Consider the following 72,089-nt stretch of genomic DNA (forward strand, 5'->3'; position numbering starts at 1 on the left):
TAAGTGTGTTTAATCTGCTGTAAAATTGTTTTCATGGCTGTGGTGAATGTTATTGTAACTGTTTTACAATGTGCATTATTTGCACTGTGTAAAGGATTTGCCTTCTGTATGCAAATCAATTCCTCGCTGCTGCCATTCCAGGTCTGTGCCCTCACAGGCAGCATCTCACATCCCCAAAGGGCACAAATGCTTCATTTCTTACAGAATTTGTTTAAAAAACCACTTGGAACTCAGTTCTACAGATCCAGACCCTGTTTATAGGACTGAGCCACAGCTTGGTCACTTTAATCAGCAATTATTTGGGCCAGGTTGGATTAATCTGACCCACAACTGCAGCTGCAAGAGCTGAGATCCAGGAAAGCCAAACTGGAACAGGGATGGGCATCAATCACTGCTCTGACAGGGCAAAAAAGAATAAAGCTGCACAAAATTCACCCATTCTGTGCAGAGAAAGTCGTCTTGGTTTGGGACAATCTGGTTATGTGCAACATCAGGCCAGAGAATTGTTAATCCTCCCCAGGTTGGGGCACATTAACCAGATTTAAATGAGTCAGAGTCAGTACTTTTAATATTGACTCAGAAAACCAAGACAAGGTCAGACAAAATTTTCCTAAGATTCCTAAACAATAATATCAATAAATGAGGCTGGCTCCCAGTCCTGGACCTCGTGCATCAAAGCTGGTTCCACTTGTCTCAAATTTTGCTGGATTGTTCAAAGATGCAACACAACCTGTCAGGAGATAACTTCAGACTTCTCATAATTCTGTGTAGACAGCCAGGCTGTAAAAATGAGGGGAAAACTTTTAGAGTTACCCTTTTTGATCAGTATTTGTCAAACACCAAAAAATGCCTCCCCGATTTCAAAAGCTGAAGCCTGGCTCAGAACTTGAAACTGGAAACAGGAAAATTCTCCAAAAAATAAAGCCTGAGTGCTCACATTGCTGAGGGTTTCTCCTGGGTGGAGGGACAAGCAGCTCATCCCCACGATCAGTTCTGAGGTGCCAGCTGGGCCTCCTGTCACCACACTGCCCCTCCTGGGAAGGGTCTCAGCTTTGAGATCCTCATTTGCCCAGACATACAATCCATGGTGTCAGGAAAATCCATCCACAAACACCAGAGGCTGATGTCCAAAAAGGAGACAGAGCAGTCCTGGAACTTTATTCCAATCAAGGCAGAGGCCATGGGGCATCCCCTGGGGTCTCTCCAAATTTTGGAGGATGCAGCCTCCTTTTTATCCCAATTTCCCAGATGCATTTCGCTTCTCTCTTTCCCCATTTCTGAGGGACTTGAGAGGTTCAGACTTCCCAGAACACCTGATACCAAAGATTCCCCTTTAGTGTATAACCCTGATATTTAATTTTTAATTCTTATGGAATTTAGGGGGTTTTCCCCCGTTGTTTCTTCCATCTTTCAATGTCCAATTTCATTTGTCAGCAAACCTACAGTTTGTTTGTAAATGCAATTTTTTTTTCTCCATCCATCAGTCAGTGGAATCCTTCCCATTATTTCTTTCCTCTCTCAGTGCTGGTTTTATCTACCAGAGATCAATCTCTCATTCCTCCCAATGGCCAGCAGGAATTCCTCAAGGAGCAGAGTGTGCAGAGACAGGAATTCTCACCCTGACACACACAACTAGTGTCACCTGCACAAGGCACGACAGCTTAAAAAGTGATTTTTGGGGAAGCCTGGGATGTGCTTTCCCTGCACAAAGGAGCCTTTTCCTGTGGATATTCATGGTCAGCTCCCTCATGCAGCACAGAAACCCAATCACCAAGCTGCCCTCAGCACCACCACACTTCCAACTTGCCAATTCACCACAGCAAGTGGCCACAGCTGCTTGGAGCAGCCCATTCCTCACCCTGCCAGAATACCACTGATTAGCACAAATTTTACAGAAAAATAATTACTAAAATTATTTGATAATGTCTCTAAATTCCCATTTTTAAGCTTTCCTCATATCTTTTTAAACCTGTACAGTAGCCACATTAAATTTGTCAAAACAGATAAAATAAATCAGTCATCAGAAGTGAGAAAAAACAACCTGCTGGAATTGGTGTTTCCATGTCAGTTCCTAAGCTATGTAGTTCAGTTTTAAGAACATGGAGCCCTTTTGAGGATTTATCGAGTTACTGTTCTGTAAACTTATAGAGGAAAGGACAAACTTACATTGGAAATTATTCCTCTCTGGACCAATTCTAGCTGGTGCTTGTTCACTTACAGACTGGGTAATTTTTGTTGGCAATATTGCCAAGAGCCCGAGACTCTTGTAGATAGCAAAACGAGATGAGGAACCCAAGATTCACAAGTTCATTGGCAATATTGAAGAACAAATTCCTCCCCACAAACACCCTCAAAGCTGCAGCAAGGCACATTCACCCTTTCTTCTTCCAGCCCCATCAGCATTCAGCTCCCAGGTGTCAAAATTACTGCTCCTCAGTGGCAAATCCGTGCTGATTATGAATAATTGGGGTGTTCCAGGAGAAATACACACAAAGGCTAAAATGCAGGTGGCCCTGATTAAAGCAAAAAATAAAAGTGGTGTTCGGTCATGATGGCGATGTTTGCTTGTCTTGGTGGCGGTGTGTGAATACACAAGCGTTTTCCAAAACACGAACAACCAGGAAAACCCATCCAGAAAAGCAGGAGGGATGCCTCCATCCAGAAAAGCAGGAGGGATGCCTCCATCCCTTATTCTGGTTCCTTTATCTGTTATCAGGATCTCAAGCAATGCTGCCATGGCAACCAGAACGCCTCCAGCTCCGGGGATGGGGCGGCACAAGGAGTCACTTGTCTCCACTTTGTTAGCTGGGTAATTGGTCCTGCTGAGCAGGGTCAGCTTTAAGAAAGATGACAGCAGGTAGAGCCTGTCTGCTCAGATAGCAGGGCCACCTTATCCTTGGAGCAGATCTCTGGGATTTATTAAACACTTAAGGGGTTAGTGAGCTGTGAAAATCCGATTCCCCGCCGCTGCAGTGTGCTGACGAGGAACTTCCTCCTGCGCTTCATCAAGTTTTCATTATCTTCCTGTGTTTTTGCAGGGAGGGAGGCTTCAGGGATTTGAGATGCTGCAATTTTCAGGCTGCATGAGCCTCTCAAATCAGTCACCCTCTCTGGCAGCAACCTTTTCAAGAAGGAGAGCAATCAGCTGCTCCTGAAGCTCTTCAGAAGATGCACAGCACAGATCAAGCATTGCCTCAAGTTCTTGGCTCTTCATTGTGCCCACAAGCAAACAAGGCAGGTCTGAAGTGTTTCTGGTGTTCCTGAAGTGTTTCTGGTGTTCCTGATTCCCACATTTGAGTGTTTTCTCAGGCTGAGGTAGAGGAAACAACCCCGACCTTGTCCTCACTCTGATCCAAACTGAGGATCTCCAGACAAGGTCACAATCCAGCAGGAGCTGTTCCTCGCCTTGCACGTCCTGCACAGGAGGCTGGAAAAGCCCCTGGCTCCAAAGCTGTCAGACTTTCACCTTGGCAGTTTCCAGGCACAGATATTTTGCAAACATTCATCCATTCTCTCTCCTCTCCAGCAGATCAAAGCTGAATCACTCCCTGATTATTTAAAGATCAATTTAAAGAGTATTTCCATGCAATCAGCTGAGGCGCGGCTCTGGTGGAGCACCCAGGGCAGAGCAGCTGAGGGATCCATTGCAGGGCAATGCCAGAATTGGAGCTTTTAGGAAATTATCTGTCACTGACATATTTTATGAAAAATACCTTTGCTAGGATGTTTCTCCTGAGAAGCTGAGAGGCCTCAGAAATGAAATGTAAACAATATTTATCTGCTGCTGTGGAATGTGGTCTGGAGGTTGCTCACCAACAGCTGCATCTTTGATTGGTTTCATGTGGATTGTTTCTACTTGATGACCAGTCATGGTCCAGCTGTGTTGGACTCTGATCTGTCACAAGATTTTATTATGCATCCTTTTCCAGTTTTCTGATGAATTTCCTATTTTATTATGCATTCTTTTCTAGCCTTCTGATGAATTTCCTCCTTTCTTCTATTCTTTAGTATAGTTTTAGCATAGCAATTTTAATATAATATATAGTATAGCAGTAATAATATCATGTTATTGTATATATAATATTAATTAAGCTAATATACTATAATATGCTATGATATAATATGCTATAATATGCTATGATATAATATAATATAATATAATATAATATAATATAATATAATATAATATAATATAATATAATATAATATAATATAATGTAATGTAATATAATATAATATAATATAATATAATATAATATAATATAATATAATATAATATAATATAATATAATATAATATAATATAATATAATATAATATAATATAATATAATATACAGCAATTTTAATATATCACATATATAATATTAATTAAGCCATAATATTAGAATATTATATAGAATAATATAATATATATACTATAATCTATAGTATAGCAATTTTAATATAATAATAGTATAGCAGTAATAATATCATGTTATTGTATATATAATATTAATTAAGCTAATATACTATAATATGCTATGCTATAATATAATATAATATAATATAATATAATATAATATAATATACAGCAATTTTAATATATTACATATATAATATTAATTAAGCAATAATATTAGAATATGATATAGAATAATATAATATATATATACTATAATCTATAGTATAGCAATTTTAATATAATATATATTACAAAGATAAACAAGGAGTTTAGAATGCAGTGCTGTAGTTTGTGTGGCATACCATGATTAGCTAAGAAAGCTTACACTGTAGCATGGGTCCATAAGATAAGATATTTAAGGATTGGATCAAAAACTGATTCACTGATTAAGGTGCCTCTTCTGGTCTCTGCAAATTATCATAAAATAATAAATCAGCCTTCTGAAACGTGGAATCGAGATTCTCATCTCTTCCCTCATCCTGGGCACCCTCAAATACCACCACAATTATCAGCTCAGGGGGAGATTTTGGGAGATTTTTTTTTCCCTCTTAAACACGACAGACACTTTCAAAAGCCCCCATCTCACCCGCCCTGCAGGGATGCAGCACGTGAAGGTACAGAACAGCTCCTCCAAACACTGCAGGGCTTTCCCCTGATTCTCCCAAGCTTCCCTCCCAAAGCTTCACACAGTCACAGCCGGAATTTTGCTGTCAGCTTCCCCTCACAGGGTTTTTTTTTTCATGAAGCAAGGGGAATAAACATCCCTTGGAGGAATTTGTGGAAGTTTGGAGGCAACAGGAAGATTTTCATGCTGCCGATAACCTTGACAAAGCACAAGCGACAGAGAGATGTGGTTAGCAGTTAAAAACAGCAATTTGCCATTCAAAAAGTGTTATTTTGCTGCAGTTCTTTATTTTAGCAGAGCTGGACTCCCTTTCATAAAGCACATGGGCTTCCCCTGTAATGGGACTGAATTATATCCCTCCTAACAATAATGTATCACACTGGAGATATGGCTTTGCACAGGAAAACATTTTAAACAAAACCAGCAGCACAAATTAACCACTTTTCAACATTTCATATTAATATAATTTAATGCCTGGAGATTTCTGGCTTCCACAGCAACTTACTCTTCAGTTGACCTGCAGGGCTGACATCACAATAAAAATAATTAATATTAGCTGTCCTATAAATACCCACTCATTTCTACTACAGCGTGCATATTATGCATGACAACCGTGGCTTTTCCAAACTTTAAAATCCTGTTTTACAGGCCTCTGTTCCAGCATAATATCCTCATAAAACACAATAGCAGTGCAGCAGAGAGAGGACTAAATTAAAAATTAATGGGCCCTGCCAGAGCTGAGCTTTCTCAGAGCCAGGAAAAGGCAGAAGGAGAAAGTCCTCCCTCCGTGTGAGGGTCCTGTAAAAAACCAACAAATCTGCCCTTCCCTGGCCTGGGTTTTACACCTCCTCCCATGGTTATTTGCCCATGAAAAGGAGGAATATCTACTGCACAAGGAATTAAAGCACTGGATTAACACAGGCCTTGTTGGGAGCTCTGGGGATGCCTACAAATAAAACAGCCCAAAAGCTCTGAAAACATCTGGGATTTAGGATTTTTCACCCTCCCTCTCTCCCACTTTCCCTTCGCCAGAGAACTCATCATGAAACGAGAGGATGTTCTAGTGAGGAAGTGGAATCACCCTCAAACACGCTGAAAAAAATGGAATAAGAAACACCAGGCTGCCCTTAGCCATTAAAATGAAGATGCCAGCTCAAAGAAACCTTGAGCAATGCTCAGTGCCTCCCTAAATTATTGCTGCAGTTTCCTTGGAAAGAAATGTCCTTTTCCCTTCTTCCCCTCCACTTCAGTGCACTCATAGCAAGCATCCATTTATTTTTATTTTACTGGATGTTGCACTTTATATAGAAAGCCTACAAATACAGCAGAGTTTATATCAGATTTCCTGTGAACTGCAAAAGTCTTTGCTGGTGCTTTTTTTTTGTTGTTATGGTGCCCCATAAAGCCACACAACTCCAAACAGAGGAAAACCAACAGATTAAAAGCAGTCTATTGAATCAAAAGAGAAGAGGTTTGTTGAATATCAAGGGAAGTCAGGTCTCTGTCAATACTTTTGACATGGAATGACAAAATAAGGTTTCAGGTACTCAAACAAGGGCTTCACCCTTTTTAAGACAGCAGAGAAACTGTTCCATCAACCCACACCAAATTTCCCATCGAGTGCCTCATTTTTCAGGACCCCCTTAAATGGAGCCATCATTCAGAAAGAGAATTTTTCAACACATCCAGGAGTTCTGCAGGCACCGAGCACTTCCCCTGGGCAGGAAATATCTCCGAGAGGAATCTGTGGCCCCCCCATTTGAGCTCCGAGAAGCGCAGAAACCTCTGCCCTGCACTGCAAACCTGCCCAAACGCCATCACCAGGGCAACCACTGCCAGGAGGGATGTGCTGGTGCCCGGGGATGAGGCTCAGCAACGTGTGAGCATCATTACTCACAGGCTCCCACAGCTTGTGCCCTTTGGAGGAGCTGCTGGAGCCGGGGGTTTCCATGGGAACGTGTGGAACAGCTCAGGGGGAGCTCCCTCCCAGCTGTTCCGCATCCCAGGGAGCACTAAAAGAAAACCAGATGTGGTTTTTCTCCTTTCTCAAGTGCAGCAGCTGGACAGAGAGGAAAAAAAAAAAAAAAAGAAAAGCGTTTTCACACTGCCAGGGGTTCATCCTGGGGGAAAGCAGCAGAGCTCTGCTCCCACAACAGCCTGGTTCTCTGTTGTGCTTGTGTTGCCCCCAGATGAAAGAAGGAATGATGAATCTGACTCCATCTTCTCAGAAGGCTAATTTATTATTTTATGGTACTATATTATATTAAAGAATAGTATACTAAACTATACAAAAAATACAGAAAGGATACTTACAGAATGCTAAAAAAATAATAATGAAAACTCGTGACTCTTTCCAGAGTTCTGACACAGCTTGGCCATAATTGGCTAAAGAGTGAAAACAACTCAATGAAACAATCACATGTGGGTAAACCATCTCCAAACACATTCCACGTGAGCAAAACACAGGAGAAGAAAATCAGATCATTATTGTTTTCATTTTTCTCTGAGGCTTCTCAGCTTCCCAGGAGAAGAATCCTGGACAAAGGAATTTTTCCAGAGAATGTGAATGCCACAGTTCTCTGCTTGTTTGTGGGCAGCTATTCCCTTTAAAGATGTTGTTGTTGTATCAGCTTGAGAAAAATGCAGTATTTTCTGCTGTATTTTGTGTCAAACACTGAATTTCTGAGAGTTATATTCCTCCCATCTGCCACAACACGCCTGACACAGTCGAGGCACCTCAATCAAAAGCCCTGCAAATTATCAGAGCCTGTGGAGGCACCAAATTCTGTATCACCAAACTCAGGCAAGGCTCAAACCTTTCGATATTATCAAAGCAGTTCTGGAGAGCTCTGAGCCCTTCCAGCAGCTGAGTTGCACAGAATGTTGTCCATAAGCTGATATAAAAGCACTGAGCACTTGTCAGCCTGTCAGAGGCACTTGAGGCTGAGAATGGATTCTTTCCTGGCTGAAAGCTGGGAAATTTGAGTGTTTCCCAATCCTGGGAGCAAGTTTGGAGCGCACAAGTCTCATCATCTCCAGTAAATAGCTTTAAACCACAGTGATTTACAGCATGGATTGGCACAGACATCACTGTGGGAGGAGTTTGTGTGTCATTTGAGAAGGGGAAAGAAGGGATTTGCCTTTCCACCAGGCCCTCAGCTCCTAAACCAAACCTTACAATTGGATACCTCCAGCCAGGACTCATCTAAGGCATTATTTTATTTGTTTTCTCCCAGGATTTTCTTGAGAGAACCATATCTCTGTTCAGAGGATAGGTAATTACCACCAGGCTCTGACCGTGCTCACAGGGGTCTGAGGATGAGGGGAGAGACAAGGATCTGACTCCATGTTTCACAAGGCTGATTTATTATTTTATCATATATATTACATTAAAACTATACTAAAAGAATAGAAGAAAAGGTTTCATCAGAAGGCTGGCTAAGAATAGAATAGGAAGGAATGATAACAAAGGTTTGTGGCTCAGCTCTCTGTCTGAGCCAGCTGTGATTGGCCATTAATTAGAAACAACCACATGAGACCAATCCCAGACGCACCTGTTGCATTCCACAGCAGCAGATAACCATTGTTTGCATTTTGTTCCTGAGGCTTCTCAGCTTCTCAGGAGGAAAAATCCTAAGGAAAGGATTTTCCATAAAAGATGTCTGTGACACCAGGCTGGGCAGGGATCATCCATTCCACCACAAACACACTGAAAATTGAATCATCCCAGCAAAAAAACGCCATGAAAAGGGGCTTCTCCCCGCCGTGCAAGGCAGGGACACCCACAGAACTTGGGCTGATTTTTCCCTGGGACAATCCCATGAATTTTAGGCCACCCACACCTCACAGCCAGCGTGGAAAAAACCCTTCAAGGTCCAAAGAGCACATCAGGCAGCTCTGGTAAAAAACCCAAATGCTAACAAGGGAGCCAGGAGCCCTTGTTCTGTCTATTTATAGGAATTCCAGCCGAGCAGAAAGGATGGAGGGCTGGGCTGGCTCTGCTCCCTTCCAGGATGTGCTGTCCTGCTTATCGGACCATGAAATGCTGAGCAGAAGGAAAGGCAGGTTTGTGTGAATAATAATGAAGGTGGAGCATCTGCAGGGCTTTGTTCATGCCTGGAAACTCCTTGTGGCCACTTGACCGAGCTAACAAGGAGACTGACTGACAGTGTTTGTTCTTGGGAATGTTCTTGGAGAAGGGGTTTCAGTGTTTTCAGGTGTTTCACTCCCTAGCCCAGAAATTATCCATCAATTAATCCTTTCAAATCTAAAAGTAATATATTCAAGGCAACAAATAGAAGTTTTAGCTGTTCCAGCAGAGCAGAAAATAGACATCCCTTCAAAACCAGTGAAACCCTCACATTTTCCCCCTCTCTTTTCATGTTGAGGTCCTCCAGCAGTGTCCATGTGAAAATCACTGCACAAATCTGAAGTCACACAGAGAAAAGTTCCCCAACCCTTCTGTGACATTCACACATAATTATTGCAGGCTCTGTTCATACAAAGCTGTCTATCCCTTCATGTTACTTCCAGAAAATTGTAATTCTCTTGTACCCTTAACCACAAATTAATTTCAATTACGGAAGGGCCATGTTAACACAGAGCAATGTAATTTCTGTCTGGTTTCATCTCGTGCAAATCCTTGTAAGAATTTATCTGTCATGAGCTGAGGTCAGAAGAAGGGATGTGAACTATCACAGCACATTACAGCTCCATAAAACGAGACAAAAAAGGAGCTGGAAGACAAAGAAGCCAAGTAGCAAAACAGACATTGCAAATTATGGGCTGTTTGTGGAATGCAATTAAAGTGCAGCAGGGGGGCAGTGCTGGGGATTCCTGCTCACTTTTAAAGTGATTGCTTTATTCCAGTTAGAGAGATATTTCCTTTTGGCCTCTGCACCCAGCTCAGGCACAGGGGCCCTGGGGTCCCACCCAGCTTCCCAACACCCACCAGTGCTGCGGGCAGAGCTCCAGGGGCTGGCAGGCTGGCAATGGGCATGGCCAGGATGCAACAGCTCAGGTTTGTTCATCTGTGAGGCACCAGCACCTCCAGGATTAAATTTACACCGAGTTCACAGCAGTGGGAGCAGGCCCACTTCATCCAACATTCTTCCCCAACAATATAAATAAAATTATTCCTGCATGGCATTGCCTGGCCCATTTTATTCCCCTCAGAGTTACCAGCAGTGCTTGGCAGACCCACTCCTACCTTCTCCCAAGGATGCTCTGAGGCTGCCCTCAGAGCATGGATGCCTTAAGATTTCACTTTTTATATTTTTCAAATCCTGTATTGCATTAGTGCCTAGCTCTAAACTCCACATAAAGTATATATATATAACTATTTTATATATGTATATATAACTATGTTTATATATGTGTGTATGTATATATATATATATATATATATATATGTATATACACACACATAAATATACATATATATGTACTATATATAGTACAATATATATATTATTTCTATATTATATATATATCTATATCTCTACATATCTATATATTATTTCTATATTATATATATATCTCTATATCTCTACATATCTATATAACTCTCTATAAAATATATATATATAAAACTCTATATATAAAACTATATATAGCTATATATAACTATATATATGTAAAAAACTATATAACTGAATAGATAGATAGATAGATAGATAGATAGATAGATAGATAGATAGATAGATAGATAGATAGATAGATAGATATTTATTATGTGTGCATACATATATATAAAACTCTTCACATTTTGGTCAGACAAAACAATTCCCCAATTTCCTCAGGCCCCAAAAAGTATAAACAAAAGTGAATTGAGAGGGGAGAAAATTGGTGGTAAATTACTTCATTACCTGAAGCTGTAATTGAAGAATTAACCCCTGGTATGCAAATAGATCAGACTTATAATTGTGTGAAAAACTTATGAGCATCATTCAGCTTGAGTGTAGCCTCTGCAAGGTGCACTGCCCAAGATGTACCTCTTGAAGGCCTTTAATCAATACCCATTTTATTCCCTTTACCTTTATAAATATACCCTTTATACCCTTATTCCAGCCTCTGTTCCAGGCAGCCCCTGCAGTCCCTTCTGTCCCAGCGTGTTCCAGGCAGGAATTCCTGCAGCATTCCCGGCTCTCTGGATAAAAGCTGCAAAAACCTGCTCTGCAATCCTGTTAGCTCCTGACCTCTGATTTCAGCACCACTGACAGCTCATGCTACAACAACAATTCCTTTTTCAGTCTTATTTTTAAGTTGATAAATCAGCCCAGAAACCTTCTTGTTTTAAATGACTCTTGGAGATAGCAAAACAAGATGAAGAGCCTGAGATTCACAAGTTCATTGGAAATACTAAATCACATCCCCAATATTGGCAATATTGCCAAGAGCCCGAGATTGACATGTTCATTGGCAATATTAAAGAACAAATTCCTCCCCACAAACACCCTCAAAGCTGCAGCAAGGCACATTCACTCTTTCTTCTTCCAGCCCCAACAGCATTCAGCTCCCAGGTGTCAAAATTGCTGCTCCTCAGTGGCAAATCCACGCTGATAATGAAAAACTGGGGTGTTCCAGGAGAAATACACACAAAGGCTTAAATGCAGGCGGCCCTGATTAAAGCACAAAATAAAAGTGGTGTTCAGTCATCCCCACACATCCACATAAACCTTGGGATCAGCCCCTTGCCAGGTCAGGTGGCAACTCCACTAATTCCCTGGATTGCTCCAGTTGAGACAAGGCACAGCTCAGGATTATGGACAATCGATTTGTTTTATAAACAGGATCAATATATTTCATAAACAGGGTCAATATATTTTATAAACAGGGAGAATTGCAATTTTCCCAGGGTGGAAAACCCTCTTTATGCTCACCCAGTGCTTTCCCCTCAGACACAGCTGCAGCATCAGCTTTAGGACAGAGGAATTCTGATTTTCCAGCAGGATCCTGCCCAGGATCTCGCTGTGCTTCACGAATGTGATGGACCTGGCACCTCTGGGAGCACTCAGGGCTAATTTCAGCTAAGGAAGCCAATTGCTGCAGAGGCTGCAGCTAAGTCAGGGCTGATGCAAATCATTCCCTAAAGGATTTTGTTTCTCTCACTAGACAGGGAAAATTGGCATTTGTAAATAGCCACCCTCAGATTCCTGATTTAAATGAAGCCTGGGAGCACTGGGGAAAAACCACCTCTCACCCTCTGCACTTAATTCAGCATTTTAGGTGACAAGTGGTGATAAATTCACAGAGTCTCAATGGCAGAGTGGGGAATATCAGTCTGCTTCATTTTTTTTATGTCCCCATCAAGTAACAAGCAGCAAACTCCTGCATTTCAAGAGAAACTGATGGATCCATCCTCCCTCTCTGCCTCTTATTCTACAAGGGATCATTCCTCCCTTGAAGTGCTTTCACTGCATGCCCAACTCTCTGAGTTTCTCCTTTTCTCAGGCAAAAACAGATGAGTTTATTCAGGCTGTGATTTCCTTCTGCAGCAGGAGGACACTCAGTGCATTTTCTGCTGTATTTGATGTCAAACACTGAATTTCTGTGAATTATATTCCTCCCATCTGCCACAGCACGCCTGACACAGTCCAGGCACCTCAATCAAAAGGCCTGCAAATTATCAGAGCCTGTGGAGGCACCAAATTCTTTATCACCAAATTAAGGCAAGGCTCAAACTCCTCAATATTATCAAAGCAGTGCAAAAGAAATCAGACACCCAACGGATAAATGTGTACAAACCCAAATTGTGCCTATACAATATGAATTTATCAGGCAAAATTCCTCCTTCCCAGCTGACCACAGAATTTAGAAGTGTTGGAAGCAGCCTGGATTTCCCACTGGAGGTAAATAACCAGGTTTCCTTTCAGGAGAGCTGGTTGTGGTCAGGATCTTTACAGGCAGAACAAACCCTCAGCTCTCTAAAGGATAGGTAAAGCCTCTTCCAAGTATCTACAAACAAAGAGACTTCCCCATATTCTAAGTCAGAGGAGAAATAAAAGCCAACAATCACTTTAAACGCCTTTTTCACACCCCTAACTTCAGCTGTCTGGGATTTTCCCACCTGAAAAGCACTTTGTAACTCACACAATACCAACCTCTTAATTCTCATTCCTGGCAAGCCCAATCCCCCTCACTCTCATCTCAATGAGCCTCCCCGGAGCTCTTCTGCATTCTTATTATCCATCCCGGGGGTTGTGGTACTCCCAGCACCACAAATGCGGCCCAGAACTCAATTCCTATTCGCAGATTAACAAAATTTACTCTGTATTTACTCAAACCCTGTCAGTCAGTTTACATCTGGTTTAATTTTTCTATCAATAGCACAGCACTTATCTAACTGTGGCCCTCAGTGCAATTTAATCAGTGTTTCTTGGTTGAAAATACAGATATTTTATTTCCTGCAATAGTCACTGAGCTCTTCAGCCACCACCCTACAGAAGAGCCAGCACTCTGCCTGCTTTCTCTGAGCAAGGACTAATTAATTAATTAATAAAAACCCCTCTCAACAAGCCAGCCACAAGGAGAGAAATCCTTGGAGAACCGGAGAGAAATCCTTGGGGAATCCATGAGGAGAGAAATCCTTGGAGAATCCATGAGGAGGGAAATCCTCGGAGAATCCAAAAGAGAGAAATCCTTGGAGAATCCACAAAGAGAGAAATGCTTGGAGAATCCAAAAGGAGAGAAATCCTTGGAGCCAGCCGTGAGGAGAGAAATCCTTGGAGAATCCATGAGGAGAGAAATCCTTGGAGAATCCATGAGGAGGGAAATCCTTGGAGAATCCATGAGGAGAGAAATCCTTGGAGAATCCATGAGGAGGGAAATCCTTGGAGAACCCACAAAGAGAGAAATCCTTGGAGAACCCACAAAGAGAGAAATCCTTGGAGATTTCACAAGGAGAGAAATCCTTGGAGAATCCAAAAGGAGAGGAATCCTTGGAGAATCCATGAGGAGAGAAATCCTTGGAGAATTCACAAGGAGAGGAATCCTTGGAGAATCCATGAGGAGAGAAAACCCCAACCCAGAAGTTCTTGGGATGTGTTCCATCAGCATCAGGACTTCTCTTGGTGCTTCCTTCATCTCCACGTGAGCAGCAGCATCAAACTCTTGCAAATCCCTCATTCCTCTCATTTTAAATCAAGTTTTGAGCAGCTGCTGTCCCTAAAACCACTTGGAGCACGTTTTTCCTGCACTCATATCCTGGATTTTGCCCATTTCAGCACCAGGCCCAGGTCTCAGGCAGGGTCAGCCACTGCCCAGCCTCAGCTCCCACAGCAGCCCCCAAACTGATTATCTTCCACACAAGAGACTAACTCACTTTAGCCTGATGAAATTTCATCTTGCTGAACTTTCACTTTTTCCTTTCTGGCTTTCTATATTAAATTTTACCTCCAGCAGCTCTACAGGTGAGGGAGTAGGAGAATTTTTTATTTTTTTTTCTCCTTGGTGGTTATGCTCTTTCTTTATTTATACCAAGTAAACTATTTTTTTTCCCCTCAGCTGCACTGAAATAGATAAAAATCACCAACAAGAAACACATCCTGAATTTCACCTCAGGAAACACATCCTGAATTTTATCTGATACAACTAAAAGTGCATTAAAGGATGCATTTTCTTGCCTGAACAATAAGAGCCCACACCACAAACCCAGGTATTTTTTAATTCCTCAGCACAACATTTTACCCCATCCAAACCCCCTCAAAACACCTTTAACATAAAAATAAAACTTAATACAAAAAAATATACTCGATAAAAATGGTTCAAAACAGAAAATTAACATTTGAATTGAACATAGAGATTTTACTCTGGGTATAGATGTTGTTATTTGGAATTTTAAAGGGTAGTTGTGGGTGAGGAATGATGGGATTGTAAGCCATATTATTTCTGATGTCTTGAATTGGAAAGTCTGGGATGTTTTCCCTTGGATTTGGCAAAAAAAGGGAGAAAAAAAAAAAAAAAGGAAGAAGAGAGGAAGAGGAATTTCTTCAATAATTTCAAAGATGTTTCTGCAGGAAACACCAGTGGTGCCGCCCACGAGGCTGTGGCAGGAGAATGAAATCCCTCCTTGAGAGGTGACACTGGAATATTGGAGCTGGGCTGTGTGTGAGTAATTGTGAGCCCTGTGGGGGCTGAATTTGCCTCTTCAGCTGAAGCCTTTGAAGGGCCAGGCCTGAGTTTGTGGTGGTTCCATAGATGTCGTTGATGCTGGCTCCAAAATTGCAGCTAAGTAGGGAAAAGCTTTGTCCCAAGCAAGGGGTGTTACAGTTTTTGATCAGTTGCCTTTATTTTCCCTTTGCTTCCACACAATCCTTGGCACTCCCACTGACCCACCACTCTCTCTTCTCTCTGCTACAATAATGAGAGCCTTTGAAAAAATTTTATTTTATCTTTTTGAAGTTCCATTCATTTCCACCAACTTTTCTTTTCAAAATTGCTCGGCGGTTATGTCCCTGTTTCTTCTGAGGCAGCTTTCATTTGGCTTGCTAAAAACTACGGAAAGTCATGGCCCAGACTCCTGCATGGCTTTGTTCTTGCAATTACTCCTGTGCTCCATTAATTGGGAGGTTTTGTGTGCCTGGGCTCCTCCTGTGATGCTTTCTGTAGAGCATCCCTGGCAGCCCCAGGAAATGTCACCCACCCATTCCCCATCAGAGCTTTAATCTCTTCATTTTCAGACTCAATTTCAATAATGGCAGCAGCTCCAGATGAGGTGAGGCCTCAGGAGAAGGTGAGATTTGACAGCTGGGAGCACAGGAGAGCTGTGCTGCCCTCAGGAGCTTTCCAGAGCAGGAAGCAGCTCTTTATGTCTGCTCAGTGTTCTGTCTGTCTGTGTGCCTGTGCCTGAAAATCCTCCAGAACAGACTGAGATCCCTTTTCTTCATCACCAGGGCTGTAGTGTGACCGTGTTCACAGGGGTCTGAGGATGAGGGAAGAGACGAGGATCTGACTCCATGGTTCAGAAGGCTGATTTATTATTTTATGATATATATTACATTAAAACTATACTAAAAGAATAGAAGAAAGGATTTCATCAGAAGGCTGGCTAAGAATAGAAAAAGAAGGAATGATAACAAAGGTTTGTGGCTCAGACTCTCTGTCCCAGCCAGCTCACATTGATTTGCCATTAATTAGAAACAACCCCATGAGACCAATCCCAGATGCACCTGTTGCATTCCACAGCAGCAGATAATCATTGTTTACATTTTGTTCCTGAGGCTTCTCAGGAGGAAAAATCCTATGGAAAGGATTTTTCATAAAAGATGTCTGTGACACTGCATGCCCTGTGTGTCTCCTCTGCCTTAGAATCCTCCAGAACAGACTGAGATCCCCCTTCCTTCATCACCAGGGTTGGATCTCTCCAGTCTCATTACTCTGGGTGTTGCTCTGTCAGCAAATCTTCCTTGGAGTCTCCTTTTTGCTCCTCTCTTTCCTTTATCCACAAAAATTCTCTGTTTTCCTTCCATTTGAAACCCAGCATCTGAACTGCTGGTGGATGAAATAAAAGTGGTTTTTAATGGCATCATTCCTCACCCACAACTACCCCTTAAAACTCCAAATAACACCCTTTATAGCCAGGGTAAAACCACTATGCTCAATTCAAATGCTAATTTTCTGCTTTGAACCTTTTTTTGTTCGTGTACATTTTTTGTCTTAAGGTTGATTTTTATGTTAAAGGTTTTTACTCTTTGTTTGACTGATGATTTAATTCCATTAACACACAGCTCCAGTGGCAGAATTCCAGCCTAGTTTTAGTCAGCAGCAAACTTAGTCTTGGCTTAAAACTGCCAGCTCAGCTTCTTTTGTTAACTTTGAGGGTTTTTGGTTCTGTGGAAGCAGAGCCCAACCTTTTTTTATAATAAATGTTCTTTCCACCTGATAGCACAAACTTGGGTACCACTCATGTTTTCACCCATAAGCAGTGTGTTTTTTTTTTTTTACTTGAAAAAAATAAAATAATATAATAAATAAAATAATTCCTGGAATAAAATTCCTCCCTCACTGTGACAGGAGCTGCCCCTTTCTCACACCCCTTCCCTGGAGCTGCTTCCAGGTGTGTGAATCCCAGGCTGGCTGTACATTATGGAGCATTTTCACGGTGCTGTTCAATTGATGCTTCTAATTTAATTTCTGTTTCTGTGTGTTCCCTGCTGCTCCTCATCCCCAGGACGTGCTCACACAGACTCTGTTTGGTTACGTGTTTCTTATGAACAAGAACTTTCATCTCAAGACACAACTCAGGGGAAATCCTGCAGCACAAAGCCAGCCAGAGATGTGTAGGTATTTAAAAATCCCTGCCTTTCATCAATATCTGAGACTTTTCAGGCTGCTGAGAATAAATTTCCGACATTAAAATGATTCAGAGGGATCAGGATATTTGTAGGAGTTTTCTTTGCTCTCTTAAAACCAGCAGCATAATTCAGTTTGCTGTTTTGCTCTGCAAAGCTTAACGTGGCCATCAATCATTCATGAACTGCTGTGCGTTTTGTGGAGCAGCTCAGAGGTAAGAACTGGGGAGAGGGAAAAACAAAGCAAAGCAAACCAGCAGCTCCTGTAATCCCCTGTCAGATTAGGGGCTACCTGAGAAGATGTTTGTGTTGCTGCAAGTGCTGTTTGCCCAGATAAAGGCAGGCTTTGCTCCACAGAGAGCTCACTGCGGTTTTTATGAAGCGAGTGCTACCCTGATTTTGGTGGGAATTATCTGCAGAATCTCTTGTACACGTCCCTACACTCGGGTAGAAGTGCGGGAGCGCTGGCAGGCTCTGACTCAGCATCAATGGCAAAGCCTCAAATTGAATTTAGCCCTAAAATCAGTGAAAATTTCAAATCTAACACACAGGATGTTATACTGGAGCCCAGAGCACATATATGTTTATCCAGGGCTTTTCTTTTTAGGATTCTTCTTTATTTTTTATTACCCTCTGAAATTGGAGTACAGTGGTGGAGGGAAAGAGAATTTCACAACAATCCATAAAGATGGGGCTGATCCATGGGTACCATTCCAATTTTCAAATGCTTGGTCACAGAGCAGAGCTGTTTCAGGAAACACACAAAAAAAGTGGAGAGTGGCACGAATCAGGCACAGGAGAAGCAACAGGGTGGGATTTTTTTGGCCTTTAAGAAGCCCACAAAAAAATGTGTTGGATGGCAGAAATCAGGCACACACAGAAAGGTGGAGAATGGGTGAATCAGGCATAGGAAAAGCAACAGGCTGGGATTTTTTGGAATTTAGGAAGTACACAAAAAATGTTCCAGGTGGCACAAATCAGGTACAGGAAAAACTGGGATTTTTCTGCCTTTAGGAAACACCCAAAAATATTCTGGGGGGCACAAATCAGGCACAGGAAAAGAAACAGGCTGGGATGATTTTCTGCCCTCGGGAAGCACACAGACAGCTGGAGAGTGGCACAAATCAGGCACAGGAGAAGCAACAGGCTGGGATTTTTTGGCCTTTGGGAAACACAAAAAAAGTGGAGAGTGGCACGAATCAGGCACAGGAAAAGCAACGGGGTGGGATTTTTTGGCCTCTAAGAAGCACAAAAAAATGTTCTAGGTGGCAGAAATCAGGCACACACAGAAAGGTGGAGAATGGCTGAATCAGGCATAGGAAAAGCAACAGGCTGGGATTTTTTGGAATTTAGGAAGTACACAAAAAACGTTCTGGGTGGCAGAAATCAGGTACAGGAAAAACTGGGATTTTTCTGCCTTTAGGAAGCACAGAGAGGTGTAGAGTGGCAGAAATCAGGCACAGGAAAAGCTGAGATTTTTTCAGCCTTTAGGTAGCACACAAAAAAGGTGGAGAGTGGGGTGAATCCGGCCCAGGAAAAGCAACAGGCTGGGATTCTCTGCTGTTGGATTTTCACAGCACTATTTGTTCAGGGATGAATTTCAACCTTGGCCTGCAGACCAGGTCACTCAACCTCGCTCTCTGAGCAGCCAGCCCTGCTGCAGGGGCTCTCTGGAAGATGTCAAACACCTTTTTTGCAGGCCTGGGCTGGTGTTTGATTGCCCAGTGCGAGCTGGTGCATATGCTCTGTGCTGTGTGAGGCTGGCAGAGCAGAGCTGTTTGCCATTAACTCCTTCCCAGAGAGCTCCTTCAGAGCCCTCCTGGCTGTGCTGGGGGTACAAGAGACACTCGACAGCTGCTTGGAGGAGGAGAGGCTGAACTTCGGGATAAGGCTGTTGTCTGACACACCACTGCTGCCAAATCCTGGCTCTGTGCCCTCTGAACGCTGCATTTACCTCAGAAGCCTTTTTGTCCCTGTGGAAGCACCTCTTAATTAAATTTCAGTCACAGCACAGTGACCTCACAGCCTCTTTAGCTGTGGCTGGGGCTGTGTAGGCACTTTAACCTCTTCTCAACTCCCTAAAGTGTTGGACAATACTCTTTTCTTGACTCAGAGATGGGTAACTGAGAGGTGTTTTCAATACTTTTATTTTATTTTCAGGCTGATGAGAAGGGTGAGACAATACAGGTGTTATAATTCATGCCATCACAATCAGAAGCCAAGTATTTCCTAATTACTAGGAATTACTGGGTATATCCTAAATACACAATATTGTATTTTAATTACTCTAGAAACATTTCTTGGCCTATCAACTTTTGCCACACCATGCTGTAAATGTCTTAAAGCCAGTAATTTAAAACTACCCCTCGTAGATCCCAACACAATGCATCTTTCATGGTTCTATTTCTCTAAAGTATCCAGTTTTATTTGCAAGGCCATCCTTTGAAACTATTTTCTAGCTCCATTTCTCTCTCAACAATATTCTCTGTCCCATTCCATGGCTTCATTCAGAGATGGGTAACTGAGAGGTGTTTTCAATACTTTTATTTTATTTTCAGTCTCATGAGAAGGGTGAGACAATACAGATGTTATAATTCACGCCATCACAATCAGAAGCCAAGTATTTCCTTATTACAATACACAATGTTATATTTTAATTACACTAGAAATTAAAATATAACATTGTGTATTGTATCAGCTTTTGCCACACCATGCTGTAAATGCCTTAAAGCCAAAAATTTAAAACTACCCGTCATGAGTCCCGCTGCTGTAAATTTCTTAAAGCCAATAATCTAAAATTACCCTTTATGGGTCCTACCACAATGCATTTTTCACAGTTCTATTTCTCTAAAGTATCCAATCGTATTTGCAAGGCCATCCTTTGAATCTTTTTTCTAGCTCTACTTCTCTCTCAACAATATCTGTCCCATTCCATGGCATTCCTAAGTCAGCATTTCTTATCTCCAAGTTTGCATACAGATGTGTGAACCTTCTGTCAGGCTCTGAGAACTCTCTACAAATCAATTTCCCTCACAAAAGGGCTTTAATATCTTAAATTTCATTTAGATTCCAACTGTGAGAAACCACCTTGCTGAAAACTTGAGTTTTGCCCCTCCAGGAGCATTAGGGCCAGATCCCAAACTGTGCTGATGGATGTGAAGGAGCTCAGCAGAACTCTGGGTTGGGATAAAACATTTATAACATCCTGATGCACACGGAAGTTGGATGCTCAACAGCATGAACAGATTATTTTCTAAACTAATGGCCTGCTGCAATCTACTGTGTGATTACAGATGAGGTTTTAGTGGGTTGGGAAGGGAAAAGCAAGCTGGAGAGCTGTAAGATAAATTCATCCATGTAATCCCTCACGCTCTAGACAAGAAATCATCTCCAAACCGAGCTCCACAACACATAGGAGTCTATTTTTAAGCCTGACCTGGCATCAAGAGCTGCTTTGGTGAATGAACAAATGCTGCTGGGCTGCCATCAGTGTTGTCTGGAAATTAGTGTAATTAGGGGGAAACAAATAATAAAAGGGCTGAGTGCAGCGAGCAGCTCCTTTATTGTCAGCAGCAGGGTGTGATGTGTGCTGCCCTAACAGCTCTGGGAGCTCCTCTGGCAGGAGCTGATTTGTGCTGCTGCCAGCAGCTCTCACTGGTGTGGGGATGATTGTAATGGGGGCTTGCCACTGTCCTCCAGAGACACTTGTGCAGTGATGGGCCCAGCCCTGCTGCATTCAGCGAGCCTGTTATGAGCTGTGTAATTACTACTGTGCTGCCAGATATTAGAAATCTGATTTTAACTTGTCCACCGGATGAAATGCCCACGTTGTTATGTGTGTTTTGCTGTAGCCACATTTCTCTTCACAGAGAAAAGCAAGGCACAATTCTTCCCAAGAGTATTTCTGGGTTTCACATTCTCTGGACCTCAGAGAAAGGAAAAACAATTCTTATCTCATTTGCTGTGCCAAAGTTGAATGCAATGTGGAGATTGTTACCCACAGTGATGGTGTTTTGGTTCCTTCGTCTGTCAGGGCCCGGTGTGTAGCCCCACGTTTCTCTCCACAGAGAAAAGCAAGGCACAATTAATTCTCCCCAAGAATATTTCTGGGTTTCACATTCTCTGGACCTCAGAGAAAGGAAAAACAATTCTTATCTCATTTGCTGTGCCAAAGTTGAATGCAATGTGGAGATTGTTACCCACAGTGATGGTGTTTTGGTTCCTTCGTCTGTCAGGGCCCGGTGTGTAGCCCCACGTTTCTCTCCACAGAGAAAAGCAAGGCACAATTAATTCTCCCCAAGAATATTTCTGGGTTTCACATTCTCTGGACCTCAGAGAAAGGAAAAACAATTCTTATCTCATTTGCTGTGCCAAAGTAGAATGCAATGGGGAGATTGTTACCCACAGTGATGGTGTTTTGGTTCCTTGGTCTGTCAGGGCCCGGTGTGTAGCCCCACATTTCTCTCCACAGAGAAAAGCAAGGCACAATTAATTCTCCCCAAGAATATTTCTGGGTTTCACATTCTCTGGACCTCAGAGAAAGGAAAAACAATTCTTATCTCATTTGCTGTGCCTGTGTTTGTGCCAAAGTAGAATGCAACGTGGAGATTGTTTGCCCACAGTGAATCGTGGTTTGAGTGTTTTCCACCTGTCTCAGCCACCAGTTACAACAAAGCTGCTTTTTTTCCTGTTTTCTGTGATCTGTAACCAGACCTAAGAACGGAGTACGAGAAAGGAGAGAAAAGCCCAGCCTAACAGCCCAGCCTAAAAGCTGGGCTAATGCAGCTCTCCTGCAATTTCCTCTGTGCAGGGGCTGAACACCAAAGCCCTGGGTAATGGCTGTGATGAGGTGAAGGGGTCTTGGTCTCTAATTGAGAATTCCACAGTGAGACTTTGACATTCTGCCTTGAAAAGGCATTTGCCACGTGGATTCTTCAAAGGTGTTTTGAACCCAGGCTCTCCAGTTCCATTTCTGTTCAAAGCAGTCCCATCTTTAAAAACTCCATATTGCACTTGCTGTGCTGCTAAATTGTCTCTTTTTTTTCTCTCGCTTTTTTTTTCTGTTTCAGCTGTTTGTTAACCCTGTTTCCACTCAGTCCAGCATGCACTGCTTAGCTGGGGGATCTGCTTCAAGGTTTGAGGAGAAAAATATCTTTTTAACCCATAATTTTCATTGTTCTGAAGAGATTCTGATGTCTGCAGCTCTCTACTCCTTGTCCTTCCAGTGCACATCTTCCACCAGAGCTGTAAATGCAAACATTAAAACATGTAAAATGAGACTTATCTTGTTTATTTGATTATGTTAACAGGTCAAAAAAACAAAGTTACAATATTTAAATTCAAGTCAGGAGCGCTTATTTTTAAATGGCATCAATGACATCTTGCATGTGCTGAAGTCTGAAGAGAAATTGGATGGAAATAATGCTCAGGAAAATCAAATTGGTGGGCTGAGCTTTGTTTGTCACATGTCCAGATGCTAAAATAAGGGAGGTGTGGAATTCCTAATGAATTTTCTCTGTGATTAACAGCAGGTTATGATGTGCAGTTGTGGTTGATAGACGTGGTGAACATTGCTCTGCCACCTGCTAGGGACATGATAAAGGGAAATGAAATGCCGGGTGAAATCCTGGTGTCATTAAGCACCTGTCAAAACACAATTTTGGTGTTTTGGAGTTCCTACTGATGCCTTAGGAATTCAGCTTTTATATTTTTGCATATTTGTAACCTTGCAGTTCTTTAGTGCAGAACTCCAAACTCCACACACAGTGGGAGCTGCTGCTTCCCCATTCGGGGCAGACACAACAATTCCCCTCCAGGATTTCAGCTTTTCTATTTTCCATCTACTTGAAAGAGATGATATGATGTTCAATACTAATAGTAATGCTGTTACTACTACCAATAATAATAATAAATTATATTTAATAATATATATTATTATATTTTCCATCTATTTGCAATCCTGCAGTTCTTTAGTGTAGAACTCCAAACCCCACACACAGTGGGAGCTGCTGCTTCCCCATTCGGGGCAGACACAACAATTCCCCTCCAGGCCTGGCAATCAAGGACACCTCACTGCCTCAGGCCCAGAGATGGAAACAAAAGGAAGTTGGGGCAGCAAACTTGGGGTCAATGACTTCATCAGCTGAAGCTGGAATTGGCAGATTCACCCCCAAAATGCAAAAGGACCAAACTTATAAAAGTGTGAAACCCGTGACCTATTGTCCATTTTTGGGTGGGTTTTGTCTGCCCTAAATGTACCTGAAGGCCATTCAATAAATAAATATGCTTTTTATTGCCTTAATTTTGTCTGGGTAACCCCAAAAAGGCATCACTGCTGCTCCTCACCTCACAAAAGCTAAACCCTCTCTCCATTTTAAACCCTGACAACATCCAGGCTTGTGCAGCAGAACATGAACTTTCATATAAAATAATTTATCCTCACTATCAAACTGCCCATCCTGGGGGCTCTGCTTGTAATTCCAGGGCAGGAATCACTCCCTGGATGCTCTGGGTACCCCATGGGAAGCTCTGCACAAATTTTTCTGCCAGTCCCTCAAATATTTTGCTGAAAAACAGGAGCTTGGAGCTGCTCCTTCTCCTTGAATCAAGGAATTCCATTGTGCACCAACACAATGTCCCCTTCCCAAAGGAGATTTTGTTGCTTTTTATTTTTTCCAATCCAGCCATGGAAAAGCTTTATCATGCTGGGTTTTTTAATTATACAGCATAAACGTGTGGCTGTTCAATTTTAACTGCAGTGCTGATATTAAAGCAATAATTTGTTAAAAGTGTTTTGCTTCCATTTTCTGGCTCCTAAAATACACAAAGTTGTCTCCAGCAGGCAGCTGGAGGGGGTGGCTGGAGGGGCAGGATGGATGCTGTGATCCAGAGTTTTGTGATTTATTCTACTAAAAATACAGAAGCTATTTAATATATATCTACGAGTATTACATATGGATGGTATTTATATTTATATTTATATTTATATTTATATTTATATTTATATTTATATTTATATTTATATTTATATTTATATTTATATTTATATTTATATCTATATTTATATTTATATTTATATAAAGGGAAAGGTGGAGAACAGAGGGAACAGGTTTAAAGCAGGCAGCTCTGACCTCTCTGGGTTTAATAATTTTGTTTGCTGCTTGTCCAGCTCTGACTCTGAAAGCCTTTTGTACCTGACTGAGCCTGAAGGGGCATTTTCACCAAATTTGGCTCAAATCAATCATATTTACAGGTTATAAAGTCATAAGAAAATTCATGAAGTAAACTAAGCACTGACTCACAGGCTGTGACAACTGTGGAAATAGCTAGAAGCTGTCAAAAACAAATAAAAATCTTACCAAAAATACTTTCTCTTACCTCATATTTATTCTTAGTTAGAAGAGATCATTCCCCTCCCCTGTCAGTCAAGACTAAGGGTGAACTATAAATGAAAAAAAACACCTTTTAGGTCTATTATTTTAACATTTATTTAGTGTTAATGGAATTTATTAGTGTAATTTTAATATTAAAATATCAACGCACTGCCTATAGCAGGAGGTTCATTCCCAGTGCTGGATTTGACCTGGATTGTTGATTTTTTCCCCAAATTACCCATGGGAAATCCCAAATCCACATCCAGCTCCTGGAATATCCCTCTGCTTTATGCCACTGTGTTATTCCAGGATATCTCTGATGGTCACTCCTCGGCCATAAACAGAAGCTACCTTTTTAGTTTTACTTTTTATTTTTTATTTTTACTTTTTACTTTCACTTTGCTGCTAAAAAGCAGCACAGAAGGAGCAGTAAAGCACTCTCAGCTGTAAAATAAAGGATGGGGCCATCACAGCTGTTCCCAAAGAGTGGGGAGGAACTAAAGGTTCAGGGGATTGATGCTCCAGGAGCTGGGGGAAGGGGTTTTGTGGGACCCCTTGGCAGTATTTAGGTTGAGCTTGAGGGCCAAAAGGCACCTGGGAGGTTTTTTCTTGTGTTTTGTGGGTTCTTTTGTTTTAAGCTGGTAAGTATCTAGTTTTACCCGCTATTTTTAACCCAGCTCTCCAGTTTTCTTTTGATTAATTGTGGTGGTGGGAAAATATGTAAGCTATAAAATGCTGGGATTATCCAGCATTTATCCAGTGGTTTTTAGCTCACTTTTGGTCCTCAAATGATAGTAAGTAGGTTTAATTTTAGTTTTCATTCAAATGATGAAGCTGTTACTCAAAACTGAGGTTCCTTCTGATCAAAGTACGTTCATTGTTTGATTTCCCTTTAAGTTTTCAGAGGACAACATAAAACGCTTTCCCTTGGAATTTTTGTAATTTTCTTAGAGGAAATAACAATGTAAAAGTAGAAACATGGAAGAAACGACCTGAGCATTGGGAATTCTGGTCCTTAAGCTATGTGTTCTGTTGTGACACAAAATAAACTTGGGCTTCCACAATATTTTGGTGTTTAAGGGCCCATATTTTATATTAATGCCTTCAGATTTTAATGTTTCTAACAACTCTTGTAAATACAATGCTGGAGGGCTGTTCTGAAGCTGGAAATGTGATGTTCCAAAACATTTGGGCCTGGGTCTGCAACATAATTAATGGATTATGCTGTGAGGTGGTGCTGATGAGCCCAGAGACTGAAACTGCCTTTTTCTGGCCCAACCCAATCAGAAAAAAAAAATTTCCGCTGTGGGCAGTCCAAGTATATTATTCTAATTAACAAGGAGCATTTGCTTGGGTGAGTTTGTTGTTATTTTGTGGGGTTGCAAGTCTGTTTTCCAGTTGCAAGTCTAAAGTCAGTTTTCCCTTCCGGCTGAAGGAGTTGCCCTTGTAAAATGCTGCACCTGAATTAACAGCAGCTACTCCTGGGTGCTGATTAACAAACTCTGCTAATTAACAAACCTGCCTGGTGATGGGTGGGAATTCTGCACTGAGAGCTGGGGTCTGGGTGTCTGAATCTCCAAACCTCTGCTACTTGAGGGAAAATCAATGCCAAAAAGTGATAAAATGCCATTTTTCCTGCCTGAAGGTGTCTGTGGGTAGACTGTGGTGTCCAAGCCACCAAACTTCTGATACTTGAGGAAGTATCAATGATAAAAAGGGATGAAATGCCATTTTTCCTGCCTGAAGGTATCTGTGGGAGTCAAACCACCAAACCTCTCGGATGTGAGGGAACATCAATCCTAAAAAGTGATTAAAATGCCATTTTTCTTGCCTGAAGATATCTGTGGATAGACTGTGGTGTCTAAGCCACCAAACCTGTGGTACTTGAGGAAACATCAATGCGAAAAATGCTATTTTTTCCTGCAGGTGCAGTGGGGTGGCAGCATGGGCAGCAGCCTCAGCCAGCAGCTGTGCTGTGCATTCTGTGAGAGGTGCTAAAAAGTGATTAAATGCCATTTTTCCTGCCTGAAGGTATCTATGGGAGCCAAACCACCAAACCTCGAGGGCATGAGGAAACAGCAATGCTAAAAATGCCATTTTTCCTGCCTGAAGGTGTCTGTGGAAGCTAAGCCACCAAACCTCTGGTACTTGAGGAAACATCCATGCTAAAAATGCCATTTTTTCTTGCAGGTGCAGTGGGGTGGCAGCATGGGCAGCAGCCTCAGCCAGCAGCTGTGCTGTGTGCTCTGTGAGAGGTGCAGGGAGCAGCAGGCAGCAAACCCAGAGCCCAGCGAGACCAAGCCCATCCTGCAGAGCCCCAGGGACACACGGACGTTCCTGGACACACAGCCCCCCACCCCAGCCCTGAAGGTGCCCAAGCAGGGCTCCAAGGAGCTGCTCCAGGAGCAGCAGGCCTCAGCTGATGCTCTGGAGGAGAATGGAGATGCCTGCTGTGCTGCAGAAGGGTGGGTGGCTGTTTGCAAATCACAAATGGGATGGGGCTGCTGTGGAACTGCCTTGAGCTGTTTTGTTTTCCAGCATCAGCCTCATTGCATGGTTATGTCAATGGGAAGATGCCAGCAGCTCACATCCCAGGCAACAGACCAAGAACTTAATGTTATAACTTACTTTATAAGTTTTGTGACCAATCACACAAAGCAAAAGCATATTGACAGTATTTATATCTGTATAGTATATGTTCTATACAGACAGCAGTTCTATCCAACCACTACAAGCACACGTACCTTTGGTTAAAACAATGCTTGCTTATTTTGAATAAAATACCTGCTTGTGAGCCTTAAAACACAACACACAGAGCTCCATTATTAAGCTTCAAACTTCCTAATATCTTGATAGATAAACTTTTCTGTAGCTTAGAGAATTATTCTAGCCAAGCATTAATACACAGACCATTGTTCTATTTGTCCTTGCTTTTCTACAGTTTAAATAATTTTTCTGCTGACCAATCTCATGGCTGCTGCTTAGCTCTGATCACAGTTCTGCTGTCTCTGAGACCTTTTGCAGCTTTCCCAAAACCCTCTGATTTTGTAAATTCCCACAGGTGGGAGCCAGCCTGGAATCCCATGGACTTCTTTGTGGCCCCTGCTGATGAGGAGGATGAGGGAGAAGTTGAAGGTTTGAGCCAGCAGGATAAAGTGGATGAGGCAGAAGAGGAGATGAAGGCTGCTGCTGGTGTTGCTGTGGGAGCTCTGGGGGCTGAGGAGGAGCAGGCTGGCACTGAGGGAGCCCCCTGTGCTGGGCTAACCCTGCAGGAGGGGAATATCCTCAGCCTCATGGAGCTCTCCAGTGAAGCTGGATCTGGGCCAGAACCTCCTGCAGATACCCTGGGGGCCCTGGTGGGCATGGGCCTGTCCCTGTGTGCTGTGCAGGTGGCAGGGCCTGAGCCCATGGAGGGCACAGACAGGGCTGGGGCTGCTGGGCCAAGCCCTCAGGCTGCCCAGAGGGCTGAGCTCAGCTACCTGGTGGAGGCCATGTCCCTGCTGACCCTGCAGAGCCCCTCAGGGGTCATTGCAAAGGGGGTGGCTGAGCTCTACTGCTCTTCTGCTGAGTCCTGGCAGCCCCTGTGCCCGCAGTGGGGATCTCTGGAGGCACCGAGCCGGCCACTGGAGCTCCTGAAGGAGGACATGCAGGAGGGCACTGTGCCACCTGCCCAGGCTGTGGGGAGCTGTGCAGGGCTCACAGGGCTGGGTGAGATCTTGCAGCAGCCCCAGGATGATGGAGCCCCGTGTGAGCTGGGGCAGGAGGGGAGCAGGGGCTGCACCCCAGGAGCCAAGGTAGAGCTGCAGGATGGGATCATGCAGCCAGCAGCGCAGCTTCCAGAAGAACCAGCAGCTTTTGTTCCTGTACAGCAAGAAGCTGAGCTCCCACTCGTGCCCCCCTCACTGCCTCGAGTGCTTGGGAGCAGTGGGGAAATGGAGGCTGAAAAAGTTGAAGTTTGAGGTGTTTGGTCCTCAGGGACAAGGATGAGGTTCCTGCCCTCAGGAAGGGGTTAACCCTTTAACTCTCCCACCTGTTGGACTCAGGATTTTGCAGAATGTGTCCCAGACTTCAGAAACTCTTGCCAGGCAGATCTGTGAATTTTTACAGAGCTTTCCAGATGTTCTCTTGAGTTGTTGTTCAGTCACAGATCTGTTCCTTGCTTTTCCCAGGAGCTGGTTTTCAGATTGTGCCTTGCTGATTGACTCATACCAGGACCTCACTGAGCTGATGCTGCTGTTGCATTCCCCCAGTGAGGTTTGGTGATGGGTTGGTCTGAAGTGTCTGGGAACCGAATAGGAAACTGCTCCTCTAATTGTGTGTGCAGTCAGATGTTTTCTGTGAGGCCAACAGCCACTTCTGCTACCTCAGAATAATGAAATATTGAACTACCTCCCATAATAATTGTCTTGTATTGATGCTTCCTGCTTTCTTGTGAATGTTGAACAAAATATTTTCACAGGAAGATGATTAAATCCTATTTGTGGCTTGTTCTTTGTATCTCTTGTAGTAGTGGAAGTGTTTGTGCAACCCGAGTAATTTATGCAAAGTTAAAATGTAGTCTTGATCAGAATGCAGAAGTCAGTGTATGCAGCTGAAATCTACTGACTTTTAATGTTCCTCCCACTGTGCTACCAATAAAATACACTTTTAAAGATCATGGCAAAACCCCAAACTCAGTGTGTTTTAATTGCTGGGAATAAATGAGGACAGAGAATATGGCAAAAACTGTGGAGTGCTTTTCTTTACACTTCAAAGGAGAAATAGGGACTGACTCCTTTTAAAGGAGCTTTTTGAGCAAGGTCTGACCACACCAATTGCCCTGAGGTGTATGTGGTGGGGGGGAGGGTGGTGGATTGCAGATTTTTATTTTAGGCATTGAGGAATGGGTTGCTGATGGGAGAAGTGCAAGACAAAATATCCTGCAGGTGCCTCTTTGATATCTTGCACAGAGCTGAAGGCTGAGGAGGAAGAGCTGAGTGTGACTGGTGATGTTTGGGATGAAATTTAACACTTTGGGAAAAGGATGGGCTTTTTAACACCTTGACTCCTGTCCTTCCACCTGCCCTTAGGCTGGCAAAGCCTCCTGTGTGTAAAATTTGCAGAACAGATAATCTTCCTTCACTTACTGGGGAAAAGGGGGTGCCTGGAACACTTCAAAAGTTTTCTCTGAGCCAATAAACTCCAATTATTATCAGTGTCTGCAGAGCGATTAAACCATGGACTGCTTGGACCTGAAAGGTGGGAAGGTGTTAAATAAACACACACCAAGCTGACTGAAAGCTCACCTGTTTGTACTCAATTGTTTTACTTTTTTTCTCCCAAAGTTACCAACTGCTGCTGTCCAGGAGGGATCTGGGTCTGTTCTCTGCCACTCTTTGTCCCAAATTCAGGCAGGAAAAAGGCTTGGATCAGTAACCCTGAGGGAAATCAGCCTCAATCACATTTGTGACCATGAGCTGGCTGTCTAATTCTGCTGAGCAGGATTCTGAGCACGAGCTGTGCCACAGAAAATATTCTTTAACCATTGAGAGTCCTGGGCCTGTGGCTCCTCAGATGGGACCCAGGCAGAGTTTCCAAGGTTGAGTTGGAAAAGGAAAGCTGCAGAGCTCCTGTTGTGGAAAACCTTTCCTGTTCCTTGAGGAGAAGATTTTCAGCCCTGTGGTTGATGCCTTTGAAGGCTGGCCTAGAACAGAGACCAGACAGAACTAAAGAATAAAGTAGGGATTTATTAGGAGGCTTCAAGAGATCCACCTTGGACAGCACAAGAGCTTAGCCAGGGCTAGACCATAGATGAACTCAAAAATGGTCACAAAATGGACAAGCAGTCCTCCTGTTGTGATGCCAAGTCTGTGCTGAGCCAGGGTGATCATGCCTGGGTTTGATGCCACACCAAATTAACCACCAAGAGTCCTGGGCCTGGGGATGGGAGCCAGGCACGGTTTCCAAGGTCAAGCTGGAAAACCAAAGCTGCAGAGCTCAGTGGTGGGAAAACCCTTCCTGATCCTTCAGGAGAAGACTTATCAGCCCTGTGGTGTCCTCCTCCTCTGTGATAAATAAGGGCAGCTCCATGGCAGATCATCCCTGGGTTTGATGCCACACAAAATTCATCACTGAGAGCCCTGGCCCTGTGGCTCCTGAGCTTGGGGACATGGGCCAGACAGAGTTTCCAAGGTCAAGTTGGAAAAGCAAAGCTGCAGAGCTCAGTGGTGGAAAACCCTTCCTGTTCCTTCAGGAGAAGATTTTGCAGCCCTGTGGGTCCTCCTGTTGTGATGCCAGCTCTGTGCTGAACCAGGGTGACCATCCCTGGGTTTGATGCCACACCAAACACACCGAGAGGCTTTGCCATTTGGAAGGAACAGTTCTGTAAAGAGGAAACAGCTTGAACTCTGCAATAAAAAGCCCAAACACAAAGAGTGATGCCCTGAGCTGCCTGCAGCCTGCTCCTTGTCAGCAATGATGCCAGGGAAAGGCTCTGTAATGGTGCTGGTGTGCAGCATTCCATCCTGCAGCACAATCCTGGCTGACAGCTGAGCCTGGCTCTTTGGAGGAGCTGTGATTATTTCCTTTTATTTGTCAAAAAAAGAAGTGTATGTTTTTTTTAGAACAGCCCTTTTAAATATATCAAAGTAGCAGAGATTGGAAAAGGCTTTTGGAACAAAGACTAAGCCTGGTAAAGGAAGGAGATGTGATTGCTCTGACAGGAGGATTTTCCTCCCTCCATTTGAGTGTTATGTTGCCATTTCTTGTGGTATCTCACATGCAGGAGATTTTCTGGGTTGTTTCAAATGGGTCAAAGTTGGGGTTTTTAAACAAGAGTATTTCATATATTTGTTTCATATGTTTCCATATTTCATCATGATTCAAGGGTAAGAAGTTCTTTAAATCTGTATTTTGAATTCTACACTTTGAATCTCAGAACTATCCCAATGACCCCATGATGAGATGATGGCTGAGCATCTCCCCATTGCACAGAACACTGAAATAAACCCCTGCAACATCTGCAGGATTTGCAAATCCACTTGCCAAGCTCCCAGTGCCTGACATTCCCCCACACAATGGGGATGCAATTCCCTTCCAGCTGTGCTGTTTTGCAGAGCATCAACGTCCCCAAAGCCACCAGAGCTCTCTGCCATGTTACACTCTGCATGTGTTGTCATCTGTGTTTGTCACATGTGAAAATCATGGATTAGTTCAGAGAAGTTTCCAAAAGTCAAAGAAATCCTGCTCTGCCTCTGAATTTCAGTTCCAATGAAGCCTAAAAAGAAGTATTTAAAAGGCTTTGAAAAGCTGTGAAAGCACACTAGACACAGTTTCCATATTTCACCATGATTCAAGGGTAAGAAGTTCTTTAAACCTGTATTTTAAACTCTACACTTTAAATCTCAGAACTATCCCAACGACCTGCAGTGCCTGACATTCCCCACACAATGGGGATGCAGTTTCCTTCCAGTTGTGTTGTTTTGCAAAGCCTCAATGTCCCCAAAGCCACCAGAGCTCTCAGCCACTGCTGTGTGACACTCTGCACGTGCAGTCTGTGGAATCTTCCATCACTCAGGGTCACCAACTCTGCTGGTGTTCACAGGGGTCCCAGGATGAGGGACGAGATGAGAACCTTGACTCCATGTTTCAGCAGGCTGATTTATTATTTTATTATATATATTATATTAAAAGAAAGTTATATATTAAAACTACACTAAAAGAATAGAAGAAAGGATTTCATCAGAAGGCTAGCAAGGAATAGAAAGGAGTGATAATAAAATCTTGTGACTGACCAGAGAGTCTGAGCCAGCTGACTGTCATTGGCCATTAATTAGAAACAACCACATGAGACCAATCACAGATGCACCTGTTGCATTCCACAGCAGCAGATAACCATTGTTTACATTTTGTTCCTGAGGTCTGTCAGCTTCTCAGGAGGAAAATCCTGGCAAAGGGATTTTACAGAAAATATCATGGCTACACTGTCACCTGTGAAAATCATGGATTAGTTCAGAGAAGTTGCCAAAAGTCAAAGAAATCCTGCCTCTGAGTTTCAGTTCCAATGAAGCCTAAAAAAAGAAATATTAAAAAAAAAAAAAGGCTTTGAAAACCTGTGAAAGCACACCAGAGTCAGAGTAAGGCCCTCTCAGCCATGGAACAGTGACACTGCAGTGCCACCAAGCCCCAGAGCCCTGCCTGTTATTGGGCACAGCAGATGCTGGAGCACATCAGGAGGCAGCAGGGCCACATTGTCCTGCTCTGCTCCCAGCTCTGGCTGCACACACGGATTTACCTCGCCAGGAGCTCCTCCTTTGCTCTCTGCTCTCAGGGAGCCACTGGAGCTCGGCAAAGCTGAGGATGCTGAACCAGATCTGGCGTCCAAAACTGTAGATTTGAGAGGTTTTATGTAAATAAAAGAAGCCTGGAATGCATCCATTCTGATTTTTTTATTTCATTCCACAGCACTGGTGCTGCTGGCAGTGGATGTTTAGGCTCTGCCTTCACGCTCCTGGCTGGGATTAGTTTGTTTTTAATGGATATTTGCTTCTGTGTTTTGCCCCTGTGACCAATTCCACGTTCGAGCTCCGTCCCAGCCAACAAACACGAGCAGGGCTGGGGAATGTCAGTGCCAGCAGAGGCTGATCAGCTGTGCCTGAGATGCTTCAAATCATCTGCAGCCACTGTAAAACTGCTAATTGCACCACTCAGCCAGCTGAAGACAGCACACAAGTGGGAAAGGGGGGTAATTTTTCACCCCTAACTGCTCAATATCAAATAAAATGGGAGATTACAACGCCAGTGTTGTCATTTGTGAGTTACACACAAACCCAGCCTGGTTTTCTGCCACTTGGCATCACCACTTCCAACCAGAGGTCAGTTTGTCTTGTCCATGGCTGCTCTGTGTAAATCTTGAGCTTTATTTTAAACATCCAATGGCAAAGTGAAGTCCGTCACCATCACCTGCACACAGGAGCACAGCCACATCCTGTTCCCAAGGGTTTGGAAATGCCTGGGGAAACAAAAATAGAGTAAGGGAACTCCAGAACCTGCTGGAACTAAGTTGGGAGTCAAGAGGGGAAGGGATTGAGTGTGACCCCCCCCTCCCTCCTATTTAAGCCCAGGTGAAGTTTTGGCTCCCAGGTGAGGGCTCTTCAGTGGGGTGTGGAGCTGTGCTGGTGAGCAGGGGCTGTGTGAGCTCTGTGGGTCTGGCAGCTCTTTTGCTGCTTGGTTTTTATGGCATGGGTTCCTTGCCTTAATTCATACACATTTTTACATTCTGGGCCTCTTTGAGCACAAGTAATTTTGTTGGGTTTAGCTCATTTCAATGTTTAAGGCAGACCTTGCTTCTCAGTTCTTGAATTAGTTTTGTGCCAGAAGATGTTATCTTACCTTTTACTTTGTTTGCGTCTCTTGCAGTCCTCTCCTAATGTTATTATTCAGGAATAAACCCTGCTCTGTCCTGTGAATTTCAAATTTATCTGCAATTTTTTCCTGCCTGTCTTGCTTCTCTTCCCTCCTGCTTCCTTCTATTACTGGAAGTCTAAACATTTCCTTGAGTGGAATGGAGAGTGGTTCCTGAGACCTGCCACTGTTTTTCAGAGTGCTCTGCTTTGACAATTTGTCTCTTTTTCCCCTCTTTTCAAACTGTTATTTCTTAAAAGGTCTCTGTGTCTCCCTTGGTGCAATTCCACCTGTTCTGGTTGGTAATTGGGTGATTAACTGACCCTAATGAGTGTGGGCTAATAAATATCCATTTCCACAGGTGTGAAGCCCCTTCCTCCTCTGGAACCAGAGCTCCCAGCTCCTCCTCAGTGCCTTGGATTTTCTGTGTTCCCCTGCAGCCATGGGAGGTGTTTTTGGGAAGAACAGGAGGCCCTGTGTGTTCCCCAGGGTGGTTTTCAGGGCCAGGGCCAGGAGGGCTGCCCGGGTGTGCTGTGATGCAGCCACCTGGACCGGCGAGAGCCATTTCTGCTCCGCGCGCATCCGCACGCGGGTGAGACGCCCCGAGCCCCCCGCTGCCACAATGGTGCTGGAAACTTCTGGAAGCGAATTCGGAGAGGAGGAAGGAGACTCGGCCTCCCCTCCAAGGGCACAGCACAGCGAGGCCTCAGCCCCTGTGGCTGCCAGAGACATGCAAGGGGCTGAGCTGTCCCAGCAGCCTGAAGGTGATCCTCACCCAGAGCTGCTGGAGCCCCAGGAACTCCCAGGAGAGGCACAAGGACCCCAAAATCCCCAGGAGAGCAGCGAGGCTGAGGCTGCTCAGTGTCCCCCCGGCAGCTCTCTGTCCCCTGAACCCCGCTGTGGGGAGCAGGGGGTGACGCCTCTCACTCGGACCACGGTGGAGGTTGATGTCCACGTGTCTGCTGAGCAAGGCCAGGGTGAGGCTGGTGCAGGATCTGAGCTGCTGAGGGATGCAGGGCACGAGGCTGAGGGTGCTGGTGCTGCAGAGGACACCTGTGTTGGGAAGGCTCCTTGGGAAGTGCCCATGCAGAAGGGAGGTGACACCATGGCTGCTTCGTGTCCCCTGGAGGAGCCAGAAGCAGGAGAGGACATGGCAGATGGGCAGGGAGCTGCACAAGAGCAGGGGGGACAAGAAACTGAAGCCCCACCTGATCTCCAGCTGGATCTGGGTGAGACTGGGGCTCCTGAAGGTGTGGAAGGAGCTGTTGGTGGGGCAGGGCAGGATGAAGAGAAGGCAGAGGAGAGCCCAGCGTGCCTGCCAGAAACCCAGCAGCAGGAGGGGAAAATCCAAATTAGCAGTGAGGGAGAGCCACGGGAGCACTGAAGGAGCACGTGGGACCTGGAGCAGCACCCACAGAGCACCTTCATCAGCCAGAGCTGAACCTGCTGCCTCCACCCTGCCAAATGGGGCTTGTGTCCCAAAGGACCCAGAATCAGCGTGGTGGTAGCAGAACCTCCTTTGAAAAACTGAAAATTAAGGTGCTAAACTGAAAATTTGTGTGCTCTGCAAGTGGCGCTGCCCTCCTGTCTCTGCTGGGGCTGTTCCACAGTACAGAAAGTGTATTTATGTATTTATTAATGTATTTATACCCTGCCTAGGGCTGTGCACTTCATGGGTATCTCCCTGTCTGTGTGTGGCTGCACAGGGTTAAGTGATGTCTAATTTATTAATTACACTTGTCCTCTCACCCCACTGGCTTGTCGCCACTACTGGAAATGCATTGTGTGATGTCTGTTGCAGTTGGAATCAATAAATGTTAAATCATTTTAACACTGGCTGTTATGAAATGTTGGGTTAAGAATGGTCTGATAATTCATTTCTGATATTTGCATTGACTCTAGTGACAGGACTGATGGTTTTACCCTTTGTAAAATGTTTGGTAAAATGCTGAATATTGATACCAGTGGCCTCAGAGAATGAAAGCTGCTCTTCCCCTGGTGATTTCCTTGCAAATCTTGGAACACCAATAGGCTTGTTGTGCTTAGACTCAATAAAATGAAAGATGAAAGGCTGAACTTCCAAATGTGACTCATTTACAGCATTTGCTTTGAGGAACTTGGCATTGTCTTTATGGTTTGTGCTGGCTGGGTGGAGGTCAAGGAGCTCAGACTGGATGCCTGTGGAAGGAGCTGTAAACAACAAAAAAAGCTGTTTGTGGTCATTTTGCTGCAAATAATCAATAAATTTCTGGCACCTGCATATCCAATGCTAATCTCTAATTACACGGTGCTCAACAGAAGGGAGTTTTCCCATCAAACCTGACTGGTGGCACAGCTCTCACTGAATTTAGGAATTATGTGGTGCTGCAGGGAATCAGGAAAACAACACAGCCTCATTTCTTTCAAGCAAAAGGTTTTTACACCACATTATTCTGCTAGAACTCATGGGGATTCAAAAAAATATATAACAAGAGGGAAATAATTATTTGTATTAGCTGGAAAACTTTCCGTCAGTATCCTTTCTGTATTCTTTAGTATGGTTTAGTTTAGCATTCTTTAATACAGTATCATAAAATAATAAATTATTTCTGAGAACATGGAGTCAGATTCCTCATTCCTTCCCTCATCTGGGGGACCCAGCAAATGCAACACAACCCTGCTCCACCCAGCAGGGCACACCCCTGGCTGCTCCACACTCTGTCACTGATGGGTGAAGGCAAATTCCACCTCTGACTGCTCTGTCCTTTCAGGCCAGTCCTGATGGGAGGATTTCTGAGAATGCAGTGGTGTGGCTCTAACCCAGTGCATTCTCAGGCTCCAGGCTGCCCTCTTAGGATGATGAGCAGCAAATTCCCTGCTAAAATCCACCATGGATCACTGCAGATGGGGCTGAAGCAGCATCACCCAGTCAGACAACTGCCTTGGAGTGCAATCTCATTTTTTGGTGTTTGGGAAATCTTAGCTCCTGTCACTAAGGATCCTTGCTTTGAACTTTTATAATTAAATTTCCTGTCATTCAGCAGGAAACCTTAAAAAAAAAAAGAATTGGTTACACTTGAGAAAGTAAAACCTCAGGGGTGTTTAGGAGCTGCTGGAGCTGTTAGGAACTCCAGAGTTTCTCTTCCTTTTGAAGCACCTTTATAAATAATCACCCTCCTCATCACAGTAAATCTGTTTCTTTACTGAACTCTTACACAACAAATAAAAAGTTCTGAAAACAGCTGGTCAAAAACCAAACACTTCCCTTATCCAGAGGTCAATTTCTTGTTCAATACAAAACAATTTTGCATTGCTTTGGTTGTTGGATGCCTGCCTGGCTTTCTGGAGCACAAGAATTTATTTCCGTCCTTCCTCACACTTTGCTCTCTGCACAACATCCAAGGAGCCCAGGTGAAAAATCCCAAAATCTCCAGTGATCTGACAATCAAACCCAACCACGACGTGAAAGTTTAAAAAGTTCTGAAACAAAAACCACTCAAAACATCCTTCCAGAGAGAGAAAGAGAGAAAAGATGATCACAAACCTCCCCCAGCTCTGCCTCCTTTGCTGCCAAGTGCCTGCAGCACCTCCCAGGAGATGAAAAGCACCCAGAGCTGTTCCTGGGGATGTTCTGTGCCTGCAGCACCTCGGCTGCAAGGGAATTCCCTCAGTTCTATCCTGCAGCTGCTGCTCTGCAGCATCCCAGGGTGTTCTGGGTTTAAAAGGACCTTAAAAATCATCTCTCCACTACTCTAGGGTGCTCCAAGCCCTGTCCAGCCTGGCCTTGGGCAATTCCAGGGATGGGGCAGCCACAGCTGCTCTGTGCCAGGGCCTCACCATCCTCACAGGGGAGGATTTCTTCCTAAATCCTCCCTCTAAACCATTCTCTGTCAGTTTGGAGCCATTCCCCTTTGTCCCCTTCTTGTCAGAAGTCTCTCCAACCTGTCACTGTGCAGAGAGAGACATTTCCCACAGCATTTCCCTTCCATTTTGTGTAAATACCTAAATAGAGACCCCACAGCATTTCCCTTCCATTTTGTGTAAATACCCAAAGAGACACCCCAAAACATTTTCCTTGAGCTCTGTGTAAATACCGAAAGAGACCCCACAATATTTCCCTTCAGCTTTGTGTAAATACCTAAAGAGAGACCTCACAGCATTTCCTTTCAATTTTGTGGAAATACCTAAAGAGACCCCACATTTCACTTCCCTTTTGTCTAAATACCTAAAGAGAGACCCCACAACATTTCCTTTCACTTTTCTGTAAATACCTAAAGAGAGATCCCACATTTCCCTTCAATTTTTTGTAAATACTTAAAGAGAGGCCACATAACATTTCCCTTTAATTTTGTGTAAATACCTAAAGAGACCCCACAATATTTCCCTTCAAGTCTCTGTAAATACCTACAGAGACCCCACAACATTTCCCTTCAGCTTTGTGTAAATACCTAAAGAGAGACCCCACAGCATTTCCCTTAAATTTTGTGTAAATACCCAAAGAGAGAGCACACAACATTTCCCCTCAATTTTGTGTAAATACCTAAAGAGACCCCACAGCATTTCCCTTCATCTCTCTATGAATATCCAAAGAGAGACCCACAACATTTCCCTTCAATTTTGTGTAAATAATTAAAGAGAGACCCCACAACATTTCTCTTCAACTCAGTGTAAATACCTAAAGGGAGACCCCACAACATTTCCCTTCACTTTTGTGGAAATACTTTAGGGACAAAAAGGAAAATAATATCTAAACACACAGAACCCTCTGGTGTGAAACTTCATGTGATGTTCCACAAACACGGAGCAAGAACAGCTCCCAGTCCTTCAGGCAGCTGGAAGGGATCAGTAATTAATTAAATCATTAGGTTTGGGTGAAACCAATTCAGTGTTGCTGCCCTGCCCTATTTAAGGTCCAGGTGCTCCTTCCCAAGCTCTGCTGGGAACTTCTTGGAGAAATTTCCTTTGCAAGTGAGTGTGGGCACTGCATGGCACAAATTTGGGGTTTTTTTGGGAAGGAATTAGTTCATTTTTGTGGGTTTTGTTTGGTTTCTCTAGTGAGGGAGAGCTCTGCCTCTAGGGTTTCAGCAGAACTGTAATTATGTTGTCTTGTGTCTTTGGCTTTGAACTAAATTCTGCTGATGGGGCTAAAAATGAAACATTCACAGCATGAAATGGTCAAATGAGGAACAGGAAATAATTTCCCTGCATGTGAAAATGAACTGGTATCTTCAGGTAATAAATATCTATATTTTTATAAATGAACCCTCTTTGGAGACAGCACAGTAGAATCTGTCTTTTGTCATGTTTTGAGCTCCTTTTGCAGTGATGACAAATAAATAGAAGTGTAACAGAAAATAAGTTATTATTTCCTTTTCCTCTCCTGGCTTTTTACTGCCCTACCAAAATGCCATGAAACATTTCCTGGCTACATTCATTTACACAAAATCCTTGCTGCTGATGCAGCAATTGCTTACAAACCATTCATTTATTTGTTACCTGTCCTCTTTGCAGCTTTCATATCAAAGAGCATCTCTCTTATTTTATTTTGGGTTTTTCTCCCTCAGTAGGAGTGGATGGGTTCATTTTTCTTGCTTTTCCTTTCTTGCAACTCTGTAGTTTTAAGTGATTAAGTTCATGCAGTTTTATAAGTGAGTGCCTAACCACCATGGAATCACAAATTTTTACAGGTTCTACCCATAAAAGCAGCTCAAACAGTGCAGCAAAACTGCTCTGGATCCATTAGCTCCACTTTAAAAACTGTAATTCCTAAATTATAGATCTGCTTTTCTGCTGTTCCTCTCACTCTGCTGGGCTGGCTGAGCTCTCTGCAGCACCAGCTGCAATCAGATCATGTTGTGTGGCACTTGTGCCCCATTTTAAATATTTAAGGATAAAAATTGGCCCAGGGTTTTGGAGTGGGACAGGCTGGGAGGGTGTGGGGAAATGGGTTGTAGTTGCAGCCATGCTTAGGAGCAGGATTTATCACCCTGAGCCAGGACTAAAGGTGCTGCAGATCAGTAGTTTAAGTCGAGTTTGCTGCAGGGCACTTTTATCCTGCTAAATGATGAGTTTTTAGCTTGTCTGCCTCTTTCCAGCAATGGCAGATGCCAAAGGGAATTATTAGGGCTGTGTGCAAGTCCCTCTGTCCCCTTCCCACCCAACTTCCTCCTGTCTTTCCTTCAAAGTGCTGATCTGGTCCCTGGCAGTTGTAAAAGGGCCCTTTGCAACTTTAAATATTTGGGGATAAAAAATGGCCCAGGATTTTGGAGTGGGACAGGCTGGGAGGGTGTGGAGCTGCAGTTGCTGCCCTGCTTAGGAGCAGAATTTATCACTCTGAGCCAGGACGAAAGGTGCTGCAAATCAATGGTTTAAGTCGAGTTTGCTTTGTGGTTTCCCTACCAGTAACAAGGCACTTAAATCCTGCTAAATTGAGTTTTTAGCTTGTTTGCCTCTTTCCAGCAATGGCAGATGCCAAAGGGAATTATTGGGCTCTGTGAGGTCCCTCTGTCCCTTTCCCACCCGACTTCCTCCTGTCTTTTTTAAAGTGCTGATCTGGTTCCTGACAGTTGTAAAAGTTCCTTTGCAAACATAACCTGAGGGAAATGTTTCTCTGCATTCAGAATGTGCTGCCCCTTTTTAATGTCTGAGTTTGAAGCTGTGCTTTCTGAAAAGTGAATTAATGACTGGGAAAATAATGACCCAAGGGCTGAAAGCCAAGTATTTCTCTCCTTTCAATAAGGAGATATTTTTATTTTTCTTTCCTTTCTGTTCTCCTCTATATTTTACCAGGCCTAAATGTGAACTTTTTTGTAGAATTAATAAGTGGTTTAGGAAACAAGAGAAGCTCTAAATAGTGTTTATTTTGGGAATATAAACTAATAACTGTGCAGTGCAATGTGGGCTGAGAGTCCAGAGGAGGGAGTGACTTCCTAAATGCTCTCAGTGGCATCCAAAGGCTAAGAGTGAGTTAAAAACAATAAAACCTGCAGCTCTGAAATGAAATGGGAATTTGATTTTATTGGGGCACTTTCTGTTCTGACACAGGGCCAAGAAATTAAATAAAATTTTGATTTTAGAGGGGCACTTTCTGCTCTTCATTTCCAAGGGGCATTTTCTGCTCTGGCACATTTCTAAGGAGTGGGTTCTGTTGGATTTCTCCCCTTGCAGGTGTGGTGTGAGGCTGGAATGAGGATCTGTGTGTACTCCTGAAGGCTCTGTTGGTGCCCAAGCCCCTTGCACTCCCTGGAGAAGGATTTTTGTGAGAAGGATTTTTGTGAGCAGCATTTTGCATTTGCTCTGCACACCTCGGCCATGGGGAATGAGCTCAGTCACAGGAGGTACTGCAGGAGGTTCAGGAGGTTTGAGAGGCTGCCAGCTGAGGAGGAAACAGCTGTGCCTGATGTCCCTGATGTCCCCACGGCCCAGCCAGCCCAGGGTGAAGGGTTTGGGGGCAGTGGGAGCCCCCCTGAGAAGGAGGAACCCCAGGGTGCTGCTATGGGGCACGGAAGGAAAAGAGCAATGGCCTTGTGCTCCTCACATGAGGCCCATGGAATTCTGAGGGCCTCCGAGCTGCAGGAGGCTGGGGATGACACCCCTTCCATAAACCCAGATGGAAAAACTCCTGCTCCGAGCCAAGGAAGAGCTGAAGCAGCTGGAGGGCACCCAGAGGTGACAACAGGGGACCTCCCTGTGCAGCCTGCAGCAGGGATGGGACAGCAGGACGCCAAGCAGGGCATGGTGAGAGGCGGCTCAGGGACGCACAGGAGAGGCAGCAGCAGGCAGTGCAGGGCCAGCCCTCTCTGCAGGTGGCTGAGGAACCTCAGGAGCCCAGCAGAGAAACCCAAAGCCAAGCCCGGAGCAGCCTCCAGCCAAGAGTGAGGCTCCTGTGGGCTGGTAAAGGATCAAGGGCCCAGTGTGATACCTGCAAAAAGGAAGAAAAGACTGGTGAATGTACATCTATGCAATAAGAGGAGGTTATTTTTGTCATCTTCGAGCTGCTTTTCTGCTGGATATTCCTGCCTTACACCTACATGGAGCACAGAAGCATTCCCTCAGGAAGGTGGAGCAGGGAAATGGACTGGCTCTGTTCCCTCAGCCAGCAGCTTGTGAGGATTGTCTGGCTCTGCTCTCACTGGGACTGCTCTGTAAAACTCCTTTTGAAACCCTCAAAGGTGCAGCTTTGGCTCTTCCTGGTGCTTCTATCATTATTTGATTTCCTTTCTCCTGTTTGTAGCAACTCTGCTTAGTGGCCCAGAGAAGGATGAGCAGCATCAGTGGTATCACCTGAATTAATTGATTATAAAATGTACCTGCTTACAAATGCACAATGGTGGTGGTGGGTGCTGTGGGGGAGGCTTGGGGAACCAGGGGCTCCAGTTTTGCTACTGGAAGTGTTTGCTTTGTGTGCTTTTGGATCTGGAAGTCAATAAAAGCCACTTTCACTGCCTCCAATGAAGCCTTGGCTGCAGCTGGAGTGGGGTAAGGGAGGGAAGGAGGGGATGGGCTGGCCCTGCCTGCCCACAGATGTGGGGAGTGGGCACTGGGGGGGCTCCCTGTGCTGCTCTGGCTCTGCTGGGGCTGCTCCTGCACAAACTGGCTCAGGTAAAGTCTTTAGTTGCTGCCATGTGCGCCCTCCAGGTGTCTCAGAGCTGATCTAAGAATGCTGAACCTTGTTCTGCTAAAGATTCCAGCTGGGGCCAAAAATCCTTCTGAGATTCTTCTCCAGAAATCCCTTTCTGGAGAGAGGAGAGGCAGAAAGAGGAGCTGGCAGAGCCAAGGAAGGGGCTGCAGGGCTGTGCTGGAGCTGCCCAGCTCATTGGGGATGCCAGCCTGGCCTGGGGCAGCAGGGAGGGGGAGAAATGGGACGATGATGAGCAGCAGCCCGAGCTCCTGAATGGCCTCCTGCCCTGCCTGAGGTACCTGAGCAGCTCCTGGAGCAACTCCTGAACCTTCCTGAGGTACCTGAGCAGTTCCTGCCCTGGCTGCTGCTCAGTCACTGCCCTGAGGCACTGATGGAGCTTTGATCCCATTCCTGGCTGGACCACAGGTAGGAAACTCCTCATTCTTCTTCTTCTCCTTCAGCTCTTTCCTTCTCGGAAGCTCCAGTTTAATTTCCTCCCTCGATGTCCCCTTTTTAGTGATGCCTTAGGATTTTAACTTTTCTATTTTCCATCTATTTGTAATCCTGCAGTTCTTTAGTGTGTAACTCCAAACCCCACACACAGTGGGAGCTGCTGCTTCCCCATTTGGGGCAGACACAACAATTCCTCTCCAGGATTTTAGCTTTTCTATTTTCCATCTATTTGAAAGAGATTATATTATATTTAATACTAATACTACTACTACTAACAAGAATAATAAATTCTATTTAATAATAGAATATTATTTTTCACATATTTGTAATCCTGCAGTTCTTTAGTGTAGAACTCCAAACCCCACACACAGTGGGAGCTGCTGCTTCCCCATTTGGGGCAGACACAACAATTCCTCTCCAGGCCTGGCAATCAAGGACACCTCACTGCCTCAGGGCCCAGAGATGGAAACAAAAGGGAGTTGGGGCAGCAAACTTGGGGTCAATGACTTCATCAGCTGAAGCTGGAATTGGCAGATTCACCCCCAAAATGCAAATGGACCAAACTTATAAAAGTGTGAAACCCGTGACCCGTTGTCCATTTTTGGGTGGGTTTTGTCTGCCCTAAATGTACCTGAAGGCCCTTCAAGAAATAGAACTGCTTTTTATTCTCTTTTTATTCTCTTTTTTGTTCTAATTTTGTGTGTCCTCTGTTTGTAGGTAGCCCAAAAGGCGCAGTAGGTCCTGAGGTGACCAGGGACAGCCAAGTACCTTTATCTCATTGATCACTGCATCAATGTCCCTGCTAAAATCCCCTTAACGAGCTTAGAGCACACCTTGGAGCTCTTTTGAACAGAATTAGGACAAAAATATCGCTTCAGCACATCCCCTTCCACACCTCTACCTCCATCCAAAGCTGTTGGCTGTGCCAGCCAAGAAATAAATAAGCAGGGAAGCAGCTGCTCTCCACCTTGTGCTCACCAGCACCATCTGCTCTGCTGCCTCTGCCCGTGCAAAAAAAGAAAAAAGAATTCCTTGGGTGCTCGTGACCTCTGAGGAGAACATTTGCCTCCTGCCATGCCCAGGTTCCTCAAATAAAAGTCCCAGGAAGTTTTCAAAAGCGGAAATGGGCCCCTAAAAGACTGGAATGTTCACTTTTACAGGCAGCAAAACTTATTTTTGCTGTTCCTAAAGTCAGTGAGGTGTGCAAGTGCCACCCTTTATTCACTCAGTCTTTTTTATTTAAGGCAGGAAGGTCTTTGTTTGTTTCAAATATTGACTCTTTGAATGTATTTGTTTAGGTTTTAAGGTTGGTTTAGAGTTTGTGTGGGTTTTTTTGTTGTTGTTGGTTGTTTTTTTGGGTCTTTCTTGAGGTAAAGTTGTTCTGTGGGGTCTTTTTTCAGGCAAAGCTGTTCTGTGGGTTTTTTTAATCCAGGTTTCATATCTTGATGGAGAGGAGGCCCTTAAGAAGAGAGATCTGAATCATAAATTTAAATCTTGGAGAAATAAACCAGATCAGGTTTCTTTTATTTACTCAGTCCCTTTTTATTAAAGGCAGGATTGTGTTTGTTTGTTTCAAATATTGACTCTTTGAATGTATTTGTTTAGGTTTTATGGTCGATTTGGGTTTTGTTTGTTTGGGGTTATTTTTTTTTTAAGTTTTTTGGGGTCTTTTTTGAGGCAGAGATGTTCTGTGTGTTTTTTTAACCAGATTCCATATCTTGATGGAGAGGAGGCCCTGAAAAAGAGAGCTCTGGAACTTGAGGAAATAATGCAGCTCAGGTTTCCTTTATTGACTCAGGTTTTTTATGGGTTTTTTTGTTTTGTTTTGTTTTTTTTTTTTAAGGCAGGAAGGTCTTTGTTTCAAATATTGACTCTTTAAATGTGTTTTGGTTTTATGGTTGGTTGGTTTGTTTGTGGTTTTTTTTTGTTTTGTTTTTGGGTTGTTTTTTGAGGCAGAGATGTTCTGTGATTTTTGTTTTGTTTTTAATCCAGATTTCATATCTTGATGGAGACGAGGCAGTGAAGAAGAGAGCTCTGAATAATAAATTGGAATCTTGGGGAAATAAAGCAGCTCAGGTTTCCTTTATTGACTCGGTCCTTTTTTTTTTTTAAAGCAGGAAGGTCATTGTTTGTTTGTTTGTTTCAAATATTGACTCTATGATTTTATTTGTGTTGGTTTGTTTGTTTGGGTTGTTTTTGTTTTTGGAGATTTTTTCCTGCAGGGATGTTCTGTGGGGTCTTTTCTGAGGCAGAGATGTTCCGTGTTTGTTGGGGTTTTTTTAAATCCAGATTTCATATCTTGATGGAGAGGAGGCCCTGAAGAAGAGAGCTCTGAATCACACATTTGAAACTTGGGGAAAAAAGCAGCTCAGCTTTCCTTTATTGACTTCTTTCTTTTCTTTTTAAGGCAGGAAGGTCTTTGTTTGTTTGCTTCAAATATTGTCTCTATAAATGTGTTTAGGTTTTATGGTTGGTTTGGTTGGTTGGTTTTTTTTGTTTGTTTGTTTTTGGGGTATTTTTTGAGGCAGAGATCTTCTGTGGTTTTGTTTTTTAAATCCAGATTTGATATCTTGATGGTAGAGGAGGGCCTAAAGAAGAGAACTCTCAATCATAAGAAATTGGCATCTTGTGGAAATAAAGCAGCTCAGCTTTCCTGAGTGTGGAAAATGGATGGTTTGAAGTGTTGAGAGCATTTTTGAGGTGGATTCTGTGCTTGGAGAGGAACTCAGCTGATTCCTTTGGTTCCTTCCAGGCCATTTCTCCTTCTGCCCTTGTCCCCAGAGCTCAGCTGACAATGCTTTGTCCGTCCATTACAGCTCATTAAAAATTCAGGATGAATCTGCTTTTCATGGTGCAGCTTCAAAATTCACCACACATCTGAGAAAAATTATCACAAAATGTGATTTTTCTCCATTGTGAGGTAAAGAACTTGGTTTAAACTTGCTGTGAATTTGCTTAGATTTGCATTTTTGTGGGGTTTGTTTGTTTGTTTTGAGTTTTTTTTGTTTGTATTTTTTGGGGTTTTTTTATTTTGTTTTTGCTGTTTGCTTTTTGTTTGTTTTGGGGGCTTTGCTTGTTGTTTTTTTTTTTTTTGTGGTTTTGGGGTTTTTATTTTCTATTTGGTTGTCTTGTTTTGTTTTTTGCTTAGATTTTGGAGGGTTTTTTGGGTTTCTTTTTTTTGGTGTTTGGGGTTTGTTTTTCCCTAGAAGAGCTTGAAGTTAGAAAGCTTTTTACACAGAATTTAGGAGTCTTGCTCATCTTTCCCTGTCTGCTGCTGGAAAATGTTGTTTATTTCCTTCTATTCCTCTATTGTGAAAGGAAATTTCCTGCAGTTATTGGTTATTTTGTCAATTCCTCAGATAGAGGTATTTTAGTTTTAATTTTATTTATATTATTTTATATTTATAGTTATGTTTCTAGTTATATTATTTTGTTGGTTTATTTTGCTTTTTTAAACATTTTATTTTGGTGTTTTTAATTTTATTTATCTAAATTTTGTAGGTATTTTTATTTTAAGTGAACCCAGGTATTTGTTGCAGTGCTTCCTGCAGAAATCCATTTGGAGCACTGGGTTTATAAATAGGGGCACTCTGGTTTGTAAAGGTTGGAAATCATTTTTGACAATGCAAAAAGGAGCAGCACTGGGGATGGAACCTCACAGCCAGAGCTCCACTGCAGAGGGAAAAAAACTTTAAATTCAGAATTAAATTTGAGGTTTGGTGACCTGGTTTGCAATCCCTTCTCTTGTACCTGTTTCAGGTGATGGAAAATCAGTTTTATTGCTTCTTCAAGGGGAAAATCCCAGCACATCAGCTCTGATCAATTAACTAAGGGCTAACCTGGGTCAAATGCAGGTCTGAGGTAAATGTTTCAGTCTCTTACTGCAGGGGAAATAATCTAACACAGATTTGTTCTGGGTGGTTTGACCCCTCCAGTGACCTGAAGAATAATGTGAATTTCCTTAGATTTGAACGTCTTGCATTCACTGGACAAGAAAAAATCCATTTTACAGTCTTAGCTATAATTCACGTGAAAATACACCCCAAATTACCAATTTTTCTTTTAATTTATTTTATTTCAATATTTTTAATCCAAAATAACAGCAGCTACAGAAGTTTTGAGGCACATTAACCCCAAACTGTTGGAAATTGAGGAGCTGCTCCTAGGAGGACTCACTCCTGTGAACAGGCACCACCCCTCACACTTTCATTAATAAATAAATAATAAATTTCCAGCAATCTCAGGAGCTGGCGCTCTTTTGTCCTGCCTAACAGCTGAAGCAAGATTTTAAACTTTTTTTTGTCAAATTCTTTTACCTGAATGCACGGAAATATTCCAACAGAGGGAAAACCCAGCACGGTGCCTTTCTTCTGTCGGAGCTTTTAGCCCCAGATCCTCATCTTGTCGCTTTGTGAACACAATCCCTGAGGGAATTAAAAAAAAAAAAAAGGTGCAAAAATAAAAAAAAAACCCAAAATAAAAAAAAAAAAACAATTATTGATGCTTCTTGCTTAACCCTGATTTAGAAATGCAGGAACTCAGCGTGGAGGTGGCAGTGAGAAGTCAATAGTTTTGAACATCTTACAGCTCTTGCACAGAGTTCTGCTGTGCAGCTGCAAAGCTTTGGGAGGTTTTCCTCTCCCCTTTCAATTAGGCAGCACGTGGGAACACTTCAAGGAACGAGCTCCAGGCTTTTCCTGGATTCCTTGCATCCCCTTGGAGAGAGATATTGTGTTTGTGGGGTGCCCTGATGAGAGAAGGAATGATGAATCTGACTCTATGTTCTCAAAAGGCTAATTTATTATTTTATTATACTATGTTATATTAAAGAATACTAAACTATACTAAAGAATACAGAAAGGATACTTACAAAAGGCTAAAAAATAATAGTGAAAACTCATGACTCTCTCCATGCTGAGTTTCTGCATTTCTAAATCAGTCCTGTGTTAAGCAGGAAGCATCAATAATTTTTTTAAATTTATTTTATTTTTCCAGAGATTTTTTTTTTTCCTCTTGTAGCCCAACCTCACGGCAGAAACAGAGAGATAAAATCAAACACAAAATGCAAGAGTGAAACTTCCTTTAGGGCTGCTGGTTTGCTGTGTGAGCCTCTCTAAGAGCATCCAAAAGCATCAGGTTGAGTCTCTTAAATTGCTCCTAAAAGGTACCTGAGTAATTTAAGACCTTTTGGAGGAAATTGCACTTATTCTGGGATTATTTTGCACTGACCTGGCTCTGTTCCCTCACACAGGAACCTCTCCAAGCTGGGACTTGGCAAACCAAGCCCAAATACCCACAATTAAGTTCTAACAAAGTCTCAGGGTTTCTCTGCACCACCCACAGGAGCATTGCCACGTGCTCAGCACTGTCAAAGACACATTTTATGGAAAATCCTTTCCTTAGGATTTTTCGTCCTGAGAAGCTGGGAGGCCTCAGGAATAAAATGCAAACAATGGTTATCTGCTGCTGTGGAATGCAACAGGGGCATCTGGGATTGGTCTCATGTGCTTGTTTCTAATTAATGGCCAATCAAAGTGAGCTGGCTTGGACAGAGTCTGAGTCACAAACCTTTGTTATCATTCTTTCTTTTTCTATTCTTAGCCAGCCTTCTGATGAAATCCTTTCTTCTATTCTTTTAGTATAGTTTTAATATATTAAATATATTGGGATATGCATATATATTATATATATATATTATATATACAATATCTATAAAATATATAAAACATATAATATGTAGTATATATAATATATATATTATATCTATAATATATATAATATATATTATATATATTGTGATGGTGTTCATAGGGGTCTCAGGTTGAGGGAAGAGACGAGGATCTGACTCCATGTTTCAGAAGGCTTGATTTATTATTTTATGATATATATTACATTAAAACTACACTAAAATAATAGAAGAAATAGTTCTCCTCAGAAGGCTGGCTAAGCTAAGAATAAAAAGGAATGAATAACAAAGGTTTGTGTCTTGGACACAGAGTCTGAGCCAGCTGACTGTGATTGGCCATTAATTAGAAACAGCCACATGAGACCAATCCCAGATGCACCTGTTGCATTCCACAGCAGCAGATAATCATTGTTTGCATTTTGTTCCTGAGGCTTCTCAGCTTCTCAGAAAGAAAAATCCTAAGGAAAGGATTTTTAATGAAAAGATGTCTGTGACAAAATATTACATATATAACATATTTTGTATAATATTTTAAATATTATATATATTATATCATAATAAATCAAGCCTTTTGAAACATGGAGTCAGATCCTCATCTCTTCCCTCATCCTAAGACCCCTGTGAACACCATCACACAGCACTTCCTTTCAAACCCTGCCACCCATTTAAATGAAGTTTCTGCCTCCTGAAAGGCACATGGCCCAGATTTCAGCTGAAATTTCCCTCCCCTCCCCTGATCCCTCCTCTGATGGCATTTCATGTTCCCAGGCACCTCCCGAGCCCAGAATGCCACAGCTTCCCCTGATAAACTAAAAATCTCTGACCGTATCAGTGCGAGTGAACAAACACATAAACAAAGGTCATAAACTGAATTTATATGACTTCTGATAAAACTCCTCCTGACAGCTTTGTGGGGGGATTTTTTAGCTGACAATTCTCTTTGCAGCACTGGGAGTGTTCCAGGCTTGCTGCCTGTTTACTGTGCCTGTGGTGGTGCACACCTCTGACAAATACATCACTTTCTGCCATCAGAACAGAGTGGTGAGCAGCAATTAATGGCATCTCCTATAAATCCCAACCTTTTCTCCTCCTTTCTGCTGCTAAATATGCAAAAGATGGCTGGAGAAATGCTCTGACAGCACCAAGAGCAAAGAGGGGTGCCCATTACTTACCCCAATAAAAACTTTACCTCATTAAAAAGGAACCTGAAAATGAAATCACCGTTTTCTGTCGCCTCATAGGTTTAGTTTACTCTGCTCCCCACAGGAAAAGTTTCCTGTTTTCCTCACATTAATCAAGTGCTGAGTTTGAGCTGATTCTTCTGCAGCTGAAGGAAGGAACAAAACCCACCTCACGTTCCTCTCACTGCCAGCCCTTCCCTGCTCTGCCTTTGTTTTCAAAATTAACTTTTGCGTTTTCTGGGAGCTGAGAAAGCCATTGCAGACAAGACCAAGCCAATTTTTCTTTCCAGCATGTGTGATTGTTTTCTACTTCCCTAAAAGGTTAATGTTTAAAATGAATAATGGGTGGTGGGGGAGAGGAGAAAAAAGGGGATTTTTCCAGCTCTCCTTTCCCTCAGCTCACACAGCACGGAGGTGTTGCTGTCTCCTTGTACCAGGGATATTTTGGAAGCCTTCAGAGCAGTTTTACCTTGGGTGGTGGCCTCCAAAACCTCCTTCAGGCCCTGCTGGTGGATTTGCACAAAGGGAATCGTTTTTCCTCCTTTTTTCCTTCCCTGAACTCCTCCTGATGCTGAGAAGAATGAGGGATTTGTCTTTCCAAGCAAGCTGTGGGTCTGCTGGGAGATAAAACCAGCACTGGGAGAGAAAAGAAACAATGGGAAGGATGAACGGAAAAAGAGATTTGCTTTTACAAATAAACTGTAGGTTTGCTGATCAATGAAATTGGACATTGAAAGATGAAAGAAACAACGGGGAAAACCCCCAAAATTCAGTAAGAATTAAAAATAAAAAGGCAGGGTTATACATTAGAGGAGAATCTTTGAGATCAGGTGTTCTGGGAAGTCTGAACCTCTCAAGTACCTCAGAAATGGGGAAAGAGAGAAGGGAAATCTGGCTGGAAATTGGGATAAAAAGGAGGCTGCATCCTCCAAAAATGGGAGAGACCCCAGGGGATGCCCCATGGCCTCTGCCTTGATTGGAATAAAGTTCCAGGACTGCTCTGTCTCCTTTTTGGACATCAACCTCTGGTGTTTGTGGATGGATTTTCTCAGCTTAGAGAGCCCCTGAGAGTGGAATGGTTGGCCCAGATTTCAGGAGAGCACCCTGAAATCACCCCTCAGGTGCAGGTGACAGGGGAAGGGAAGGGGAATTGAGTTCTCCTGGCTCCCCAAAATCCCTCTGAGCTGGCACAGCCCCGAGCTCACAGTGGGGTCCCATTGTTAGGAAAATCCATCCACAAACACCAGAGGTTGATGTCCAAAAAAGAGACAGAGCAGTCCTGGAACTTTATTCCAATCAAGGCAGAGGCCATGGGGCATCTCCTGGGGTCTCTCCAATTTTTGGAGGATGCAGCCTCCTTTTTATCCCAATTTCCAGCCACATTTCCCTTCTCTCTTTCCCCATTTCTGAGGTACTTGAGAGGTTCAGACTTCCCAGAACACCTGATCCCAAAGATTCCCCTCTAATGTATAACCCTGCCTTTTAATTTTTAATTCTTATGGAATTTAGGGCTTTTCCCCATTGTTTCTTTTATCTCTCAGTGCTGGCTTTATCCACCAGAAGACCCCCAGCTTGTTTCTAAAGACAAATCTGTCATTGCTCTCAGCAGGGCAGCGAACATCCCAGCCCCGTGGAAATGCTGTGCTCCCATTTGGAAAAGCTGCTGGATTATCCTGGAATAAATCCACACTGTTAGCCCTTATTAAATTAAAACCTGCTGGCTTGGAGGAACAAAATTAGTAATGCTGTGAACTCTCCCGTGGGCTGGAAATGTAAAGGAGCTTGGCATTGCAGAGAGCTGCAGCAGAACAGAACTCTTTGCAGGAGGGAAGAAAGTAAGGAAATCTATGAAGTCATTGACTAGTTTAGTTCAAAAACACATGGCTCAAAATCGCAATATAATTATCCCAGTGCCCACAGTTCCTGTTAGAGATGTTATACTGCTGGGTCAATGTATATATATATATATTTTTATTTTTTTTTTTGAGCTGAGTTAACACATACATCATGTTACAGGATGCTGCTGAATGCAGTGAATTTCATTTCACAGGGTGAGCAGCTAAACTTAGGCTGTCTGCTCGGGGTGACCGCTGAAGTTTGTGCCAGAAGTGAGAATTTGGGAGCCAGCAGAGCTCACAGATAGCTGTGATGTCATGTCACAGACATCTTTTATGAAAATCCTTTGCTTAGGATTTTTCCTCCTGAGAAGCTGGGAGGCCTCAGGAACAAAATGTAAACAATGGTTATCTGCTGCTGTGGAATGCAACAGGTGCATCTGTGATTGGTCTCATGGGGTTGTTTGTAATTAATGGCCAATTACAGTCAGCTGGCTTAGACTCTCTATCCGAGCCACAAACCTTTGTTATTCATTTCTTTTTATTCTTAGCTTAGCCAACCTTCTGAGGAGAACTTTTTTTTCTATTCTTTTAGTATAGTTTTAATGTAATATATATAATAAAATAACAAATCAAGCCTTCTGAAACATGGAGTCAGATCCTCGTCTCTTCCCTCATCCTCAGACCCCTGTGAACACAGTCACAATGTCCTTCTGGAGCAGCCTGATTATCCAGCAGAGCTCACAGATATCTATGATGTCCCTGTGAACCAGCCTGATTATCCACCAGAGCTCACAGATAGCTGTGATATCCCTTTAGAGCAGCCTGGTTATCCACCAGAGCTCACAGATTGCTCTGATGTCCTTCTGGACCAGCCTGGTTATCCCCAGAGCTCAGCAGTGCAGGCTGCTGGTGCCACAAAACCAAGCCCTGTCCTTGCACATTCCCACCTCATCCTTCTCCTTCCCTTTCCTCCCCTTGGAGCTCCAGCTCGCTGGTAAAACCCCCCCAAAAAGGGCTGCAAACCCCAGATTTCTCAGTTTTGTTGCAAACTCAGCTTCCCCTGAGGCTGTGCCCCAACCCCATCACAGTTTTGCACAGCTCTGGGATCTCAGAGCTGAACTTTCTACACCTCTCCCCTTCCCTCTGTGTGTGCAGAACTGTGCCCTCTCCTGAGGGATGGAGGAATTCCAGGAATTTGTGGAAATTATCTGCCATGCTGGCTGCTAATTGTAAGGCAAACCTGTAAATAAAGGTATTCAGGCTTCTGTAAATGCCCCTGTCAGAAACCTAAATTGGAAGAAAACCTTTTCTTTATAGAGAAATCACCCCTCAGGTGAGGGTGACCTGGGACAAAGCGTGGGCACCCAAAATTGGAGCTGGTGCACAGCCAAGGGTGCATTAAACTTTGATGGCTCTGCTCATGCATTATCCATGTGCCAGTCAGCAAAGCTGCCCTGCTGGTAATTTTCCAAGGGAATCAGCTAATAATGGAGCAGCACAAATCATTCCTGCCTCCTTTTTTTGCTGTTTCTCTTTTGCTTATTAACACAAAAAAAATTCCAAATTGTATTGTGGAGGCTCCACACAATGGAGGGGATTTGGGGGGCAGATTGATGGAGGTGCACTTTTCCTTTAATTTTTTAAACACCTGAGACCTACAATCCTCAGGAAAACCCCACAAATGATGCATGAGGCAGAGTTTTAGAGAGCCTGTGCTCCTTCACAGGCCACAGGTGTCCAGCACCACGCTGGCATCCAGCAGAAAACAGCCTCAGAAATGCCCTGGCAGCAGAGAAACCAGCTGGTATTTCTGTCCTTCTCTCCTTTGAAGCAGAACTCCAGCTGATTACATGGTTGGAATATGGAGGGGAAAAAAAATAAATAAAAGAAGAGATGGTGTGAGGTTTGTCCTGAATGGAGCATTGAGGCTGAGGAAAGCAGTCCTGCCCAGGGAAAGGCAGGAGGAGGGAGGAATGGGAAATCTCAGAGAAATTCCAGATTTTTATGCTATTGAGAGAAAAGTTTTAGACAAAGCATGAATTAGTTGTGCTCTGGCACAATCTGAGTGCTCCAGTGGTTCATGTGGCACTGGAGAGCAGCAGGAGAGGAAAAGCACCTCAAAAACCTCATCCCAGCAGGGAAAAGGCATCACTGCCTCTGCCATTCCTGGAAAAACCCTACACCTCCAAAAACCTCCCAGGCTCTGAGGAAAATTGTTTCTGCAGCAAGCAAAGGAATGATTTATTACCCTCCCTAGCCAAAATCTGCAAATCTCAGAGATCAGGGACACCAACACACTCTGAGCCACAATCTGGAGCCGTGCTTTCATCTGAAATCAGGGATTTCTGAGGTTGGAAAAGCATGGCAAGCAATAGAATGGTCCCATTTTATTTTTAGTGGGTGTAAATGTGCTGGGAGAGGACGACAGGAGTGACAGAAAAGTGCTGGCACACACTTCTTGTTCTCTTTCTGCCCAGTTACCGGCACAGCAGCACAGTGCTAAACTTCCTTTGAATATTACCATAAAAAGTAATAAAAACAGCAGAAAGAGCAAGGGGAACCTGGAGCTGGAGTGAGATTTATCCCAGATTATAACCCAGCAGGATTATGCTTCCCTTCCCACAGTGGAGGCTGGAACTGGAGCAGCCTGTGACTTGTGCCAGGCTCTGTTAAACCCCAAAAAATTTAAAAAACCTTTCAATACTCTTGCATTAAGAGAGTTGCACCCTGAATTTTGGTGATGTTGGATTTTCTGTATGTTTCTGAACCTCAGCCCTGATTTTGTGCAGTTTGTGGGATGAATTTCTGCTGAAATGATGAATTATTCTCACTGCAGAGTCTGGTTCGTTCACCATTCACAGTTTAGCCCTTACAGACCTTCCCTGAGGTTTGGTTATTCCACTTTCACAGCTTTCTGGGCTTTTTTTTTTTTAATTCTGAGCTGGTTTATTTGGAGAATCCCCTTGCACAGCAGGGCTGAGCAGCACAAAGGGGAGAGAAAAGTGCGGCAGTGTCCACAGGGGTCTGAGGATGAGGGAAGAGACGAGGATCTGACTCCATGTTTCAGAAGGCTGATTTATTATTTTATGATATATATTACATTAAAACTATACTAAAAGAATAGAAGAAAAGGTTTCATCAGTAGGCTGGTTAAGAATAGAAAAAGAAAGAATTATAACAAAGGTTTGTGGCTCGGATAGAGGGTCTGAGCCAGCTGATTGTGATTGGCCATTAATTAGAAATAACCCCATGAGACCAATCCCAGATGCACCTGTTGCATTCCACAGCAGCAGATAATCAATGTTTGCATTTTGTTCCTGAGGCCTCCCAGCTTCTCATGAGGAAAAATCCCAAGGAAAGGATTTTCCATAAAAGATGTCTGTGACACACGAGGATGCTGCTCCCCCTGGGTGCCGTCTCAGACCCACCACGAGCTCTCCTTGAATTGAAATTCCACCAACAGTGTCAGAAACATAAAGAGCAAACCCTGGAATTGCCTGTGCTGTACAGACCCCTCCTGACGGCAGCTTATCAGCCTGCACAATGTGTTGTTATTCCAGTAAATGCTGTGTGCTGGTTTGTTATTTAAAGAAATGCAGCTCTAACAACCCATAAGATACAGAAGGGCTGCTCAGGCTTCTTGCAGGGACTGGATAATTCAATGTGCTGTGGTTAACAGGAGAAAAATGTGGCAAAGATAAGATTATTAGTGCAAGAAAAGCAAACTGGAGGGAACTTCATGACCACGGGGAACTTTTTTATGACTTTCTGACATTCAGGTCTCAATTATCAGAGCCATGGCTCAGATCATAAACAGAATTTATCTCTGGCAGAAGTAGGCTGCTTTATTACAGCCTTCAGAGCAGTGAATGTTTTGATAATGAAGTTAAAGGAAAAGCAGAAGTTCCCAATTTGAGAGGAGCCTTTGCTGCTCGTGACGCTGCCGCTGGGCTGGGTCAGAAGTAAATCAATAATTCTGCCCTCAGGAGGGCTCTGCTCGTGAAAAATCCCCCAAATTGATGCTTAAGTGCCACTGACAAAGAATTATATTTTCTTTAGGGGGCCTAAATCTCTGGAGATGCAGAGTGTTTGTATGGAAGTTGTGAAAAGCACCAATCACTTGTTTTTAGACTTTTAAAAGTTTAATAGTAATAAAATGGCTATAAAAATAGTAATGTAATTAGAGTAATAAAAATTTGGACAATTTGAATTAGGACAATATGAGACAATAAAAACAAAGAGTTATGGACAGTCCAGGCACCTTTTTCTGGGCAAAATAAGACTGAAAAAGGACCCACGTTAACAGAGGATTAACCCTTAAAAACAACAGCCTGTTGTATATTCATACATCTCATCGATGATGCATAAATTCCATTCAAACACAGGATTCTGTCTGGGCAGTGTCAGCTTCTTCCTCTGAATCCTGAGCAAGGCAGGAAGAAGTTCTGATAACAGAGCAATAAATTCTCTTTCTCTGAACGATTTGTTCATAAACCTCTGGTGTTTGTGGATGAGTTTTCCTGACACCTGCCTGCCCTTCCAAATCTTCCAAAAACACCTGCCTGTGTTCTCCTGTTCCCATGGGGGACAGAAGTGTTATCCCAGCGAGGAGACAGGGAAAAAACACCCGAACAAAGCTGGAACAGCAGCTCCTTCCCAACACATGCTGTAAATGCCAGCCCAGAGAAAGCAGAGCAGGGAGCAGATATCCAGGACATGTTCCTGCAGCACTATCAGGAGTTAACACCCTGAACTATCAGCTTGCTGTGTTAGGTCTCTTTAATAGCTCAGATGCAACAACCTTTTGCTTTTCATGCCTGGCTGCTCCCAAAATAGTATTTTTTTTTTATTTTTTTTCCCCCCCTTCTGTATGTACAGAATTAGAACATCAAAGCTTGGACTGACAGCCCTCTAAAAATGTGACTGTGGTTATTCTTGGCTAGGTCTGGGGAGGAGAAGTGATCCCATTAGCCAGTTCTTGTGATTAAACACAGAATGCACCAGGCAGAGCACGGAGATGTTGAGGGCTCCTCTTCCTGGCCACAGAAATATTCATTGGACCATCTCATTCCCAGCCCTGTGTGACCCTCAGGACTCCAACAGGGCCCTCCAAGGATGGGATTTCAGGACAAAGGGAGCCCTGGCCATTTATTTTGGGCATCTGGGAGGCACCCAGGGAGTTCTTTGCACAGCACAGCCTGTGAGATGCCCAGAAATAATTTTCCATGTTCTGGAAAAAGGAACATTCTGTGCAGAAGGGAACGGGAGGGACAGGAAGGGCTGTTTCAAGAGACATTGTGGAGGTTTCAGTGGGCATTGATGTCACGGAAATATTTTATGAAAAATCCCTTTGCCAGGATTTTTCTCCTGAGAAGCCTCAGAGGAAAAGAAAAACAATAATTATCTGCTGCTGTGCAATGCAACAGGTGCATCTTTGATTGTCCACGTTGATTGTTTTTAATTAATGGCCAATCACAGTCAGTTGTCTTGGACTCTCTGAGAGTCATAAGATTTTATCATCATTCCATTCCTTTCTATTCCTTGATAGCCTTCTGATGAAATCCTTTATTCTGTGCTTTTAGTATAGTTTTAATATATCATTTTTAATGTATATCATAAAATAATAAATCAGCCTTCTGAAACATGGAGTCAAGATTCTCATCTCTTCTCTCGTCCTGGGATCCCTGTGAACACCACCACACATTGATCTGTTTTAAAGAATAAAACAGATATATAGTAGTAATATATTATTTTATATAATGGGGAATAATATAATAATTATGAATAATTATTATTCTTTATAGTTAATAATTTTTAATTATTATATTCAATATAATAAATAAATGGGGAAGACAAAGTGTTTGAAATTCCCAGCTGCAGATCCCAGTTTCAGGGAAGGGAATGACAATTTACCTGTGAAAGTGTCCCTGAGCACATGGAACAGAGCAAATATTGTCACTTCATTATCAATTCCATTATCTTAATTGCTGTAGAGTCAGGATAAAACTTTTTTTTTTTTCCCCTGAAGTTGTATTAAAATAAAGTTTTAGAATAGGCAGTAAAAGCTGGTGTAAATGGACTCTTCTGCCTCCAGCTCTATTTTTAACCCTGTTCCCCATGAAAACAACACTCAGGCTTTCACAGTGGTTTCACCTCTTAATCTGCATCTTCTACTCTCCAAATAAATCCGAGACAACTTGGTCAAACACGACAGAGAGGCAGGAGACAAACACAGCACAATCCCCAGGGAATTCCCTTAAAAAGGGAAATTTAAGCCAAGGCGTGCAGCAAGGCTCCTGACAGAAGGAGGACGACAGCTTTTCATTAGGAAATCCAAGCCACCAAAGCCCGGGGCTTTTCTGAGGACAAATTTCATCAGCTCTGTGATCTCTTGGGTGCTGAAGCCAATTAACCACTAGGATTAATCCAGAGCAACTCACGACTCAACTCTCCTGGTGTTTTCTGCCTTAAAGGTCAAAGAAAGGGGCATGAAACCTGTCTAGGAACCTTGGGGGGGGAAGTAAATAATTTTTAAAAATGAACTAAAAAGAGCAAAAGTTCTGCTGGAACACCATTCATCACCATCTAAGCACACTGTAATTATCCAACAATTACAGTACACAATGCATTTGTTTGAGCCTATTTGAAACCAGCACAATTTATGTAACTGGAAATGCACCAAGCAAGTAGGAATAATTACACCATAAATATGATGTAGTTAAATATCTGGAGTTTAGAAGCATTTCATTAAGAAAAATATCCAAGGCTGTTATGCTGTCATGAAATTAACCTTCTAGTCATAAGGATAAGTGGTATTTACGAATTTGAAAACAAAATGGGATGTAATTCCACTGCCATTACATCCAGGGAACTGGCAAATTATGACAGCCTCTATTGTAAAAGTGACTTTATACCCTGCTTTAGCCATTCACATCATCAAACCTCTGGGAGCTGACAAGAGAAGTATTGGCCCTCTTATTTCCACACTTCTGCCATTTCTCAGTCAGCTCAAGTTTCCATTTCCCCTGGCATTCTCCCCTTAAGGTTTAAACTGAGACCTCAATAATCTGAGTTTAGTGTGGAGCCAGAATTTCTGGAGCAGAGTTTCCTTTGCACGTTCTGGGCACATGGATGGTGCAGAATAAACTTTGCCACGGGAAACTTTTCCATCTTGGCCACTGCATCAAGCACAGCCCAACAGTGAAACACTTCGAGCTGCCAGGTGAAAGAAATGCAGCTCCAAAACTCCCAGGATTTCACAGAAATTTAATTATATCTGCTACTTCAGCAAAATCCTTCGGGTGATGCAGCTGGGGTGAACTCTGAGGTCTGGGAAGCAACCCAAATTTAACCTATCTCCAATTACTTGCACTGATGAACAGAAATCACATAATTTCCTTCCATTTCTGATAGGAGGAGACTCCTCTGTCAGATTAAGACAGCCAGCATTCCACATGTGTGGCACACCCACCATTTCCACCTTTGGGAAACCTGGGCACGTTTAAATTTTATCAAATTTTAGCGTTTTTAAGACACAAAAGAATATTTAAAGGCAACTCACTCTCCTACAGGTCTGTCTGTAGAGGATTAAAGTTTTTCTGAGATGCTGGAGATTTACCAAAGCAAATTTCCCCCAAATCCTCCTCGCCCTTTTTTCTGCTCTGAGTTGGTCACAAATGAAGGCAGAGCCACCATGATGGCACTGGAGATAAGAAACTTGTCAAGGCACAAAAAAAATAAAAGGCGGAGAGTTGAGTTCAGGGGGAAGAAACAGAGAGGCAGGGCCTGATAATCACAAAAATAAATCAAAAAAAAAAATAAAAGGGGGAAAGTTGAGTTCAGGGGGAAGAAACAGAGAGGCAGGGCCTGATAATCACAAAAAATAAATCAAAAAAATAAAAGGGGGAAAGTTGAGTTCAGGAGGAAGAAACAGAGAGGCAGGGCTGATAATCACAACGTTGCTCTTTGGCTCGATACAAAGGTTGTAATTCAATTTCAGAGTTCTGCTCCAGTGCCTCTCTTAGGGCATCAGCAGAGAATCCCTCAGCTGAGGTCGGGGATTGCATCAATCAGCAGACCCTGTTTTATATTTTATTGAGAGAAAAAGGCAGCTCCTCCACCAGTGTCTGCACCGTGCTCCCGTTTAATTACTTCCAATTTTAAGGTAGTGGGATGTGAAACGCTAATTGAAAATTTTGGGCGCTTCCGTCGCGAAGTCGGAGCAGAATTTGTGTGCCCATCTGGATAATGGGAAAGGGATTTTATTTTCTAGATCATTGATTTATCATCATTAAGGGCCCAGATACAGCGTGCTGGAAGGCAGCCTCAGGAATGTGCTTTTTCCATTACGTTTACACGGCCTCAAATTGCCTCTGGCACTGTGAATGTTAAAATTGGCTGGGTTCAATTCAGTGAGATCTCCTCCTTTCTCTGTCAGGCTTATTTAGCTCATCTAGCTTTTGCAAACAAAGTTTTTTTGGGGTTGGTTGTGGAGGTTTTTGGTTTGGGGGTTTTTTTGTGGGGTGTTGAGGGAGTTTGTTTGAATTTGCTTTGTCTTTTGGGTGGCGTTTTTATTGTTTTTTTTGTTTTATTTGTGGTTTTTTATAATATTTTTCTTTAAATAATCATTATTTTTAAATAAATAAAATTAAAAAATAAATAATTTTTGAAATAATCATTCTTTTGTTTACCATTCTTAAAAACTCAGCCCCAAACCCCGTTTATTCTGAACAGTAGCAAAGCCCATCTGTACAAACACACCCCTCTTGCCAAGCAGAACCTCAGCAATCAGAAATGAGTCTGTTGTTTATTTATTATTATAGAAACAACAAATTTAGCAACTGGAATTCCTGACCCACCCAGGCTACTTCTGAAATGGGAATTAAGACCAAATTTTTCCCTTTTTTATCAGCTTTACCTCCCCTGCAGGAGTGCTATAAAGGAGGAGGGAGAGTGCCCTGAAGGATCAAACCTTTAGAAAAAACAGGAATAACATTAATGCTGATTTTGGAAGTTGTTGATTTTTTTTTTTTGTACAGGTGGAGGAAACAATTAGGAAAAAGTTTTAAATTCTCATAGCAGCTTATTCCTAGATCTTAATTCCTCATTCATCCTCCCAAAGAAGACCTTGATGAGAGAAACTCCTTGGAGTTACCTCAGCAGATTCCAAACCTGCTGCAGCTGCACCAACATCACCTTGAAGTAATTACATTAAAGAATTAAACTGAATTAAAGAATTCCAGTTCCATTTTTGAGTTTTCAAGATACGGATATCACTGGAATATTGAGAGTATTTTAGAAAATATGAGATTTTATTCAGCTTTCAGTTCCAGGAGTGCCAGCTGAGGATGTTGTTTTGGTGTTGATTGATACACGAGAAAACAGGGACCAGCAGAGGAGGGAAAACAACCGGGGTAGGTTACAGCTGACACAAAAAATAGATGAATAATTCAGCAATTACACACACTATTGCCACAAAAGTACATCAGGAGCATGGTCTTCCAGTGAAGCATCTGCCCAGTCCCAGGACAGATGGGTAAAATGATGTCTTTCCATGTAGGAGTGCAAAAAGAGGCATCATGTTTAATTTTCCAGGGCCTTGAACCCACATCTGCCACACTTTCTGTGTGCTGCTCATTGCAACACATCGGTCAGTGAGAGTTTTTTTATATAAATATACATGGGGATATGTAACAATGTTGTTAGCAATAGCCAGAGAAATATATAAATATAAATATATTTATAAATATAGAAAAATAGTAAAGATAAATATATAAATATGTGTATTTATAATAAATATAGAAATAAATACATGTAAATATATATATTTATAAATAAATTCAAATAAATCAAGTGAGAGGCGCTTATTGCAACACATCAGTCAGTGAGAACTATTTTATATAAATATATGTGTATGTAAACACATATGTAAATATTATATATAATATAGACAAATGTATATATATTTATGGTGGTAATAATCCTAGAAATATATAAATAAATGTGTGTATAAATATGTATTTATAAATATAGAAATAAACCAAGTGAGAGGTGCTTATGGCAACACATCAGTCAGTGAGAACTATTTTATATAAATAGATATGTGTATATATAATAATAGTGTTAACAACAGAGAAATATGGAAATATATATAAATACAATATATAAAAATAAATATATAAATATATATTTATATATTAAAAAAATATATAAAAATATATATATATAAAAATAAATGGCAGCCTATCAAGCGGGAGGGGCTGGGGAAGCACTTGGAGCACTCCCAATAATTTATTTATTCAGCAGCTCCTCCAGGAACAGCAATCCATTCACCCTCTGCCCTTAAAGTACTTCATTATTTTTTTCTCTTTATTTTCTTTTCCTTCTCTTTGTTTTCCCTCACTGAACTCCTTTTACCCAATACGCAGCTTTTGATTGAAGTCTTTTCAGGGTTGCAATCTCAGGATAAAGAGCATAAAGATCTGCAGTCAAAACCTTCATTTTCACTAAAATGCAGCTCTCACCTGCTCTAATCTTTCTCCTGCTAAAAGATACTGAGTTTCCCCTTCCTTTTATATGAGAGGATTTGGAGAAAATAATTATTCTGCTGGGCCACTGGGCATCTTTCCCCTGAAAAATTAATCTCAGGTAAAAAGAGCTGAGACTAAAAAGACTAAAAAGATTTCTTGTTAGTCTAAAGGAGAAATCTCTTGCACTAAGGATGCTTCCCTCAGGTGTGGCTGGGAAACTTTCACTTCAGCAGCACTCCAAAATCAGCTGGCAGCCCTTGCACAGGGCTAAAATTGAATTAAATTCCTTCCTGGAATAAATAATTAAAGTCCTTCCTGGGGCCATGGGCAGGGCTGCTGGGAGAGGATTTCCTGCAGGTCAAGGGCATCAGAAATTTCACTCTCAATAAGGAGGATTTGCCTTTCTGGGAGTCAGGGAATTCCCTGTCCACTGCAATGGATGTGTCCTGCTCTTCCAAAACGCTCCAAAAACAACCTGGGACCTCCCAAACTCCTGTTTGCCTGTGGTATTCACATTCTCTGAAAAAGCCCTTCTCCCAGGATTTTTCTCCTGGGAAGCTGAGAAACCTCAGAGAAAAGGAAAACAATTCTTATCTAATTTGCTTCTCCTGTGTTGTGCTCACGTGGAATGTGGTTGGAGATTGTTTACCCACAGGTGATTGTTTCATTGGATTCTGCTGTGAGTTTTGACTCTTTGGCCAATTACAGCCAAGCTGTGTCAGGACTCTGGAAAGAGTCACGAGTTTTCATTATTATCTTTTTGACCTTCTGTCTGTATCCTTTCTGTATTCTTTAGTATAGTATAGTTTAGTATTCTTTAATATAATATAATATAGTATCATAAAATAATAAATTAGCCTTCTGATGTAGTCATGGAGTCAGATTCCTCATTCCTTCCTTTGTCTGGGGGTAATGCAAATACAATACCAAATATGTTAAAAAATGACTTTATCCATTACAAAATCCTGATTTTCAGCCTGGTTTTAATGAGTTTGTGTGTCCATATGCTTGAGAACCTGCTGGAGCTCCTGCAGGGCCTGGCCCCAGCACTGTTGCACACTCCTGCACAGCTGGGATGTGTTTGGAGATTGTTTATCCAACACGTGATTGTTCCATTGGCTTCATGTCAATTGTTTTCACTCTTTGGCCAATTACAGCCAAGCTGTGTCAGGACTCTGGAAGGACTCACAAGTTTTCCTTATTATCTTTTTAGCGCTCAGTAAGTATCCTTTCTGTACTCTTTAGTATAGTTTAGTATTTTTTAATATAATATAGCATCATAAAATAATACATTAGCCTTCTGAAAACATGGAGTCAGATTCATCATTCCTGCCTTGGTTGGGGCATTCCCAGCAAATAAAAAAGGCAGCAGATTCCAGGAGGAGAAGGACATGAGGAATTTGGCAGATAACACCAGTTCTGCAGGCTGAGAGTGGCCATGAGGACACTGCCAGCCTGATCACCAAAAGGTGAGCCTGAAACCCTTCTCAACTCTTCCCCTTTCTCAAGTCAATTTAAAAAAAATCAATAAAGTTTTGGTTAGAATTTTCTCTCTGGGCAGAACTAGCTCGTCTCTGTCCTGGGGAAGGCTGACACACTGATTTTACAAATTCTGGCCTGTTTTTTCCCATTATCTCCCCCAGGCAGCAGACAGAACCTCCCCTCTCCATCAGAGCCCCCCAGGTTTGATGAGGGTACTCAGAGCAGATAGCAGATTTTTCCTATTTTTTTAGGAACAGGCATATTTAGAAATGCATTTAGAACAACAACAGTTTGTTCCTGCTGAGTCTTTCTCCCATGCTCTCATCTCCTCCCAGCTACACCTGCAGGGACATCCTCACCTGCCCTCCAGCCACCACAAACCTGCAGGAATTGCCTTTTTTGATTTGATTTCCCCCAGCAGGAGCCCCGTGGAAGCTCAGATTGGCTTCCTGGAGAGAACACCAGTCTATAAACACCAGGCTGGTGGAAATCAAATTTTCTCTTATGGTTCTTAAAACAGAGATTTTTTTTTTTTTTTTGTTACTCCTGTAGCATTAGCTCCTGTTCAGGTTTATCCTCCCAGCTGGGCTTACAGCACTGAGATGTGATTGCTGAACACCTCCCAGCGAGCAGAGATCAGAATCCAGACATTCCCAGGCCGCCAAACCGATCTGTGCAAAGACAGGGACAAGATGCTCTCACATTTACAGCTGAGCTATTAAATGCTGCTCCTTGCTGGCTGCAGCTCCCCAGCCCCAGGCACACATCCCTGCACTGCCAGGGCTACAAGGGAGAACCCAAGCTCAAAAATGAGGCTGAAATGTCCTTATTTATTTTTATTCCCCAGCTATACTCAAGATTTCACAGGGACGTCCTGGTTTTTCTGATATTCATTTGTAACTTCTGAAAATAACCATGTTTGCAAATCTCCCTGGAAAATGCTATAATGAAAAAGAAAAAAACAAAACAGTTTTTTTTTTTAATGTATCATAAAATACATAGAAAATATAACCAGGTGGAAAACCAGCTCATGATCCACCTGCAAAGATCCCTCAAGAATCTCAGACTCTACACCCACCCCAAAAATAAAAAAAAATTGTGTGCAAATGTTCACCTATGGATCTCAGCTTGCAATTAAATCACTGAGCTCAGACTTGCAAGAAATTCTGTTCCCAGTTCTGCTCATGACCTCAGGCAAGTCATTTAATTTTCCTGTGCCTTAAATGAAGGAGTAACAGCTGCTTTTAACAGGAGGGATTGTGAGGGGGAACAAAAGCCAAACTAAATCAGATGCTACTTAGGCTGGGCTCAAATGTGCTGTTGGAAATGACAGAGGCACCACTGGATCCATCCCCAAATGCCTGAGGGGGAAAAAATGCCACATTTAAATCAGTAAATGCTCACCAGAGCACTTGAACAGCACAGAAGTTCCTGCTTGCAGGAAACTACTTCAATTTTAATTTTTTTGTGTGTACAGATAGTGAATAAAGAGGGAAAAATCCAAAGAATGAGAGCAGGACAATCCTCTTAATAAACTTTCCAACTTGAGCTATAAAAATAGGAAATCCTCATAAGCATCACCCCAAAAAATTCCAGGTTTTGCAGCCTTTGAGGCTGTGCCCTGAGCCCTGTTGTGATGTGGAATAATAAAGCAATCAGCCTCCCCACCAGGGGAGAGGCAGAGTTTTGTGATGATTGCTCCTCTCACCATCACATCCCCTCTGATATCTCCTTTTCTTCCACTACAAAATTAGCCTGGGCCCGAAGAGCTCGTTAACACGGGCTCCAAACTTCATCTGCCACGTGCTCACATCCCAAAATTGCACAGGAAACCTGGGGAAGGCTGCAGGGGGAGCATCTCAGGGCAGGGAAGCTCCAGGCATTAATGAGGGAGGCTTGATTAAAAAACAAACAGTCCCCAGCCAGCCATGCCCTGGGAGGGGATTGTGGGCTGGGTAGGGAGGATTTTGGGTACAGAGGATTTTGGGTACAGAGGATTTTGGGTACAGAGGACTTGGGGTACAGAGGATTTTGGATACAGAGGATTTTGGGTACAGAGGATTTTGGGTACAGGTGATTTTGGGTACAGAGGATTTTGGATACAGAGGATTTTGGGTACAGAGGATTTTGGGTACAGATGATTTCGGGTACAGAGGATTTTGGGTACAGGTGATTTGGGGTACAGATGATTTTGGATACAGGTGATTTTGGATCCAGAGGATTTAGGGTACAGGTGATTAAGGGTACAGATGATTTTAGATCCAGAAGATTTTGGGTACAGAGGATTTTGGATACAGATGATTTGGGTAGGGTTGATTTTGGGTAGGGATGATTTTGGGAACACATGATTTCGGGTACAGGAGATTTTCTGAGTCCTTTAACACCACAAACATGGTTTTAACTCAAGCCAATTTTAATAAATGAACAGTCCCCACCCAGCCATCCCCTGGGAAGAGGATGTGGGCTGGGTAGGGAGGATTTTGGGTACAAATGATTTTGGGCACAGATTATTTTAGGTACAGAAGATTTTGTGATTCTTTTAACACCACAAATATGGTTTTAATTCAAAGCAGTTTAAAAAAAACAAATAGTCCCCACCCACCCATCCATCCCATGGGAAGTAGTTGGGGTAGGGATGATTTTGGGTAGGGATGATTTTGGGTACAGGTGATTTTGGATACAGAAGATTTTGGACACAGAGGATTTTCTGATTCCTTTAACACCACAACCATGGTTTTGGAATTTAACTCAAAGCAGTTTTAATAACCAAATAGTCCCCACCCAGTCATCCCCTGGCAAGTGGTTGTGGGTTGGGTACAGATGATTTTGGGTAGGGATGATTTTGGATACAGATGATTTTGTGATTCCTTTAACACCACAAATGTGTTTTTAACTCAAAGCCTGGTATTAATTGCCAGAGATGCAAAACCCACAGGCTCAAATAGAGTTTGAAAACTGCAGTTGGGATAATAATTCCCAATCCACAGTGAGAAACATCTGATTTCACGCCCTGTATTGTCCCTAGGAGAGGGCAGGACATTCCCTGTTCCTTCCCAGAACAATTTGCATCCAGATTCTGGGAAAAAAATCTTTTGTATTTCCAGAGATGCTTTTAAAAGGTGCCTGGGAAAACCTGGCTTTTGTAAAGGAGCAGGGTAACGGGTGGATAATACACAAACCCATTTGCTAAACACCACTTGAAAAATCACAGGCAGCATAATTGACTTTTACAGCTCGGATAATGTAGGTCACTGCATTAGTGCAACAAGAAAATGAATGTATGTTGGAGTGAAAGACAGAAGGGAAGTAATTACAAAATATAGATTAAATAACCATCAGATAACAGGCATAATAATAAGAACAACCAGGGTGAAGATAGAGGAGAAACAATTTGTTAAATGGATTGTAGCAGTGTTTTAAGGAGCTGCTGGGCTCACTCGCTTTTCTTTTTTCTCCTTCACTGCAAACTCAATAGAATAAAGTGTTTGTCCCCCTTTTGGAGCTGATATCCTGCTCCTCCGCTATCAGCTTACAGCTCGGCCCAGAGGGCTCTTCAGTCTCAACCTGATTATTTTAGCACACAATTCTTCACCCTTGCAGGAACAGGAAGCTGTGAGGTCCCCAGGTAAGAGGGATCACAGTTCAGTCCTGCACAGCTCTGAATTCTGCCAGGGCCTTACTCAAAGCTTGGCATCCTCAGTGCTCTGCACTTTAGCCCAAAGAAGTTTAGAAGAAACACGACCAAAAGCCCTGCTCTCCCCCTAAACAAATGAACATCCACAAGACATTCAAAATGAAGTAAAAAATTTGGAATGGGGGACTATACAAAGATTTTTTATTATTATTTCTATATATTATATAGAGAGAGAGATACAGACATATAGATAGATATATAGCTATATAGAATAATATATAATATATATAATTATATATAATAATGTATAATATATGTAATTACATATAATATCATATCATATAATATAGATCTTATTATCTATAATATATTCTAGATAATACTATATAAAATTATATATGTTATATATATAATACTATACCTAATTTTTAAATTATATCTAATTTTTAATTACTATTAGATATAATTGTATATATACAATTATATATAATTTTATATAGTTATATAGAACTTTTTAAAATTATGTCTCAATTTTTATATTATATATAATTTTTATGTATTATAAATCATTTTTATAATTTATATATAATTAAAATATATTTTATTTATTTATATATATAATTATGTTATACATAATCTTATATATATATAAATATATATAAATGTATATGTATATGTATATGTGTGTATATATATGTGTGTATATATATATATGTATATATGTGTATATATATATATGTATATATATGTGTGTATATATATATGTATATATACGTATGTATATATATATATATGTATAATATTATATATTTTCTCCACTAAGAAAGGAAGATTTTCACCCCAGGGGCTGCTTTCCCTCTGCCAAGGCTTTGCTGCCTCGTGGCTGCCCTGCTCATCCCTGTCCTCTGCTCTCTGCTCATTAATCAATGGCTCCTCTGAATGCCAATGAGTCCTGAAAGGAGCCAGGTGAAAGCAATGGCAATTTGCTCACAGCTTGATAATTACACATTCTTCAAAATAAATTAAAGGCAGAGCTAACAGCAGCAGAGTGTTTTCAGGAGTCCTGCTTCCAGGGAGGAATTAATTGGGAAGGGCATTGATTGGAGGGGCTGCTGGGTTCCAGCTGGGAATTCATTCCTCCTTTGTTCCACAGCAGCTCCCAAAACTCTCAGCAGACAGAATTCCTCAGCTCTGCTCAGACTGAGGGAGAAAAGGGAGCAGAAATGACCTTTATTCATCCCAAACCATCCTCCTTCACTGAATTTGGGAGGGAAAGGGACCACAGGCTTTGATGGATCTTTATTTTCTGGGTTACCCAAGGCAGCAAAGCTCTGGGATCAATTAAAGGAGCAGCTTTGCAAGAGAGACATTTCAAAAGAGCTCCTTCATGCCCAGACACACAAAGCAGGGCTGAACAAGCACCATGAGCACAAATTCTCTGTGTTCTTTCCCTCTTCATGGAGAAATTCCACAAACAAGCAGAGGAGAGACTCCAGAATTACAAACTCTTGGATATTTGCTGTACAAAAAGATCTAAATTCCATCCAAACACTTTGGCAACTTCCCACTCAACCTGAGGGGTGGGAATGAGGGAATTTCAGAGATCTCTGGGAGAGAAAACACCACAAAGAACCCAATTTACAGGAAAATATATAATTTTTTTTAATATTTATTGGGGCCAAGTGCCAGCAAGGTCAGGGAAGCAGTAGATGACATGAGGTGGTTGTTTTCATGCAATAAATTTGTGTTGTTGGTTGTTTTCTCATGCAATAAATTTGTGTTGTTGCTTTGTTCTGTTGGTTCTTCCCTCCTCTGCCTCAGCAGCCTGCACGTGCTGCAAAGGGCAGCCCTGCATAATGAATTGAGTTTGTGTAATGAAATATTTCAGGAGATGAGATTAGTTTTAATTTGTTGTTCTCACAAAGCCTCCCCCAATCTTGGCGAAATTGCGCCCAGCACAGCAGGAGTTTATCTAAGCCAGGGCCTCCCAGATAAATTCTGGCTTGCTCAGGCAATTATTGCAAATAAGTTAAAGATGGAATCCACAAGAGAATTACACCTACTTGGATCCTCTCCATAACAGTTGTTTCACTGCACAAAAAAAAAAAGAAAAAAAAAGAAGGTGGCAAGGAGGTAATTGCTGCTTTCTTCCTAAAATCCAGGCACTGGAGAGCTCAGAAAAAAAAAACCAAGGAAATGCTCCTATTTAAACAGTTTGTTTAAACAGATCCATCTTCAGCAACCCCGAGGAGCAGGGGTTTAGAGTGAGCTTGTGCTGTGACATCTGAACCCAAAGATTAAACCCTGATCTGGTTCTTAGATTTACCCAAATTTGTTTATATGGAACCTGGTTTGCCCCATGAGGAAACTGTGAGCAGTTTCCATGGAGCCTGTGTGTGACTGCACCTGAGGATTCTGATTTATCCCCTTTGTATCTATCTTTAGATCCCATCTTTCCACACATCATCACAGTGTCTGAGCATTTGCAAAAAAACACCATAAAGATCACAGTCAGAGCAGGCACCCTTCCCTTTCTTCTCTGCCAGGAAAAAATGGATTATGCACTGTTCCAGCTGAAATTGCTTCTCTTGGCTAAGCTGGGAGACATTTGTATGAATTATTCCTGAGCCCAGGAATCAGAGCTCACTCCTGACACTTTGTGATCCATGTTCAGGGATGAGGGCCCTGCACCGGCAGGAGAGGAGCAGCTGCAGCCCATCCTCATTGCTGGGCCAAGACATCTTCATCTAAAACTTCAAACACAGCAAGCCCAGCCATCAACCAGAAGGAAAAACCACCTGGATTAACCCTTCCCAGAACATATTTATCTAAAACTTCAAACACAGTAAGCCCAGCCATCAGCCAGGAGGAAAAGTCAAATTCTGAAGCACCACCTGCATTAACTCTACCGGGAATATATTCATATAGAGTTTAAAATAAAACAAACTCAGGCATCAGCCAGAAGGAAATTCGACATCCTCAAGAATCACCTGGATTAACCCTCCCCAGAACATCTTCATCTAAAACTTCAAATAAAATAAACCCAGCCATCAGCCAGAAGGAAAAGCCACATTCTGAAGCATCATCTGCATTAACTCTTCCTAGAATATATTCATATAAAGTTTAAAATAAACTCAGCCATCAGCCAGAAGGAAAAGCCACATCCTCAAGTATCACCTGGATTAACCCTTCCCAGAACATCTTTGTATAAAATTTCAAATAAAGGAAGCCAAGACATCAGCCAGAAGGAAAAACCACATTCTCAAGCACCACCTGCATTAACTCTTCATAAAATGTATTAATATAAAGTTTAAAATAAACTCAGACATCAGCCAGAAAAAAAAAAAAAAAAAAAAAAAAAAAAAAAAAAAAAAAAAAAAAAGCCACATCCCCAAGCATCACCTGGATTAACCCTTCCTAGAACATCTTCATAGAAAATTCAAAATTAAACAAGCCCAGCCATCAGGCAAAAGCAGAATCCACATCCTGAAGCACCACCTGGATTAACCCTTCCTGAAAAGTTTTCTATATGAATAAAGTGTTTTTTTCCACCAGAAGTGTCTCACCCAGTGCTCTCAGGCCAGGCTGATTTTTTTGGCCAGTTTTACACCTTTCCCTCAGCTGTGAGATCCTGCTGTGTGCTCCAGGGATAAGAGCTGCAGGGAATAATGCAGGAATAACCAAGGGGAGGTTCAGGGAGCGTTTGTAGCCCCTCAGTGAGCCCTGCACTTCAGATAAAGCACATTTCTGAGCACCCACGCTGGGTGTCAGCACACAGCTCACCCACAGCAGTGATTCACAGCCAGCCTGAGGCAGTCAGGAGACAAACCCCTGCCAGAGGGGGATTAATGCAGTGGGAGCTGCAGCTCTGAGCTCCCTGCTGCACACACTGCCTCAATTCCTGATACCCCAGACCCTCAATCCCTGACAGCACAATCCCTGAATTCCTGACAGAAGAGTCCCGAAATCCCTGAATTCCTGACAGCCCAGCCCCTGAATCCCTGACAGCACAATCCCTGAATTCCTGACAGCACAATCCCTGAATTCCTGACAGCCTGAACTCCTGACAGCCCAGCCCCTGAATCCCTGACAGCACAATCCCTGAATTCCTGACAGAGCAGTCCCGAAATCCCCGAATTCCTGACAGCCTGAACTCCTGACAGCCCAGCCCCTGAATCCCTGACACACAATCCTTGAATTCCTGACAGCCTGAACTCCTGACAGCCCAGCCCCTGAATCCCTGATAGCACAATCCCTGAATTCCTGACAGAACAGTCCCGAAATCCCTGAATTCCTCACAGCCCAATCCCTGAATTCCTGACAGATCCTGAATTCATTAATTCCTCACAACCCAATCCCTGAACTCCTGACAGCATGGCTGTGAAATCCTGAATTCCTGACAGCACTGCCCCTGAATTCCTGACAGATCCTGAAATCCTGAATTTTTGACAGCTCCTGAGTCCCTGAATTTCCGATAGCCCAGCCCCTGAATTCCTGAATTCCTGACAGCCCCTGAATTCCTGACAGCCCCTGAATCTCTGAATTCCTGGATTCCTGACAGCACAGCCCCTGAATT

The sequence above is a fragment of the Melospiza melodia genome, chromosome 29 (genome assembly GCF_035770615.1).
Source record: "Melospiza melodia melodia isolate bMelMel2 chromosome 29, bMelMel2.pri, whole genome shotgun sequence".
Taxonomy (NCBI): Eukaryota; Metazoa; Chordata; class Aves; order Passeriformes; family Passerellidae; genus Melospiza; species Melospiza melodia.